The 65,111-nt window shown below is 44.1% G+C and overlaps 1 protein-coding gene across 1 annotated transcript; it reads right to left on the reverse strand.

The window, feature by feature from the left end:
• Positions 1–34,627: 34,627 nt before the first annotated feature.
• On the reverse strand, positions 34,628–49,913 carry LOC144507567 (type III intermediate filament-like). The gene is made up of 9 exons (XM_078234716.1): positions 49,238–49,913; positions 47,886–47,946; positions 42,627–42,722; positions 42,332–42,493; positions 40,455–40,580; positions 37,278–37,498; positions 36,399–36,442; positions 35,151–35,236; positions 34,628–35,048 (listed from the first exon to the last, which is right to left on the reverse strand). Exons 1-9 carry the CDS (start codon positions 49,756–49,758, stop codon positions 35,013–35,015), a joined length of 1,353 nt encoding a protein of 450 aa, XP_078090842.1. The 5' UTR covers positions 49,759–49,913; the 3' UTR covers positions 34,628–35,012.
• Positions 49,914–65,111: the final 15,198 nt, after the last annotated feature.

The following is a 65,111-nucleotide window of genomic DNA, read 5'->3' on the forward strand; positions in this document are numbered from 1 at the left end:
TAAAATAGAGGCCAATAAAATTATGAAGGGGGTTGATAAAGTATACAGAGTGAAGGTGTTTGCACCTTTGAAGAGAAACCATGTTGCGAGGCCATAAATAAAAGATACTGATCAATCAATCCAAATAGGGAATTCATGCTTTCGCCAGGGTGGTAAGAATGTGAAACCAAAAGAGAAAATGCTGGAACATCTCAGCAGGTCTGGCAGCATCGGTAGGGAGAGGAAAGAGCTGATGTTTCGAATCCAGATGACCCTTTGTCAAAGCTAAAAGGCACAGAAAGTGGAAGATATTTATACTGCAGGGTGAGGGAACGAAGGATGAGTCATAGCTCAGAAATAAGGGGAAAGGCTGCTAATGGCAGTATATAGAGAGAATAAAGGGTGTGAATGACCAAACGGCAGAGAAGCTGAAATCAAAGGATAAACTGACGGATGAAGATGTGGGGGGAGGGGTGGGAGAGAGGTAAAATTGAGAGAAAGCGGGGGAAAGAGTCGGGGGAGAAAAATAAAGAAAGACTAATAAAGAAATAAAATGTAGAGAACAATTAAAAAATGAAATGAAAACAAAGGGGTCGAGGTGGGGTGGAGTTAATCATCTGAAGTTGTTGAATTCGATGTTGAGACCGGAAGGCTGTAATGTGCCTAGCTGGAAGATGAGATGCTGTTCCTCCAATTTGCGTTGAGCTTCACTGGAACGTCGCAGCAGGCCAAGGACAGACGTGGGCATGGGAGCAGGATCATGTCAAAATGGCAAGCAACCGGAAGGTAAGGGTCCTGATTGCTTTGCTGAGCACCTTCGGTCTGTGCGCAATCACCCAGTCTACGTTTGGTCTCCCCGATATAGAGACCACATTGGGAGCAGCGAATGCGATAGGCCAAATTGAAAGAGGTGCAAGTGAAACATGGCTTAACCTGGAATGAATGTTTTGGACCTTGGATGCTAAGCATGGAAGAGGTGAAGGGACAGGTGTTACACCTTCTGCGATTGCATGGGAAGGTGAGAATGTGGAAAGTGTTTGGTAAGGAGTAGTGTAGAGTTCAAGCAGAAGCTGGATGAACTGATGAAAGATAAAGAGGGGAACCTGGTGTGGATCAAGGAGACTGACAAAGGCCACTTGTAAGAAGTCTTACATCTTACTGTGCTTACCCCAGTCCAACGCTGGCATCTCCACATAAAGGCCACTTGGCCAGTTTGCTGTGTATTCATTGGTGAAAATCCAACATAGAATATGCTAGAAACAATTAGTAGAGTTTTTTGGAGGGAGGGGGCTTTTTTTTCTCTGAAAACCTGTTCCTTGCATTGAGAAGGTGTTTTGTAAATCTCAGTATTCAGGTTTTTATAGCTGACCTCAAGTGGCCGTTGAGGCGCGCGCCCCCTTGCGCCGGTCGGTCCGTTCAAATGGGATTCCCGCATGCGCACGCCCACTGCCGGCGGTCGTTCTGGTTCTGAGAACTGTCCATATACGCATGCGCACGCCCACTGCCGGCGGCCGTTGGGATTCTCCCGCATGCGCACTCCCAGGTCCGTCGGCCGTTCTGGTTGAGGATTTCCCGCATGCGCACTCCCACCCAGGGCGGCTGCGCTTTACCAAAGGCGGGATTGGCGCGTGCCGGCCAGTTGGCTGATTCGCGTGCGCGTGCGCGTTCGCCCCCTGCTGGCAGCGATTGTGAGGCCCGGCGCCGGTTTGGATTGTTCAGCCACCCAGTGGCTCCAGTGAGGAACACAGTAAGAAGTTTAACAACACCAGGTTAAAGTCCAACAGGTTTATTTGGTAGCAAAAGCCACTAGCTTTTGGAGCGCTGCCCCTTCGTCAGGTAAGTGGGAGTTCTGTTCACAAACGGGACATATAAAGACACAAACTCAATTTACAAAATAATGGTTGGAATGAGAGTCTTTACAGGTAAGCAAGTCTTAAAGGTACAGACAATGTAAGTGGAGAGAGTGTTAAGCACAGGTTAAAGAGATGTGTATTGTCTCCAGACAGGACAGTTAGTGAGATTTTGCAAGCCCAGGCAAGTCATGGGGGTTACAGATAGTGTGACATGAACCCAATATCCCGGTTGAGGCCATCCTCATGTGTGCGGAACTTGGCTATCAGTCTCTGCTCAGCGACCCTGCGCTGTCGTGTGTCGTGAAGGCCGCCTTGGAGAATGCTCACCTGAAGATCAGAGGCCGAATGCCCGTGACCGCTGAAGTGTTCCCCAACAGGAAGAGAACACTCTTGCCTGGTGATTGTCGAGTGGTGTTCATTCATCCATTGTCGGAGCGTCTGCCTGGTCTCCCCAATGTACCATGCCTCGGGACATCCTTTCCTGCAGCATATCAGGGAGACAACGTTGGCCGAGTTGCAAGAGTGTGTACCGTGTACCTGGTGGATGGTGTTCTCACGTGAGATGATGGCATCCGTGTCGATGATCCAGAGATTGCTGTGGCAGGGTTGTGTGGTGTCGTGTCACTGTTCTCCTGAAAGCTGGGTAGTTTGCTGCGGACAATGGTCTGTTTGAGGTTGTGCGGTTGTTTGAAGGCAAGAAGTGGGGGTGTGGGGATGGCCTTGGCGAGATGTTCGTCTTCATCAATGACATGTTGAAGGCTCCGGAGAAGATGATGTAGTTTCTCTGCTCCAGGGAAGTACTGGACGACGAAGGGTACTCTGTCTGCCGTGTCCCGTGTTAGTCTTCTGAGGAGGTCGGTGCGGCTTTTCGCTGTGGCGCGTCAAAACTGTCGATCGATGAGTCGAGCACCATATCCTGTTCTTATGAGGGCATCTTTCAGCGTCTGGAGGTGGCTGTTGCGATCCTCCTCATCTGAGCAGCTCCTGTGTATATGGAGGGCTTGTCCGTAGGGGATGGCTTCTTTAACATGTTTAGGGTGGAAGCTGGAGAAGTGGAGCATCGTGAGGTTATCCGTGGGCTTGCAGTACAGTGAAGTGCTGAGGTGACCGTCTTTGATGGAGATGCGTGTGTCTAAGAATGCAACCGATTTCCGGAGAGTAGTCCATGGTGAGTCTGATAGTGGGATGGAACTTGTTGCTGTCATCATATGGTGAACAATCACTGAAACAACTATGAGTCCAAAGGAAGAAAATGTCATCGATGTATCTAGTGTATAGCATCGGTTGATGGTCCTGTGCGGTGATGAGGTCTTGTTCGAACCTGTGCATGAAGATGTTGGCATATTGAGGTGCGAATTTGGTCCCCATGCTGTTCCGTGTGTCTGGATGAAGAACTGGTTGTTGAAGGTGAAGACATTGTGGTCCAGGATGAAGTGGATGAGTTGTAAAATTGCATCTGGAGACTGGCAGTTGTCGGCGTTGAGTACTGAGGCAGTTGCAGCAATGCCATCATTGTGGGGGATGCTGGTGTAGAGTGCCGAGACATCCATTGTGACGAGGAGTGCTCCTGGTTCAACTGCTCCATGTGTGCTGCGTTTCTGTAGGAAGTCCGCAGTGTCGCGACAAAAGCTGGGGGTTCTTTGTACAATGGGTTTCAGGATGCCCTTGACATAGCCGGAGAGGTTCTCGCACAGGGTCCCATTGCCCGATACGATGGGACAGCCGGGTGTGTTTGCCTTGTGTATCTTCGGGAGGCAGTAGAGATCTCCAACGCGGGGAGTACGTGGGATGAGAGCACGGAGGGTGCTCTGAAGGTCCGGATCAAAGGTCTTGATCAGCCTGTTGAGTTGACGGGTGTGGTCGGATCTGCGGGTAACTGTCTGTAGTGTTCCTCGTTGTTCAGTTGTCGGTACACTTCTTTGCAGTAATCCGTTCTGTTCAGTATGACGATGGCCCCTCCTTTGTCTGCTGGTTTGATGACAATGTTGCGGTTGGTCTTGAGAGAGTGGATGGCGTTGCGTTGTGCTTGGGTGATGTTCGGAGCTGTCTTGTGAGTGTGGCTGATGAATATGGGGTGTTGACGCACCTCCTGACAGCTTGGGCATACATGTCAAGTCGAGGGCAGCAGCCTTCAGGAGGAGTCCAATTCGACTCTTTCCTCTTCAGTTGCTGCACTGCGGATCTCTCTGTCGGCTGTTCCGGTTCATTGGCTGTCTCATTGTGTTCGCTGTTGGCCTCTTGGGGTTTGTGGAAGAACTCCCGCAGCCTCATTCGCCTGATGAATTCCCCTGTGTCTGCTGCGAGACTGGTAGTGGATACCACAGTAGAAAACAGTACCACTGCAGGGAAGTCCATTGTCAACTTGTCCGACTACACACTTCAACCAGATGAAATCGAAGTTCTCAGCCTGGGGCTCAATTTCTGTACACCGCCAAAATAGACCCCATCAGTCTCGCAGCAGACACGGGAAGGATGCTTTCTATGGTGCATCTGTAAAAGTTGGTGAGAGTCGTAGCGGACATGCCTAATTTCCTTAGTTTTTAAAGTACAAACTATTTTGAACATCATGAACCATCTTGAAACAAACTGCTTCTCAACAAGGAGAGACCAAAGAAAGTTTCCCGAAACACCTATTGGACTATGTATTAATTCAGGCTACCAAGAGCCATCACCTGCAGTACCTTTGAGCAGGCTGGAAGGGCCAAATGGCCCACTCCTGCTTCTAGTTTCTATGCTACCATAAAAATGGAACAGGAGCTTCTACTCAGTCTCAGGACTTATTCTTCTCGTTGAGTCCACTTGCAAAGACAAATTCCAAATCTTCAACTATAGAAGCCATTGCAGCTGCCAGTCTGGACATCAAGTTTCAACCCCTTCTCTTCAGAAAGAAGAAATTCACGCATTGGGCTCGCAATGTTATCTCCCAGAGCCTGATTTGAAATCTCATTATTTTCCTTTATCTGTATTTTAATCCCTGTATCTGCATTTGTCCCATTGTTTAAGAAGGGGAACAGAGACTTCCCCGGGAATTATAGACCGGTGAGTCTCACTTCTGTTGTCGGCAAGATGTTGGAAAAAATTATAAGGGATAGGATTTATAGTTATTTGGAGAGTAATGAATTGATAGGTGATAGTCAGCATGGTTTTGTGGCAGGTAGGTCGTGCCTTACTAACCTTATTGAGTTTTTTGAGAAAGTGACCAAGGAGGTGGATGGGGGCAAGGCAGTGGACGTGGTATATATGGATTTTAGTAAGGCGTTTGATAAGGTTCACCATGGTAGGCTTCTGCAGAAAATGCAGATGTATGGGATTGGGGGTGATCTAGGAAATTGGATCAGGAATTGGCTAGCGGATAGGAAACAGAGGGTGGTGGTTGATAGTAAATATTCATCATGGAGTGCGGTTACAAGTGGTGTACCTCAGGGATCTGTTTTGGGGCCACTGCTGTTTGTAATATTTATTAATGATCTGGATGAGGGTATAGTTGGGTGGATTAGCAAATTTGCTGATGACACCAAAGTGGGTGGTGTGGTAGACAGTGAGGAAGGGTGTCGTAGTTTGCAGGAAGACTTAGACAGGTTGCAAAGTTGGGCCGAGAGGTGGCGGATGGAGTTTAATGCGGAGAAGTGTGAGGTAATTCACTTTGGTAGGAATAACAGATGTGTTGAGTATAGGGCTAACGGGAGGACTTTGAATAGTGTGGAGGAGCAGAGGGATCTAGGTGTATGTGTGCATAGATCCCTGAAAGTTGGGAATCAAGTAGATAAGGTTGTTAAGAAGGCATATGGTGTCTTGGCGTTTATTGGTAGGGGGATTGAATTTAGGAGTCGTAGCGTTATGTTGCAACTGTACACAACTCTGGTGCGGCCGCACTTGGAGTACTGTGTGCAGTTCTGGTCCCCACATTACAGGAAGGATGTGGAGGCTTTGGAGAGGGTGCAGAGGAGGTTTACCAGGATGTTGCCTGGTATGGAGGGGAGATCCTATGAGGAGAGGCTGAGGGATTTGGGATTGTTTTCGCTGGAAAGGCGGCGGCTAAGAGGGGATCTTATTGAAACATATAAGATGATTAGAGGTTTAGATAGGGTGGATAGTGATAGCCTTTTTCCTCTGATGGAGAAATCCAGCACGAGGGGGCATGGCTTTAAATTGAGGGGGGGTAGTTATAGAACCGATGTCAGGGGTAGGTTCTTTACCCAGAGGGTGGTGAGGGATTGGAATGCCCTGCCAGCATCAGTAGTAAATGCGCCTAGTTTGGGGGCGTTTAAGAGATCCGTAGATAGGTTCATGGACGAAAAGAAATTGGTTTAGGTTGGAGGGTCACAGTTTTTTTTTTTAACTGGTCGGTGCAACATCGTGGGCCGAAGGGCCTGTTCTGCGCTGTAATCTTCTATGTTCTATGTTCTATTTAAGTTAATAACTTAATCACTTTTACCTAAGTAACTTTCAGCAGCAGTTTCTGTAATAAACCAACCTTTATCTTGTTTAAGACTAAAACTTGTCTGCTGGGTTATTTTAATTGAACCAATCAAAAATTAAAATGTGCCACAGGCGGCACGGTAGCACAGTGGTTAGCACTGCTGCTTCACAGCTCCAGGGACCTGGGTTCGATTCCCTGCTTGGCTCACTGTCTGTGTGGAGTTTGCACATTCTCCTCGTGTCTGCGTGGGTTTCCGCCGGGTGCTCCGGTTTCCTCCCACAGTCCAAAGATGTGCGGGTTAGGTTGATTGGCCAGGTTAAAAAATTGCCCCTTAGAGTCCTGGGATGTGTAGGTTAGAGGGATTAGCGGGTAAATATGTGGGGGTAGGGCCTGGGTGGGATTGTGGTCGGTGCAGACTCGATGGGCCGAATGGCCTCCTTCTGCACTGTAGGGTTTCTATAACTTCTATGACATACAAGTACACAAATTCTTAGCTCACGGAGGACTTGAGGGAGATGCCTTTTATACGTGGCTGGGAGGGTGAAAAGAGATAGCGAGGTTTAAGGAGGACGTTGATAGCAGAAACCATGGCCACCAATATGGAGCAATTAAAATTGGGGATGTACAAGAGGCCAGAAATGGAGGAGTGTAGAGATCTTGGAGGGTTGTGAGGTTGGAGGAGGATCCAAACAGGGAACAATGAGGATGGATTTGTAAGCAAGGATGAGAATTTTAAAATGGAGGGGTTGCCAGACTGTGATCCAGTGTAGGCTAGCAAGCATGGGGTAATGGGGGGGAAACAGAACAATGCAAAAGCAAACTACTGCAGATGCTGGAAATTGGAAAAAAAGCAGAAAACGCTGGTAATATTCAGCAAGTCTGGCAACATCTGTGGAGAGAAACAGATTTAACTTTTCCTGTCAATAACACTTCAGCAAAATCGGTGTAGGTCCGATTCGGGATCAAAGTAGGGATTTAGGCATGGAAAGATAGAAATGTGCATGGTAAACAAAGGAAGGGAGAGAGAAGGAAGAGCAACTTCAGAGAGGTGAAAATGGATCTGGCCCAGATCAATTGAAATAAAAGGTTGGCAGGGAAAACGGTATCTGAAAAAGGAACTGGTTGACTTTAGAGGAGAGAGAGTTCGGCACAAAGTATATTCGCATGAAGGGGAAAGGCGGGGCAAATAAACTCAGAGTTCCCTGGATGACAAAAGTGATAGAGATTAAAATGAAGAGGGTAAAGGTGTGCTTATGGCAGGTGTCAGGTGAATTATATAACCAGAACCAGGCTGAATATACAACGTTAAGAGGTGAAGTGAAAAAGCAGGTAAGAAAAGTAAAGACAGAATATGAAAAGTGAATGATAGCTAACATAAAAAAGAATACCAAAGCCTTCTATCAGCACATAAATAGTAAAAGGAGGAGCAAGTCCGATTAGGGATCAAAGTGGGGATTTACACATGGAGGCAGAAGACTGAGCTATTAAATAAATACTTTGCATCTGTCATTACCAACTACAGACCGGTCAGCTTAATCTCGGTGGGGAAACTTCTACAAATGATAATTCAGAACAGAATTAATAGTCTCTTGGGAAATGAGTGTTAATTAATGAAAGCCAGCATGGATTTATGAATGGAAAATCATCTTTAACTAACTTGCTTGAGTTTTTTTGATGAGGTCTCAAAGGGTTGATGGGGGTAATGCTGTTGATATGCCAGATGAAATTTAATACATAGAAGTGTGAGATTATTCATTATGGTGGAAGAACCTGGAGAGACAAAATAAAATAAAGGGTATAATTCTAAAGAAGATGCAAGAGCAGAGGGACCTGCGTCTATATGTGCATAAATCATTAAAGGTGGGCGAAGAGGTGGAAAAGTTGCTAATAAAGGATATAGCTTTTATTAATAGGGACATAAATTACTTGCTTTTGTACTCTATGTTAAATTGTATTAAATACTGATTTGGCCTCAACTAGACGACTGTTTTATTACGACCAGTTCGGAGCACCACACTTGAGGAAAGATGTGAATGCATCAGATGAGTGCAGAAAAGATTCTCAAGAATGGTCCAAGGGATAAGGAACTTGAGTTATACAGATAGATTGGAGAAGTTGGAACTGTTTTCCTTGGAGATGAGAAAGTTGAGGACTAATTTGATAGATTTATTCAAAATTATGAGGGATCTGGCAGAGTAAAAAGGGAAAAAGTGTTCCCATTGGTGGAAGGATCAAGAACAAGAGGGCAAAGATTTAAGGTAATTGGGAAAAGAAGCAATCAGGGAAAACCTTTTCATGCAGCAGGTGGTTAGGATCTGCGATGTACTGCCTGAAAATTTAATAGAGGCAGGTTCAGTCAAGGCATTTAAGAGGGAATTGGGTTATTATCTGAAAAGGAAGAATGTGCAGGCTACCCAGGTAAAAGGCTTGGCACCAGGTAAATTGCTCCAATGCAGAACAATGGCCTGTAGTTTATCAATTTTGTGGTTCAGTGAAAAAGGAAGGTCTGTGATAGAATAGAGTGCAGGAGAGACGAAACAACAATAGGTTTCATGGTATGAAAGCCAAAATGAATGGGCACAAATAAAATATCGAAACAAAATATATCTCTTGATGGGCTGTGAATGGTTGGATGGGGGTTAGGATCTGTGCAGCATTATTTTGAGTCAGCTCAAGTTTAAGTAAGGGAGAAGTGCTGGGATACTCATGAATTTGTCTGAGTGACAGGAAACAGACAATGCAGGGTAATGAATATTTTTTGGACTGGAGGAATGTTTCTCAAGGGTCGGTGTAGCGACCCTTGCTTTTCCCTGAGATATATTAATGACTTAGACATTATATCAGCAGAGAAGCTGATGCAAGGGCTGAGTTGGGCAATGTTGTTGGGGTGGAGAGAAATGGTCTTGTTGATGGAGTTGCTCAGTAGTTGGAAGCTCATTTCAGGGTCAAATACAACAGAGAGGTTGTGAAGTCAGTCTCGGCTTCAGACAGTTCGAACATAAGGTCTAGGAGCAGAAGTAGTCTATTCAGCCAATCAGGTCTGCTCTGCCACTCAATCAGATTGTGACTGATCTGATATGATAATTCTCAAATCCATTTGTCATCTGATCCCTTTAACCCTTGATTCATTTACTGATTATAAATTGTTTATCTAAGCCTTGAACATATTTAATGACCCAGCCTCAAAGTCCTCTGTGGTAAAGAATTCCACAGATTCATTACTCTCTGAGCAAAGAAATTCCTCCTCATCTCTGCCTTAAGTGGGCGACACCCTTACTCTGAGATTATGCCCTCTGGTCCTAACACAGAGTATTTTCAATGTTGGGGAAGCCACTCCTCAGAATTGTGTAGATTTAGAGGAGCAGATTGCTTCAGGTGATGGAAATAAAGGTAATTTAAGGCAGAAATATAAAAGCAAGCAGGGCCAGCCAAGTACAAACAAAATAAATAATCTAGCCCTGTGCACAGCACGAAAGGTTGTTCAGCAGGGGAACGGATGGTTATGTCATTGAACAATGTGGAAGCTGGCAAGGTAACCCCAACACAACAGTGTTGTGAGTAAACGGCTGGCCGAAGATGGAGGTAGATATGGGAGCATCAGCTCCTGTTGTGAGTGAATGGACCTACCAATATCTTAAAGGAGGAGTTAACATAGAACATAGAAAGCCACAGCACAAACAGGCCCTTCGGCCCACAAGTTGCGCTGATCATATCCCTACCTCTAGGCCTATCTATAGCCCTCAATCCCATTAAATCCCATGTACTCATCCAGAAGTCTCTTAAAAGACCCCAACGAGTTTGCCTCCACCACCACCGATGTCAGCCGATTCCACTCACCCACCACCCTCTGAGTGAAAAACTTACCCCTGACATTTCCTCTGTACCTACCCCCCAGCACCTTAAACCTGTGTCCTCTCGTAGCAACCATTTCAGCCCTTGGAAATAGCCTCTGAGAGTCTACCCTATCCAGACCTCTCAACATCTTGTAAACCTCTATCAGGTCACCTCTCATCCTTCGTCTCTCCAGGGAGAAGAGACCAAGCTCCCTCAACCTATCCTCATAAGGCATGCCCCCCAATCCAGGCAACATCCTTGTAAATCTCCTCTGCACCCTTTCAATGGCTTCAACATCTTTCCTGTAATGAGGCGACCAGAACTGCGCGCAGTACTCCAAGTGGGGTCTAACCAGGGTCCTATAAAGCTGCAGCATTATCTCCCGACTCCTAAACTCAATCCCTCGATTAATGAAGGCTAGTACGCCGTACGCCTTCTTAACCGCATCCTCCACCTGCGAGGCCGATTTAAGAGTCCTATGGACCTGGACCCCAAGGTTAACCCCTGAGGTTGGTGAACACAACAGCAAGACTAGCTACATAGGATAAGCCATAAAGATCGTCAGAACAGCTACAACCCCTGTGAGTTTCAGACAGCAGTTGGCGCAGCTACCCTCATGATGGTGTTGGGCCAAGGACTGAGTTTCATGGGATATGATTTGCTCCAGAGATTATGTTGAATTGTCTGGAGATCTTTAAGATAAAAGAAAGGGCCCTACACGAGGTCAGTCCTCATATTCCAAGAAGAACTTGGAAAGGTTAAATGATTGCGAGCTAGGATCCATGTATATCTAGAAGCCACAATAAAATGTTCTAGAGCAAGACCTGTGCGTTGCACTTCAGTAGGAAAAATAGAGATGGAACTAAAGGACCTAGAAGATTTGGGCATCATCAGGCCTGTACAATTTGTAGAATTAGGCAACACCCATTGTGCCAGTAATTAAACTAGACAAGACCATCCTTAACTGTGGGGATTACAAGCTGATGGTAAACCAGGCTGTGAAACTCAAAGGGTATTCCATCCCCAAAACAGAGGATCTGTATGCGAAGTTGGCTGGGGGTTCTGACATATACAAAATTGACATGAGCCACGCTTGCCAACAGTTAGAATTAGGTTAAAGATGTAAGCAGAGCATGGAGTTAATTGTAAAATTTTTTTAAAGGGTGGCATGGTGGCACAGTGGTTAGCATTGCTGCCTCACAGTGCTGGCTTGTGTCACTGTCTGACTGAAGTTTGCACATTCTCCCATGTCTGTGTGGGTTTCCTCCGGGTGTTCCAGTTTCCTCCCACAGTCCAAAGATGTACAGGTTAGGTGGATTGGCCATGATAAATTGCCCCTTAGTGTCAGGGGGACTAGCTAGGGTAAATGCATGGGGCTATGGAGATCGGGCCTGGGTGGGTTTGTGGTCGGTGCAAACTTGATGGGCCAAATGGCCTCCTTCTGCACTGTAGGATTCTATGACACATCAAGAGCTTATGTCACCATAATTATGCATAAAAAGCTGTATCAATATGTGTATTTACTGTTCTGGGATTTCGTCGGCTTGCACCATCTTCCAGTGAACTATGGAGAGTTTGCTGCACGCTTGCCCAGAGTTGTTGTTTATTTGGATGATGTCCTAATATCAGGGTTCATCGAGCAGGAACATGTGACAAACTTGGACAAAGTTTTGAAGAGATTGCAGAAGGCAAGGGTGTACCTAAAAAGAGAAGAGTGTACCTTCCATGCAGATGAGGTGGCTTATATTGGTTATGGTCAGGGATTACCCCCATTGGAGGACAAAGTGAAAGTGATTAAACAGACACTGACCCCTAGGAACACCTCAGAACTCAGAATCTTCTTGGAATGGTCAACTATGATAGGCGGTTCCTCCCAAATCTATCACTATATCTAGCACCATTGCATGTAGAAACGTTAGTGTTGGTGTTGGAAAACATCACAAAAGGAGGTTTTTAGCCAAATTAAGCAAGTATTTCAGGCAACATGCTTATTAATGCACTTCAAACCCTCTAAGAAGATAGTACTTACATATGATGCATCACCATATGGGGTTGGCGCTGTGTTATCCCATATTAATATTTATCCCATATATCCTTTGCCACCTCATGTCAGTGTCTGTGTCTTCAATAACCTAGTAAAAACTGAAATCGGGAGGAGATAATTCCATTGGCTTGAGTCATACCGAGCACAAAGGAACATGGGTTGTTGAAGATCAATCATCTCACCACCAGAGTGTTACAGCAGGAGTTCCTCAGGGCAGTATCCTAAGTCCAATCATCTGCAGCTTCTTAATCCATGATTATCCCCCCATTCTAAGGCCTGAAGTGGGTATTCACTTTTGATTGTAGTGTTCCGTTCCATTCATAATTCTGAGATAATGAAGCAGCCCATTTCCCCTGTACAACAAGCAATGATCAGTGTTCAGGTTTGGGCTACTAAGGTGCAAGTAACATTCATGTCAGGTAATTATCACTTTCAAGAGAAAGACCAACCATCTAGTTCCAACTATTAACTTGCAAACTTAAGCCATACATTGTGGCTACAAGAGCAGGGTAGGTATTCTGTGGGGAATAAGTCATCTGATGGCTCCCTAAAATCTTTCCACCATCTGCAAGGCACATGCCAGTGTGTAATCTAATCTCTGCTTGCCTCAATGAATGCAGAACCAGCAGCACTCAACTTCAACACCATCCAGGACAAAGCATCCTCCTTGATTGGCATGTCACCCTCCATCACTGGCACACTATGGCAACATTGTGTGCCATTTACAATGTATACTGCAGCAACACATCAGTTTTCTAGGGCAGCACCTCCCAAACAAGTGAACTCTGCCATGTAGAAAGACAAGGCAGAAGATAATGGGAACACCACCATCTTGTCTGCAGTATTTGCTGAATGGCTTCATTTCCTCTGATTGGTGTACATTTTTTTGTTTTCTTGAAGCCTGATAAATATGGTGTGACATTTTTATGGAGGGATACTGGCTGGGAAGTTCAGATCACCCTGCTGTGAATCAGTTGATCTTAGTCAGGGCTGTGATTGCAATATTACGGTTTGCATTTCTCAGCGTTTACATGCAAAAAGAAAAATCCAACCAGAGTACATATTCCTGCTTGCTGTGTCGTGACATCAGCAAACATCTGTAAGGGCATCTTTTGTGGACACCGTATTCGAATTAGCTAGGTTTCCTTCTGTGATCCAATCTTCTGTAGCACTTGTGTAACTTCCCATCTGAAGACTGGTTATGTGAATAAGATACTGGTAGGCTTTGGATAGAAACCCAATGAACTGTTGCTTTCAGGAGAGGAGGGCAGAAACTTTACTATTCCACATATAAAATGTGTTAAATTTAGTGACCTGAATTTTCAAATATAAAATCTTGTTTGATATCTTGATTGTGATACACTTGGCGTATTAAACAGTCCCACATGCATTCAACCTGATGAAAGAACTACACTTATTAAATTGGAACTACAAAAGCAAATACTACAGGTGCTGGAAATCTGAAATCAAACCAGAAAATACTGGAAATGCACAGTATCATTTCTGATGAAGGATCATCAACTTGAAATGTTAACTTTCTCTCTCCACATAGAGTGCCAGAACTGCTGAGTCTTTCCAGAAATTTAGTTTTTTAAATCATTGATTGCATTTCCTTTATGCTAATCAAGTGCACAAATAAATAATGACAAAATATATTGTTACATAGTTTTTTGGGGGGTTCTGTGCCAATTTGCTCCTTTTGCTGAATGCATCAATTAGCAATTCTATGTGACAATAACCATTCTTTATGGGTGAATGCAGTTAGTGAATGACAAGTGATTTTGACCATAGGACCCTTGCAATTAAACCCAACCTTGTCCTTACTTGATGTGTGTTCTAGCAAGAGCCAGCAGAATGGGAACCCAGATGTAAATTTCCTTTTGACCTGGAGTACTGAATCCAATCATAAAGTTGAAACTGATACCCCAGAATAAAGATCTTCACTGTAGTATGCAAATACTAATAAGGAAAATTTAAGTAAACTTCAGGAAAGTAGCGATGCTTATTAACCTAAGATGACACCAATGGTGGGAACTGAAATCCATGTGTTTGCCAGCGGTTTAGGCACATTATGAACTGGTGTAGAAAAAACACAAGCTTGCAGCATTTAGCATAGTCACAGCTCGTCCAATTTACACTTCTCTGTCCCTTCTGACTTAATTGACTCCTCTGGCCCTGAAAGCACAAAATTACAAATACTTGTAATAAAAACATAAAATCTTAAATACTCGAGCCATTCAATCCTATGAAGGAAACTGACAAATTAACATTTTACTTAAAGAGCTTTCATCAGAATTAAGTTTCAAATGAGTGAAGTTGATATTAAGGCCAAGGGTTACGAAGTGCCCAACAATGGGATGCTACCTGGATAGCTTATGCTGAATTTCTTTGGAACAGTATAGAATATAAAAATGGATAACTTAAAACAAGGGCATTGCATTTGCAACTCATAGTTTGCAAAGTGATTATTCCACCTATCTTTCATCTTCCCAAGCTGGAGGAGATTGCATCATAAGAAACAGATGTGCTGGATCAGGAGCATAAGAACAGGAACAAAAACTGCTCAGCCCTTCAATTCCATTCCACCATTCAATTAGATCATGACTGATTTGAACCTCGCCTCCATTTTCTTGCCTTTGTTCTGTGTCTAACAAAAATCCCATCAGCTTTAGTCTTTAAAATTTTAATTGACCCAACATTCATAGTCTTTCGTGGAAGACCGATCCAGTTTTCCAAAATCATTTGTGGAAAATATGCTTTTTTTGATTTAATGCTTAAATGGCCTGGCTCTAATTGTAAGAGTATTTCCCCATCTTCCCCACATTTTGTGTTTTCTCTATGAAGTGGAAACAACGCTATATATCTATCCTGTAGGTTCTCCTTATCTTTTACAGACCTTGAATAGGTTGCACATACTTTGTTTGAAACCCTGAAAATGTGCAAATAAGTGAGGGATGAGAGGTGAGATCCAGTGGGGAGGGAAAGTTGGGGAGGGAAAGAAATCATAAATGCAGGTTGATAATGTGGGAAAATGGTTCCACGGCCCTTCAAAGATATGTAATTGGACAAAAATTGACCGAAGCGAAAGGATATTAACAGACCTTCATCATGGGTTTTTAAAAAGCAGAATGAAATAGTAGGTTTAAGGAAGACATTCTGGAATTTTGGGTCCTGGCAGTTGAAGATGCATCTGCCAGTAATGAGTGTAAAGGAGGAAGGGGATGCATCAGAGGCTGGAGTTGAATGAATGTAAAGTTTTCACCGAGTAGTAGACGGGATTAGAGAAAGGAAAGTTTGAAGGACGGTATGTTTTGTGAAGTTTAATGCTGTCTCCGGGTAGCATGAAAGGGGTGGAGAGAGGGATAGTTTGTGTTGGCTTGTAAATGTTTGCTTTTGCTTTGTCCATAATATTCAAGACCAATGTAGTACTTTTAAACTAAAATTTAAAGGAAAGGAGATGGTGGAGGAAGGAAGGCATGATACTCTAAAGTGCTTACAACCTTCTACATAATGGTATAAACTAGTCATCTGTGATACTTAATTTCAGACAGTTCTCTAAAGACTAGGTCATCATGTCTTTCAGCTGATCTTTTATCACATGCTATCAAGGATTGCTAACTGCAGTAGTCACACCCAGTGAATTGACAGTAAATCATCTAAGTTGAGCAATATTTCTATGGCTTGGCCATTGAACTTGTTAGTATGAAAAGTTCAAAAAAATCTTGGATTCTTACAGATGGATGTGATTCTGGGAGCTAGATGTGAATGTTTATTTTGATTAGCTTAACATGTTGTATTTTACATAAAACCTCCTTCACAAACAGATTTTATTTCTTGCATTTGAAAAGATAAATTAGCAATAAACTAAAATTATAGTGATAATTCTTCCAAAGAATGGAAATCCAACATGTAGTTGGTTTTTTTCATTCTAGTGTTTTGATGTCATCTTCGCGTGACTGTTACTTCCTGTTGAAAGCTTGAACTCAACTTGGAGTCTATTTTCAATAAATCATTTTTCAAATTTTACTAAGACACATGTTTTTACTTTTGAATTACAAAATGTGCCACCTGAGTTTTCAAGAGCCTTTTGTGGCTGGTAATTCCTATTAAGTATCAACAATTTATTTTCTCCTGGGAATAATCCTGTGATTTCAAAGGGAAATTGAATGGGCACTTGATGGAAGTAAATTTGCAGGGCCACGGGGATAGACTGGGGGAATTGGACTGACTGGCTTGCTCCACAGAGAACCACTATAGACTCATTAGGCCGAATGCTATTCTCTGTGTCACAAGCTATTCTGACTCTAGAAACATAGAAACATAGAAAACTACAGCACAAAACAGGCCCTTCAGCCCCACAAGTTGTGCCGAACATATCCTTATCTTTTAGGCCTACCTATAACCCTCCATCCTATTAAGTCCCATGTACTCATCCAGGAGTCTCTTAAAAGACCCTATTGAGTTTGCCTCCACCACCACTGACGGCAGCCGATTCCACTCGCCCACCACCCTCTGTGTGAAAAACTTCCCCCTAAAATTTCCCCAGCACCTTAAACCTGTGTCCTCTCGTAGCAGCCATTTCCACCCTGGGAAAAAGCCTCTGAGAGTCCACCCGATCTATGCCTCTCAACATCTTATACACCTCTATTAGGTCTCCTCTCATCCTATGTCTCTCCAAGGAGAAAAGACCGAGCTCCCTCAGCCTATCCTCATAAGGCATGCCACTCAATCCAGGCAACATCCTTGTAAATCGCCTCTGCACCCTTTCAATCTTTTCCACATCCTTCCTGTAATGAGGCGACCAGAACTGAGCACAGTACTCCAAGTGGGGTCTGACGAGGGTCTTATATAGCTGCATCATTATCCCCGGACTCCTAAACTCAATCCCTCGATTGATAAAGGCCAGCACACCATACGCCTTCTTAACCACTTCCTCCACCTGCGGGGCCGATTTTAGAGTCCTATGGACCCGGACCCCAAGGTCCTTCTGATCCTCTGCTGTACTAAGAGTCTTTCCCTTTATATTGTACTCCTTCATCCCATTTGACCTGCCAAAATGGACCACTACGCATTTATCTGGGTTGAAGTCCATCTGCCACTTCTCCGCCCAGTCTTGCATCCTGTCTATGTCCCTCTGTAACTTCTGACATCCCTCCAGACTATCCACAACCCCACCAACCTTTGTGTCGTCGGCAAACTTACCAACCCATCCCTCCACTTCCTCATCCAGGTCATTTATGAAAATGACAAACAGCAAGGGTCCCAGAACAGATCCCTGGGGCACACCACTGGTGACCGACCTCCATTTAGAAAAAGACCCATCTATACCCACTCTCTGCCTCCTTTGGGCAAGCCAGTTCTGGATCCACAGGGCAGCAGCCCCTTGGATCCCATGCCCTCTCACTTTTTCTCGAAGCCTTGCATGGGGGACATTATTGAACGCCTTGCTAAAATCCGTATAAACCACATCTACCGCTTTCCCTTCGTCAATGTGGTTAGTCATATTTTCGAACTAAGCCAAAGAACACGGTACAATAGTGTACGGTGCGGCACGGTAGCACAGTGGTTAGCACTGCTGCTTCACAGCTCCAGAGACCTGAGTTCGAATTCCGGCTTGGGTCACTGTCTGTGTGGAGTTTGCACATTCTCCTCGTGTCTGCGTGGGTTTCCTCCGGGTGCTCCGGTTTCCTCCCACAGTCCAAAGATGTGCAGGTTAGGTTGATTGGCCATGCTAAAATTGTCCTTAGTGTCCTGAGATGCTTAGGTTAGAGGGATTAGTGGATAGATATGGGGGTAGGGCCTGGGTGGGATTGTGGTCGGTGCAGACTCGATGGGCCGAATGACCTCTTTCTGTACTGTAGGGATTCTATGATAAATTCTATGATAAATCTATGAGAGGCTGGATAGACTGGGACTTTTTTCTCTGGAGCGTAGGAGGCTGAGGGGTGATCTTATAGAGGTGTATAAAATAATGAGTGGCACAGATCAGCTAGATAGTCAGCATCTTTTCCCAAAGGTAGGGGAGTCTAAAACCCGAGGGCATAGGTTTAAGGTGAGAGGGGAGAGATACAAAAGTGCCCAGAGGGGCAATTTTTTCACACATAGGGTGGTGAGTGTCTGGAACAAGCTGCCAGAGGTAGTAGTAGAGGCGGGTACAATTTTGTCTTTTCAAAAGCATATAGATAGTTACATGGGTAAGATGGGTATAGAGGGATATGGGCCAAATGCTGGCAATTGGGATTAGCTTAGGGTGTTTTAAAAAAAAGAGTGGCATGGCAAGTTGGGCTGAAGGGCCTGTTTCCATGCTGTAAACCTCTATGACTCTATGACTCCATATAATGGATGATGGGTCCAAGAGAGCCGTCAGATACGTATCAAGAATCCTGTCAGACATAGAAAGAGGATACTCCCAGATAGAAAAAGAAGACCTAGCTCTTATCTTCAGCATCAAGACGTTTCATAAATACATTCATGGGAAATGTTTTACTGTCATCACATTAGTTGCTTTTAGGACTTTTCAAGGAAGACAAGATGATTCCACCAATTGCTTCTCCTAGAATGCAGCGATGGGCACTGTTCTGATCAATTTACGAATATACCTTTGAACTTTGGCCAGGGGCTCACATAGCTAATGCAGGTGCCTTAAGCCATCTCCTGTTATCCAAAAGCATGCCATCTCCTCTCATCTCACAAGAGATGGTAGTGACTTTAAACTTTCCTTACCTGTAGCAGCACAACAAATTAAGCACTGGATCAATAAGCCTCACTGTTATTGAAGATTAAACATTTGATACTGCATGGATGGCAGAATGGGAGTTCTTCAGAGGAAAGGAAGCCTTATCAGCTCAGGAAGCCTGAACTCAGCTGTGAGGATAGTGTCATCCTTTGGGGAATGAGAGTGGACTTCCTCAAACAAGGAAGAGTTATTGCTTGAAGAATTGCCCATCTGGGTGTGTCAAAGATGCAAATGCTAGTGAGAAGCTGTATCTGGCGGCCTCTCATTGATGCTGTTTTAGGAATCGTTGTCAAACAATGTGACCAGTGCCAGTTTCAGCAAAAGCTATCAGCTACAATTCCCTTGCACCCTTGGGAATGGCCAGGTCAGGCAAGGGTAGGAGTTCACAAAGGTTACATTGGCCCATTTATGGGTACGATGTTCCCTGCGGATGCCCATTTGAAGTGGATGGAGGTATTCGAAATGAGGTCCACAACGTCATACGCCACAGTCGAGAAACTGCACCAATTTTTCGCCACTCATAGCATTCCAGAAGTACTTGTCTCGAACAACAGAATAGCGTTCACAAGTGCCAAATTCCAGAAGTTCATGACATCTAATGGTGTAAAACATATCCTGTGCCATATCATCCCTCTTCAAATGGATGGGCCAAACATGCAGTTCAGATTTTCGAGACTGGTATAAAGAAGCAACCACCTGCATCACTAGAAACTAAGATAGCACAATTCCTCTTAACTTAAAGAACCTCCCGGCATACCACTACCGGAATTGCTCCAGCTGAGCTGTTGATGGGTCGATGCTTGAGAAGCAGGTTGAGCCTGGTGGGGAGGGTGGAGGCAAGGCAGAGTTATCAGAAAAGGAACCATGGTTCATCAAAAATGGAAAGAGCATTTGAGATAAGCAATCCCGTTTTTGTGAAGAATTTTAGAAGCCGTCCAAATTGAGTCTCAGGAGTTGTGGTGGCCAGGACCGGGCTACCTTTTAATGAGGTGAAAGTGCAGGACTAGTTAGTGAAGAAGCACATTGATCACTTGAGGGGGTGGGAGCCATTCCAAGAGCCAGTGCCACTGCCTGATTCAATTGTAGTGTTGCTGTCTGTCCAAGGAATGAGCTGGCAGATCAGCCAGTGGCAGGCCAAAGTGTTGTTCCAAATGTAACTGAGGGAACAGGGGAAAGTGAGGCACAGATTCCAGAGGACGGTCCTTGTGAAGCATGTCCAACCGAAATTACCTCTACAGTTGAACCTCAACCATTGAGCCATGTCGCTCCCAGAGAGGGAGGAAGTTCCCTGACAGACTGGGTTTATGATAAACTGTGTTAAAGATGTTCATTATTGCTATTGTTTTGGAAATTGTACAAGTTATTCATGCATTTTACAATAAGGGACTTAAAGGGGGAGGGATGTAGTAGCTAGTCCCTTTAAGGGGTATACATTGGGAGTATCATGTGAACCAATCGCCCAGTGGGGAATGAGTGCAGGGATCTTGGTGCAAAGCGTGGGCTTTTGCAGCCAGAGTAGATGCTAGAGCTGGAAGTGGCAACATCGTGTAAGTACTCTCTATATTTATCTGCTTGTAAATAAAATGTTATGGTTCATTATACTAACTGGTGAACTGGTGGTCACCAATCCTTGTAACTACTACACATGCCATGGTATTCTACTTACTGTATCAACTTCACCTTTTCTCCAATCAAAAAACTTTCTCACAAGTTTAGCCATACCCGTAGGCTTTGCCTACCCTTTCACTGAAAGACCATAATGTTAAACAATAGCCTGTCCAGCACTCTATTGTTTTGTGTGGTCTAACTCTGGTCGACATGGCAAGTTTGGACAAGTTTGGCTGATCTGGAGTTACCAGTGCAGAATTTTGCCTCACCACAGATATCATTCTATAAGATCAGAAATTCTGCTGGCAGGAATGGGTGAAGACTTTGACATAATTGAAATTTTGTGTCATTCCAGTTTGACTCATTGCAATTTCACTGTACCTTTACCATTTACTGAATCATCCAAAGCACGTTTTAAAGACAGAACAGTTGCTAAATGATAGGTAGACTAGACATACGAACTTGCAACTGGGTAAGCACTACACACACCAAAAAATGAGTAACTTGGAACTTTATTGTTAGCTTGTGTCAAGCCAACATGTTCACTTTATTACAGCTAGCTGACATGCTATGCTGCAAGTGCTCCCTCTTGTGTTATGGCACAAATAAACAGCCTTGTTACAAAGGGATTGGAATATAAAAGTAAATTCCTACTGCAATTATGCAGGTCATTGGTGAGGCCACGCCTGCTGTACTGTGTGCAGTTTTTGCCTTTATTTAAGGAAATACTTACCCTATAGGGAGTGCAATGGACCTTCACTAGACTGGTTCCCGGGATTGTCGGTGCAGACTCGATGGGCTGAAGGGCCATTTCTGTGTTGTATGACTCTATGACGGAATTGATGTAGGAGAAGAGATAGCGCAGACTGTAGTAGCATGGTCTGATGCTATGATTACTATGGAACTGACTACAGTACCGCCCACACAGTAATATCAAAAGGGATACGACCCAGAACGAGGGTCAATCTGGAGATGGGGCAAAATTGAGTAAAGACTAAGGCTGGAGTCAGCTCCACACCTGTACAGTTTATAGTTATGAGCGGTTAATAAAGTTGTGTCAATATACTCAAGACTACAAAGCCTACTTCATGGCATCCAAAGCAGAATTCTTCATGGTGGCAGCATCAGGATCTAAACCCTCATCCTCACAACAATGCTGAGACTCTAGGAAAAAGGACACATTCAATGGATTCTGCACTGAACCTAACTCCCAACTGAAACTACAGATGCTGAGAAAACTCATCACAAAAAAAGGAAAAACAAAGCTCCAGAGGCAGAACAGCCTGAAAGCAAACAAGAAAGATAAGTAAAAGAAAAATACTGTGGATGCTAGAAATCTGAAATGAAAACAGAAAATGCTGGATAAACTCATAGGGTGGGTCCTTAGCAAAAAAATTCTAAGTCTTGAACGAGCGTGAAAGCGGGTGAAATTTGCACCATTTTTTGGGCGATTTAAAAATCGAATCTGAGCTGACTTAGGCAAAACAATCTTGACAAACCAGTTTCTTGCCAGCAAGGGGAGTGGGCGGGGCCTAAACCACCCGAAAGCCAGCTGAGAGCAGCAGAGGATACAATTGCGCGTGCTCAGATCTCTGTGATCTGAGAGCATGGAAACCTGTCACTGCCTCTGCTGCTGTTGCAGGTCCTCATGGCCAGAACCTGGCTACCGTGGGGCTCCGTGGCTGATTCAACCCTCCCCCTCCACCCCCAGTGGGATGGCTCACCAACGCCCCCTCCCCGCCCGGACCGATCGCCAACCCCCCCACCAATCGCTACTGCAGAGTGGCAGCAGTTCCCCCCGCCAATCAATCTGCCAAATAGCAGCGGTTCCCTCCCCCCACTGAACAGCCAGCCCCCAGTGCCAGTGCCAGGGTGCCCAGTGGGCAGTACCAGATTGCTAAGGGGCACCCCCTGCCCCCAATCTCCTGGGAGAGCCTTAATGGCTTCCGTTTCTACCGGAGTGCCTGTTGATGGGGACCATATGTGATCTTCACCGGAGAGAACCTTCCCCAGCGAGGCTGCAGAGGCAAGTGAGCCCCCGGGCAAGTTCGTCACGGGCTCGCTAATTCTATTCAAATTGTCTTTTAAATAAATTTAAATATTATAATCAGCCACACACCCTTTTCGGGTGCGAGGCAGATCGTGCTGGATATCCAGTGCCGGAAGATCACGAGAGGCGAGGAATCAGGCATGAATCTCGATTCTCTCACGATCTTACCAGCTCGCCCTTCCCATCGGCCAGCAGGGCACAATGGTAAGATTGCCCCCAGTGGATCTGGCCGCACCTATGAGAGAAACAGAGCTAATGTTTCAAGTCTGAATGATCCTTCTGTAGAAGGTAGAAAGATAGAATTTTATTCAAGTAGAGGACTCTATTGCGTCCTATTTGGCAGTCCAGCTTCAATGGGCAGAGCTTGCAAACCTGCAAGGGCTAGATGACATTTTAAATTCCAGGTCAGCTAGTCCTGAGAAACCCTTTTAAATTATTCTGTCAGAAGCACTATTTGAAAGAAGCTTGTAACTAAACCTGATCCCAGAGTTTCAGCACATGGCTCGGGAATCCGACAAAAAAAAACATTGATAATTCATTTACTCCATCCGGGTAGGAAACTGCTTTCATTCGGTTTCGGAAACAGCAAACTCGTGATTCTTTTCCAAGAGTCCCGACTTGTAACACGACACCGCTGAATGAATTAAATTGGCAGCCAGGCACCCTACCCTGCCATTGCGGCTTCTTCTTCAGGCAGAATTGTACCGCTGTCATTTTGAAAATCCCAACAAACACGGGAAGATCCTTTGATCAGCAGTAACTGGTGTCACCTTCCTGGAAACCTGTAATCCCTTAAACCATCAGAAATTGCAGCTCTGCTGGGATTCACTCATGGCCCAGACCAGACACAGAATTGGTGCATTCAGACGACATTTTTAAGATGTAATATTGCTCCAGACTTCAGAAAAATCTCTGCAGACTGGCAAGCTAGAGGCTGTCTTACCCTAGACAAGGCACAGTAAGAAATCTCACAACACCAGGTTAAAGTCCAACAGGTTTACTTGGTCGCACGAGCTTTCGGAGCACTGCCCCTTCATCAGATAAGGGGGTAGTGATGATGAAGGGGCACCTGATGTAATGATAGATCATAGAATCCCTACTGTGCAGAAGGAGGCCATTCGGCCCATTGAGTCTGCACTGACCACAATCCCACCCAGCCACTGTAACCCCACATATTTACCCTACTAATCTCCCTGATACTAGGGCCAATTTATCATGGCCAATCAACCTAACCCGCACATCTTTGGACAGTGGGAGGAAACCGGAGCACCCGGAGGAAACCCACGCAGACACGGGGAGAATGTGCAAACTCCTCACAGATAATGACCCGAGGCCGGATTTGAACCCGGGTCCCTGGTGCTGTGAGGCAGCAGTACTAACCACTGTGCCACCATGCCGCCTGTGGTGAAGGGGCAGTGCTCCGAAAGCGCGTGCTGCCAAATAAACCTGTTGGACTTTAATCTGGTGTTGTCAGACTTCTTACTGTGCCTACCCCAGTCCAACGCCGGGGTCTCCACATCATGCCTAGACAAGGCAACCTGGCTACTTAAACTGCCTGAGCTATGTGAGCAATACAGCACCATCCTGAGGGGTGAGTTACCTTCACAGAGCAGAAACCAACCCTCAAGCCACCATATCAAGTCACAAAAACGCAGAGACCATCCAAGTCATGAAAAGCAACCCTGAAACTGCCCAGCAGAGTGACCTTGCCAGCGTTGTAATGAGAAGCGTCCTCACAGGAAATCTCAGTGCCCTGCACATACTGCCCAATGCCTCCACTGCAACAGACAGGGACACTTTGGTAAACTGTGCAGGTCAAAACTCCAGCACTGCACACGTATTTTAAAGCTAATCCATGAAGTTGAGACCTGTACCCTCTACGTAAATATGCGCATAGTTATGGGTTAAGAAAGTCTTCCTGTTAATACATTCAAGACTGTGAAGCCTATTCCATGGTGTCCGAAGCAGACCAGTTTTCTCTGGAGTTCAAAGAAATGAGAGATGATCTACTGGAAACATATAAACCTCTTTAGGGTTTTACAGGGTAGATGCTGAGATATGTTTTCCCTGGTTGGGGAATCTAGAGCAGGGAGTCACAGTCTCAGAATAAGGAGTCATCTATTTAGGACTGAGATGAGGAGGAATTGTGAAATTTTGGAATTCCCTACCCCAGAAACCTGTGGATGCTCAGTCATTGAGTCGATTCAAGATAGAGGTCAATACAGTTTTGAGTCATAAGTAAATTATGGGATGTAAGGGTACTTCAGGAAGGTGAAATTGGCCATGACCTTGTTGAATGGCAGGCTGGCTTGATGAGCCAAATGACTAAATTCAGCTACTTTTTATTATGTTCTTATATTTTGTTGGCATAATTGGGTAAAACGTTTCAGGATCCAAAACAGTTTCTTCTATTTCTCAAGTATTAAGGACTCTTTATTGACACTTCTTCTTTAGAACCCTTCCCCCCCCCGCCCCCCCATTCTTTTACACTTTAGGCTGGTGTCTGCCCACAGAGTGTACCATTATTTGCATCTCCTCAATATTAGGAGAGAATTCATGAACTACGGCAATTTGAGTATTCTACTGTATGCGAATATAATATTCTCAACTCACAAATAGTAAAAAGCTAGCGTCACTTGGGAGGTTGGCACTGATTTAGAAAATCAACCTTGAAATGTTGTTCTGGGAGAGCAATACACCAGCTAATGGAATCAAGATAGCAGAAGATTAGGGCACTATCTCACGAGTTGCACATCAAAGCTGTGGCAAACCGAAAGGTGTTATGGTGTATCTCACCATCAGGAAGAGAAAATACATTGAGATAGGTATTCCCAGCAGCCTGTGGCATCTCCTAACTTTCAGCTACAGTGGACGTTAGTTGTGGTTGGAAGCAGGTAGTGAATGCATGAGTTACCTTAGAAAAAAACTGACAGACAAACTTTATAAAATAGGATTGTTATTTTAAATACCCTGTGGAAACAAAAGCTGAGAAAAACCTGATGCCCCCACAATATACCGTGCCAATGCTACTTGCTTTGGGAAATAGAACTAGGGGTCACTGTCTAAGAATAAGGGATAAGCTATTCAGGACTGAGATGAGGAAGAACTTCACTCAGAGAGTTATGAACCTATGGAATTCTTTACCACAGAAAACTGTTGGGGCCAGTTCATTAGATATGTTCAAGAGGGAGCTGGACGTGGTTCTTGCAGCTAAAGGGATCAAGGGTATGGAGGGAAAGCAGGAGCAAATACTGAAAGTAAATGATCAGCCATGATCGTACTGAATGGGGGTGCAGGCTCGAAGGGCTGAATGGCTTACTCCTGCACCTATTTTCTGTTTCAATTATTTAAATAAAGGTATTTGTATGACTACAACTAAATGTGAAGCAGCGAGGAATCTATATGCTTCTGTCTAAAGCTTTTCTCTGGTATCATGGCAACACTTTTATTATTTTGGTAAAACCCGTAAAATAGTTACTAGTTCTTCACAGTCCACATTCCTGCACAGTGTGGTAGAGGTGTTGTTTTTCAGAAGGTTTGTATCTGGCAACATTGCAAGAGGCTCTCATGCATTCATCTCTAAAGCTGTAAAAGTGAAAGACTGCTGTTAAACTGAGAAATGAGGCCAGCTTTTCCATCCAGTGTGCCATGGTTGAAAAATATAAATAAATCACTGTCGAAGCTTTTATTTTTGAAATCTTAATTCCATTGGTGATGCACAAGCAAGGATAAAGAATTCCGCAAGTATTTTCTCACCATTTTATCTGAATATTTTTGGTGAGTGGGTCACACTGTAATTTTAGGTTAGTTGCGCACAGCAATAGGCCAATCACAAGAATGTGTCTCCGTAGGAGAATTATGGTGCAACATTTTTCTTCCATCCCCCAGCCTTAGAGTTCAAATAATGCAGTAATGTGCATGTTGGTCCAATGCACAAATGCCATTTTCCCTTTCTCTATGCTCCACCATTGTGAAGTTTGATGCTTAAACTAGTCACAATATACTTCAAACTCATGGTAACACTGAATATGTAGGAGAGTCAGGAACAGAAATATATATATATATATATATATACAATTGTGCTAACCCAACCACCACTAAAATCATTCACTTTATAGGAGTCAAGATAATGGACAAGCAAGCACAAATCACATAACCATGAACAAAACCAGAAAACACAGGAAGATCTCAGCAAATATTTTTTTATTCATTCATGGGACATGGGTGTCACTGGCTGGCCAGCATTTATTGTCCATCCCTAGTTGTCCTTGTTCAGAGGGCAGTTGAGAGTTAACTCATTCAGGGTGAGGTATCTAAATGGATACAAAATTGGCTTCTTGACAGAACAGTAAGAAGTCTCACAACACCAGGTTAAAGTCCAACAGGTTTATTTGGTAGCAAATACCATAAGCTTGAGAGAGAATAGTCACAGAAGCCAGAGGGTGGTTGTAGAGAATTGTTTTTCAAACTGGAAGCCTGTGAGCAGCGGTGTGCCTCAGGGATCAGTGCTGGGTCCACTGTTACTTGTCATTTATATTAATGATTTGGATGAGAATATAGGAGGCATGGTTAGTAAGTTTGCAGATGCCACTAAGATTGGTGTCATAGTGGACAGTGAAGAAAGTTATCTCCAACTTCAACAGAATCTTGATCAATTGGGCCAGTGGGCTGACGAATGGCAGATGGAGTTTAATTTAGACAAATGCGAGGTGATGCATTTTGGTAGATTGAACCAGGGCAGGACTTACTCAGTTAATGGTAGGGCGTTGGGGAAAGTTACAGAACAAAGAGATCTAGGGGTACATGTTCATAGCTTCTTGAAAGTGGAGTCACAGGGGGACAGAGTGGTGAAGAAGGCATTCGGCATGCTTGGTTTCATTGGTCAGAACATTGAATAGAGGAGTTGGAATGTCTTGTTGAAGTTGTACAGGACATTGGTGAGGCCACACTTGGAATACTGTGTGCAATTCTGGTCACCCTATTATAGAAAGGATATTATTAAACTAGAAAGAGTGCAGAAAAGATTTACTAGGATGCTACCGGGACTTGATGAATTGAGTTATAAGGAGAGACTGGATAGACTGGGATTTTTTTCTCTGAAACGTAGAAGGCTGAGGGATGATGTAATAGAGGTCGATAAAATAATGAGGGGCATAGACCAGCTAGATAGTCAATATCTTTTCCCAAAGGCAGGGGAGTCTAAAACTAGAGGGCATAGGTTTAAGGTGAGAGGGGAGAGATACAAAAGTGTCCAGAGGGACAATTTTTTCACACAGAGGGTGGTGAGTGTCTGGAACAAGCTGCCAGAGGTAGTAGTAGAGGCGGGTACAATTTTGTCTTTTAAAAAGCATTTAGATAGTTACATGGGTACAATGGGTATAGAGGGATATGGGCCAAATGCGAGCAATTGGAATTAGCTTAGGGGTTTTTTTTCTAAAAAGGGTGGCATGGACAAGTTGGGCGAAAGGGCCTGTTTCCATGCTGTAAACCTCTATGACTCTATATATCATTGCTGTGGCAGATCAGGTAAGGACAACAGATTTCCTTGCCCAAAGGACATTAGTGAACCAGATAGGTTTTTCTGGCAATTAATAATGATTTCATGGTCAGCAGTAGATCCTTAATTCAATTTTTTAAAATTGAATTCAAATTCCACCATCTGCTGTAGCAGGATTTGAACCTGGGTCCCAGGCATTCGCTGAGTTTCTGGAGTAATAGTCTAGCGATAATACCACAAGGCCATCACCTAGGTCTGAGAGCATCTGTGGAGAGGTCTAAATTCCACCAGCTGCCGTGATAGTATTTGTAGTTTAAAAAAAAGTTTTTACTTATGAGTCACAAGTGGGCTTACATTAACATTGCAATGAAGTTATTGTGTCAACCCCCTAGTCGCCACACTCCAGTGCCTGTTCAGGTACACTGAGGGAGAATTTAGCATGGCCAATGCACCTAACCAGCACGTCTTTCGGACTGTGGGAGGAAACTAGAACACCCGGAAGAAACCCACGCAGACACGAGGAGACCGAGCAGATTCCACACAGTGACCCAAGCCAGGAATCGAACCCGGGTCCCTGGTGCTAGAAGGCAGCAGTGCTAACCACTGTGCCACTATGCTGCCCCATGTCATAGAAACATAGAAACATAGAACAACTACAGCACAAAACAGGCCCTTCGGCCCCACAAGTTGTGCCGAACATATCCCTACCTTTTAGGCCTACCTATAACCCTCCATCCTATTAAGTCCCATGTACTCATCCAGGAGTCTCTTAAAAGACCCTATTGAGTTTGCCTCCACCACCACTGACGGCAGCCGATTCCACTCGCCCACCACCCTCTGTGTGAAAAACTTCCCCCTAACATCTCCCCTGTACCTACCCCCCGGCACCTTAAACCTGTGTCCTCTCGTAGCAGACATTTCCACCCTGGGAAAAAGCCTCTGAGAGTCCACCCGATCTATGCCTCTCAACACCTTATATGCCTCTATTAGGTCTCCTCTCATCCTACATCTCTCCAAGGAGAAAAGACCGAGCTCCCTCAGCCTATCCTCATAAGGCATGCCACTCAATCCAGGCAACATCCTTGTAAATCTCCTCTGCACCCTTTCAATCTTTTCCACATCCTTCCTGTAATGAGGTGACCAGAACTGAGCACAGTACTCCAACTGGGGTCTGACGAGGGTCTTATATAGCTGCATCATTATCCCCGGACTCCTAAACTCAATCCCTCGATTGATAAAGGCCAGCACACCATATGCCTTCTTAACCACCTCCTCCACCTGCGGGGCCGATTTTAGAGTCCTATGGACCCGGACCCCAAGGTCCTTCTGATCCTCTACTGTACTAAGAGTCTTTCCCTTTATATTGTACTCCTTCATCCCATTTGACCTGCCAAAATGGACCACTACGCATTTACCTGGGTTGAAGTCCATCTGCCACTTCTCCGCCCAGTCTTACATCCTATCTATGTCCCTCTGTAACTTCTGACATCCCTCCAGACTATCAACAACCCCACCAGCCTTCGTGTCGTCGGCAAACTTACCAACCCAACCCTCCACTTCCTCATCCAGGTCATTTATGAAAATGACAAACAGCAAGGGTCCCAGAACAGATCCCTGGGGCACACCACTGGTGACCGACCTCCATTTAGAAAAAGACCCATCTCTACCCACTCTCTGCCTCCTTTGGGCAAATGTAGATCTCAATCTTATGCGGATGCCATCATCTCACGTGAGAACACCATCTACTAGGTACACGGTACCTACTCTTGCAACTCGGTCAACATTGTCTACCTGATATGCTGCAGGAAAGGATGTCCCGAGGCATGGTACATTGGGGAAACCATGCAGACGCTACGACAACGGATGAATGAACACCGCTCGACAATCACCAGGCAAGACTGTTCTCTTCCTGTGGGGGAGCACTTCAACAGTCACGGGCATTCAGCCTCTGATCTTCAGGTAAGCGTTCTCCAAGGCGGCCTTCACGACACACGACAGCGCAGAGTCACTGAGCAGAAACTGATAGCCAAGTTCCGCACACATGAGGATGGCCTAAACTGGGATGTTGGATTTATGTCACATTATCAGTAACCCCCACAGCTTGCCTCCTGGACTTGCAGGCTGTCCTGTCTGGAGACAATACACATCTCTTTAACCTGTGCTTAATGCTCCCTCCACCCATATTGTCTGTATCTTTAAGATTTGGCTGGCTGTAGGGATTCGCATTCTAATCAGTATTCTGTAATTTGATTTTTGTGTCTCTGTGCCCTGTTTGAGAGCACATTTCCACTCCATCTGACGAAGGAGATGCGCTCCAAAAGCTAATGGTATTTGCTACCAAATAAACCTGTTGGACTTTAACCTGGTGTTGTTAAAACTCTTCCTTTGGGCAAGCCAGTTCTGGATCCACAGGGCAGCAGCCCCTTGGATCCCATGCCCTCTCACTTTTTCTCGGAGCCTTGCATGGGGGACCTTATCGAACGCCTTGCTAAAATCCATATAAACCACATCTACCGCTTTCCCTTCGTCAATGTGTTTAGTCACATTTTCGAAGAACTCCACCAGGCTCGTAAGGCACGATCTGCCTTTGACAAAGCCATGCTGAGTATTCTTGAGCATACTAAACCTCTCTAAATGCTCACAAATCTTGTCCCTCAGGATCTTCTCCATTAGCTTACCAACCACTGAGGTTAGACTCACCGGTCGGTAATTTCCTGGGCTATCCCTATTCCCCTTCTTGAAAATAGGAACCCCACATCCACAATCCTCCAATCCTCCGGCACCTCCCCCGTCTCCATCAATGACGCAAAGATCATCGCCAGAGGCTCTGCAATCTCTTCCCTCGCCTCCCACAGTAACCTGGGGTACGTCCCATCCGGACCCAGCAACCTATCTATCTTGATGCCATTCAAAGATTCCAGCACAACCTCTTTGTTAAATTCCACATACTCAATCTTTTCAGTCCACCGCAAGCCCGCAGTACATCCACCCAGGTCCTTCTCCTCTGTGAAAACCAAGGCAAAATGCTCATTAAGCACCTCTGCCATTTCTACTGGTTCCGTACAGATTTTCCCGCCTTCACCTTTTATAGGCCCTATTCCTTCACGTCTCATCCTTTTATTCTTCACATATTTATGGAACGCCTTAGGGTTTTCCTTAATCCTACCTGCCAAAGCCTTCTCGTGACCCCTTCTGGCTCTCCTAATTTCCTTCTTTAGTCCCTTCCTACAAGCCGTATACTCATCTAGATCCCTATCTTTGCCAAGCTCTCTGAACCTTTTGTACGCTTTCCTTTTCTTCTCGACTAGTCCCGCACAGCTTTCGTGCACCACGGTTCCTTTAACCGACCAACTCCTCCCTGTCTGCTTGGAACGTTATCCCTGGAGTATTAGCCGGGGCCTCTGGATTACTTGTCCAGTGACATTATCACCATCAAGAAGCTGCCATGCTGCCTGAATCACACTGAATAGGAGCAGGGTAATGGCACAATGTGAACCCATTGCTCATTTTCTGGAGCTCTTCAATTTAAACCCGCATAGGTTTCTTTAACCATCTCATGAAATTTAGTGCATGTTTGTTCTGGTACAAAAGGTGGTTTGAATTAGGAGTTGGTATTTATGCTCTATGGAAGGTAAAATGCCATCTGTAAACCAGATGTAGCTGAGTGCTATTTTGAAAAACATAATGCATTTGTGAAACGATTGTTAGCAAAAGAGGTAAGTTCACTTTTGTTTTCTGCAGTAGTTAACAGGAAAATGATAATCTCAAACATGAGCTGGTCATTACAATTGAAAGTTTGTTCACATGTGTAACTTGAATGCCTAATTACATCATGAACACGCATTGCAGATAAACAGAAAGTATTTAACTTAGAATGGTACATTATTTCAAATCTTAATGTATTGCTCTTTTGATTGCTAATGAGCAAAAAAAAAATCCAGTGTGAGTTTCAAATCGTGATATCAGGGAAAAATATACCCCAAAAGTACTTTTTTCAACCAGTAGTTATGCCATGTTCAGTTATGAATAATTTTATTTTTATCCTTATATGGGTATAACTGAAAATGTGTGTTTAACAGATGTTTTCCATTCATCAAGTTCCAGAAAGCTGACATACACCAAGAAATATTCAGTTAGCAACCACAGTTACCAGTGGATTGGAAGCTGAAACGAGTCAATCTAATCAATGAAAACATTGTTTGCATTCATTGCTATGGAATTACATCTGTTTCTGTGTCACAATGCCATTGTCTTCTAATTTTTTTTATCAGTGGTAAACCTATTTCATTGTTGCTATCCTTGTTTACTCATCTTCTGTAATTGACATTTTTAATTCATCACAAACTGGTCAAACTCACAAACGATACCAAACTATGAGGGGCAGTTAAATCTGATGAGTTGGACAAAATATACAAGCAGGAGAAATGAAAGAAGAGATTTAATTAGGGAACACATCAGGGCCTTTCAAATATGACTGGAGACTTATAATTTTATCGCTTGGTCAAATCATGTACAAATGCATAATATTGTTTCCTATTTACTGGTGAATCTGTGGAACTCTTTGCCGCATAAGGTTTTGGAGGCGAGGTCATTGAGTGTCTTTAAGACAGAGATAGATAGGTTCTTGATTAATAAAGGAATCAGGGATTATGAAAAGGCAGGAGAATGGAGATGAGAAAAATATCAGCCATGATTGAATAGCGGAGCAGACTCGATGGGCCAAGTGGCCTAATTCTGCTCCTATGTCTTATGGTCTCCCTCCTTGAGTGTCATTTCTCTTCAATATATGTTGTATGTGGTCTCATATTCTGTAGAATAACTTTCCATTATACACTTTGTGACAATGCTGTAATGCATTTACCATGCTTCTAGTGCAACACTCCCAACCAGGAACACATGGCAGAAGTTCATGCTATGCATGAAGGAATAATTTGATTAGGGATAGTCAACACGGTTTTGTGAAGGGTAGGTCGTGCCTTACAAACCTTATTGAGTTCTTTGAGAAGGTGACCAAAGAGGTGGATGAGGGTAAAAGCAGTTGATGTGGTGTATATGGATTTCAGTAAAGCGTTTGATAAGGTTCCCCACGGTAAGCTATTGCAGAAGATACGGACGCATGGGATTGAGGGTGATTTAGCGGTTTGGATCAGAAATTGGCTAGCTGTGAGAAGACAGAGGGTGGTGGTTGATGGGAAATGTTCATCCTGGAGTTCAGTTACTAGTGGTGTACCGCAAGGATCTGTTTTGGGGCCACTGCTGTTTGTCATTTTTATAAATGACCTGGGTGAGGTCGTAGAAGGATGGGTTAGTAAATTTGCAGATGACACTAAAGTCGGTGGAGTTGTGGACAGTGCGGAAGGTTGTTGCAGGTTAGAGGGACATAGATAAGCTGCAGAGCTGGGCTGAGAGGTGGCGAATGGAGTTCAATGCGGAAAAGTGTGATGTGATTCACTTTGGAAGGAGTAACAGGATTACAGAGTACTGGGCTAATGGTAAGATACTTGGTAATGTGGATGAAGAGAGAGATCTGGGTGTCCATGTGCTTAGATCCCTGAAAGTTGACACCCAGGTTGATAGGGTTGTTAAGAAGGCATATGGAGTGTTAGCTTTTATTGGTAGAGCGATTGAGTTTTGGAGCCAGGAGGTCATGTTGCAGCTGTACAAAACTCTGGTGCGGCCGCCTTATAGGATGTGGAAGCATTGGAAAGGGTGCAGAGGAGATTTACTAGGATGTTGTCTGGTATGCTGGGACGGTCTTATGAGGAAAGGCTGAGGGACTTGAGGTTGTTTTCGTTAGAGAGGTTAAGAGGTGACTTAATAAAGGCATACAAGATGATCAGAGGATTAGATAGGGTGGATAGTGAGAGCCTTTTTCCTCAGATGGTGATAGCGAGCACGAGGGGACATAGCTTTAAATTGAGGGGTGATATAGGACAGATGTCAGAGGTAGGTTCTTCACTCAGAGTAGTAAGGGCGTGGAATGCCCTGCCTGCAGCCGTAGTGGACTCGCCAACATTAAGGGCATTTAAATGGTCATTTGATAAATATATGGATTATATTGGAATAGTGTAGGTTAGATGGACTTTAGATTGGTTTCACTGGTCAGCGCAACATCGAGGGCCGAAGGGCCTGTACTGCTCTATGTGTTTCATTAATGCTCACAGAAAGTCACTTTTGAGTTTTTCTCCATTGATGATCCCTGACCTACTAAATAGTTCAGTCATTTTCTAGTTTTACTTCAAATTTCCAGCACAGCAGTTGCTGTGAATTACATGGCACCTTTTGGTCAGTTTCATTTATTTTTCATGAACAGTAGTGCTGACCACTGCCTATAAGCAGGCTAACTGCATGTAGGAATGTGCTTGATCACCCTTGGAATTGACCTGGAGTTTCTTAGTACCCTTGTCTTGTTCAGCTCTCTGAATGAAAGAAGTGTCTAGGTAGTGCATTCCAATCATCGCAAAACATAATTACAAATGCTTCATGACTTTTTATATGCTTCTTAGTGGGAGATTATTAAAAGCAGCCCCTAGCAACAAGTTATGGGGGTGATGCTGAAAACTTACCCCAAAACAGCCGAATAAGAATTCACACAACAAACAGAGGATTTGTTCAAAGTTTTATTACAGCTTGCTTACACAGAATTGCTGGGGAGGAAAAGTAAAGCAATTGAGATTCTGAACCTGTAAATAAAGATTCAAAACTGGTGAATGAAGTATTGCTATTTATTACTGTGCCATTGTAAACTAGTGACTCTTTCTGTAAACAGAGTGATATAATCCTTCTGTAAAGCCATTTGCTTTTCTACAAAGCTTACAACACAACTTTATTGAATCTGACACTCTTCAATTAGATACAGAAAGGCACTTCAAAGCCAACAGTTTTCTTCTTGATGATTAAAAGGAGGAGCAACATTCTTGTCAAGCGTTTCTTCTTATTAGGTCATCGGCTTCCATGCGCATGAAAGAGCACCTCAGACTGAAGACTCGGTTCAGTCTTCAATTCTCTGGGTAGTTTCGCTGAGTATCTGCAAAAGCAAAGAAAATATTTGACGCGTTAGTTTTTGTAAGCTGGAAAGAGGTATATCCATTTTATTAAGTTGGTTTTTTTTGTGAACTTTAATACTAACGTCTCCGCCACTGGTTTCAATTGTTTTAATTACAACATTCCTCCTTGACATTTGAATATCACTTGGCTGCTGCTCATACATGGCATCTGTAAAGAAAATACAAATAATGAAATCATAGATGAATGGTTTCAGTCAAAATATCAACTATGCAAAGACTGAGCAATATGCTTCCTCTTGTGTTTTTAACTGAAACTTCCTATATTAAGTAGACTAGTCCACAATGTAAATAATAATGCTGCTCTCTGAACATTTATAAAACATGCTCATTGCCAGAATCAAGTTGGAATATAAAGACATTATTGGGTCACTGCATTTACTACTAAGCATGATGTCCCATTGTGGAATTCATGCTGGCTGCGTTAAAAATGTTAGACATGTATCTATAGGCTTGCTCCAAGTTTGAAACATATTGAACAGCAACCATACTCTTGTAGTTCCTATTTAGATTGTCCAATGAACTCAGCTATACAAGTCAGCAAAGTCCTTGGCTTATTGACCATAGGCCAACATTGAGTTAGCTGACCTTAGCCAGGACAGTGGTAGGGTGTTGGGTGCCTTCTTGTTTTAGGATTGGAGAATGGCTCATGTTTGATCCCTGCTGGAACTTTATCTGTGTGGTTGCTGAGTAGATACAGGTTTGGTCTTGGCTGTAATGCTTTTATTGCAGTAGTGGACTCCCTCTCTTGGTGGGATATCAGTGTGAACTGCCATGCCAACCAAGAAAAATAAATTGGGATTAATGTTAAAGTGGCAGACAGAAGTCCCAAGCCACTGCTGTGAACAAGAAGGAAATCCAAACCTGTATCTTAAACAGTGTCAATTGTTAATGATTCCTTTATAAGCCAAATATTCAACCAAATGTTCTGGGTGTCTCATCAGGCAAAAATACAAATTGAAGCTCTGAAAATTTTCACCAGAACCAGCTCAGATTTCATTGAACCTTTAAAAAGAATAAGCATGGAAGCTTGTACTTTGTGTTATAATGTTGAGTCGGCCTTGTAAAATGTTCGTTGTGCAGGTAAAAGAAAAACATTTCTTAGATCAAATGTCTGTGGAGGAATAATATAACCACAGAACAGCTGACTTACCGATATCATTCTGCATTCAATGCATGGCATGAAGTAAAGAGAAAGGTCCTTTATAGCGGGAAAAGCATGTCTTAAAACAGGTGCTTTTTATAAACTGACTTTTTTTAAAAAATGCAAACATTACTCATCCATTTCCAAGTTAACAATAGGGATAACCTACCAGAAAGTCTTAGAGAACCAAATGGTGCCACAGGCATAGAAATCCTGCCAAAGAAAATAAATATATAATTACACAAATGAAGGCGATCATCCTTCCATATAATTCTACTATTACCACAGCCAACTCCCTGTCGAATCACTCAATAGCTTCTGCCTCCCTGACTCGATGTGTAAATTTATTCTATTCTCCCAAAAGGTTCCTCCAGATTGAACAAAAGAACAGATTCAGCTGTAGAAATCTTATGACTACCATCAGCAACGCATCTCCACCATCACAATCATTTAAAGATCAATTACTACCATCAGCTTCAGTCATTTATTCCACCAAAGCTTGCTGCTCTATTTGCCCGGGACATCTCAAGTGATGGCCTTCTTTTCATTTGTTCACAGGATATGGACATTGTTTGCAAAGCAACATTTATTAACCATCGACAGTTCTCCTGAGAAGGTCTTCTAACCTAGTCTCTATCCGCCCTAGCCAAGAACTAAAATTATACACATAAGGAGAGTAGCTTTAAAAGTCAAATGAAGCTTTTACTCAAACCTAATGGTAGAGATTTAAAGAAGAATCTTTCTTGCTACATTAGTGGTGAGCAGTTTTTGTCAGTTTACTGTTCACATGTGTATAATGTATGTGCAAAGCACCATAAGTTCAAATATGTTTTCTATACAACAGGTACCTATTTTGTTTTGTGAAGGCACTTGTTTAATTCTTGCTGCTTATATCAGTGCATTCACAAAGCAAAGAAACCTATATGGATTTTTGGAGTTATTGAGTATGTGTTTGTATCAATCTTCAAACTGAATATTTTATAATTAACACTATTTTTCATTTGAATTAAAAAGTACAATTTTTTCTTAAATTACACAAAAACCATACCTGCTTTCCTCGCCCTCCAGCAATTTCCTGTAGGTTGCAATCTCAATATCAAGAGCCATCTTTACGGTCAGCAACTCTTGGTATTCTTGCAAGTGACGAGCCATCTCATCCTTCAAGTTACCAATGTCATCTTCAAGACGGCCAATGGTATCTTGGGCATTATTTGCCTCCAAAATGTAACGTTCTTCCATTTCTTGCATTTGGCGCTCAAGAGATTCATTCTGTTTTAACAGGAATATTTATGTTACTTTCATTTTCTTCCTTCAGTCCCCTACTTTATGCTTTTTCTCTCAAATTTGTTTGATCTGTTTCAATGGTTCCAAAACCATTCCAGATGTTTCCATTCATAAACCACAAATAAGTTTTATTAACATACTGCTTAATTTCAGAATTCATGAGGGCACTTGGGATTTTTGCCAAGGCATAAAATTATAGTTGTAATGTTTTAGCTTCTCAGTCATTCACTGTAAGCCACTATAATTGAAAACTTTCCTTGGATGATGAGGGCAGTTTACATTCACAATAATGATCACTTAAAAGAATAAAGATGGCTTTTTTAGCTGTAAAGTATAGCTGCGGCACCCATCCATTAAGAGGCAATATAGATGAAGTTTCAAAAGTTAAGACACAGAAATGTTTTCAAAAGTTTAACATACAATAAATTTTAATATAGATATTAGAAAGCAACTTTAAAATAATGTAGTTAAAAAGAAAACAGATGAGGAGAGTTAAAGCAGGTGAAGATGGCACGGTATATCATCTACCAATGTATTTAGGGGGGTTCAAATATTAGAAAAAAGGAAACCCCCAAAATACTTGGAAAAATCTTCTGCTGACATCAGCGCTAATACAGTATGACAAGCCTCTGGGTCAATGACCTTATTGGTGTACTTGAGTTTAATTAAGTATTTGCTTTGATATTCCTCTCTGTAGCATCAGAGATAAGTAATTAGCCAGGCAATACCAAAAACACGTGAAGAAGCAACATGTTTTGTTAGGCTCATGCACCTCCTTATACTGCCTTGAAATGTACTCAGCCTGTACTAAATTTGGAAGCAACACTGTAAAGCAAATGAGATGGGAAGGGACATTCCTGGCTCTCCAGGCCATATTTTCTCAGTCTATTCAAAGAGCAGGGATATTTTCCTGATATTCTGGTCAACATCAAACAAATCCCTGAGGAACGGATCATTTATTTCAATGTTGTTTGAGGTGCTTGCTAAGTGAAAATTGGCTACCAGATTTTCTATATTGCAGCAGTAACTACACTTTAAAAGTGCATTATTGGCTGTGGAACATTTTGGGATATCTTGAGGTTGTAAAAGGTGGATTTTTTTTAATGACCAAGAGGTGCCACTTTCATTGGTGTCCAGAAAGTTGCCGTTAAACTTTGCATTGGGATGCTTACCACAACAGATAAGAGCAGTAAACAGGACTTAGAAACAAGACAAAGGATAGTATTTTGGAATTTCCATTACTGGGATTGAGGGAAGGTCAAGGCTTGGACCCTTCTGACTGCTATGTCTAATAGGGTCATGAAGTATTTAAGAACCAATTTGTGAGCCCATTCTATATGTTGATCACTTCCAATGTTTTTTTTTCACTAGTTTGAGCCTGTGACACCCCTCTTCTCTTGCAATTTTATTTATTTTTTCAGATTTACCTCTTCCTTACTGCCGACTGTTTTACATACATTATATTATACAGAAATGCTAAGATTGGCACTCAGCCACATTCTTTCAAGGCTGAAATTTCCACGTTTCTCCACCTTTCACCACAATTCAGCCTCGGGTAATGATTCTTGTAGCTCGACTGTGCTTGAAGTTCTTCCCTTTGTCTTACCATGACCAGAGCAGGGTAGCATTCTCAAGCTGTCAACTGAACAGAGTACTGTAAAATTTGATCATAACTTGTTTTGCCTTTATAATTCTATTGGAATTGGTGATTTTGGCTCCCCATTATTTAAAATGATTGAGGATCAAATCTATTAAGACTTGTCAGCCTTTCTTTAAAAATACTTCCTTTGCTTTTTCAATGTTATCCATGTACTTTGATAACACTCAGCTTTACCTCAGCATTACCCCTTTTGAGTCTCCCATTGAATTTGATTGGTTATGCAGCTTGCCAGGCCTTTCCTCCAAAGTTAGAAAGACTGAAGCCATTTTCTTCAGTCTCTGTCCCAAAATCTGTTCCATAGCCACCAATTCCATCCCCTTCCCTGGCTTTCAATTGAAGCAGTCTGTTCGTAACCTCCATGTCCTATTCAATCCTGACCTGTGCTTTCAATCACATACCCACCCCATCATCAAGGTTGCCTACTTCGACCACTGTAATATTTCTGTAACCTCCTCTAGTACTACTACTTGCTTGTAATTTCTGCACTCATCCATTCTGGCTTCTTGTGCATCTCCAATTTTAATTGCTCTCCAACGGCAGCTACACCTTCAGCTTTCCAGTCCCTATTCTCTCAAATTCTGAACCTAAACCTGTTCATCTCTCTACTTCTTTCTCCTCCTTTAAGTCTCTCCTTAAAACCTGCCTCTCTGATCAAGCATTTGGTCATCTACCTAGAGATAGATAGGTTCTTGATTGTTAAAGGGATCAAGGGATACGAAGGGAAAAGCGGAAGAATGGGGCTGAGAAACTTATCAACCATGGTTGAATGGCATAGCAGACTCGATGGGCTGAATGGCTTAATTCTGCTCCTATATGCTTTGAGGAGGAACTTCTCTCAGAGGGTGGTGAATCTCTGGAATTCTCTGCCCACTGAAGTGGTGGAGGCTACCCCGTTGAATATGTTTAAATCACGGATAGATGGATTCCTGATCGGTAAGGGAATTAGGGGTTATAGGGATCAGGCGGGTAAGTGGAACTGATCCACTTCAGATCAGCCATGATCTTATTGAATGGCGGGGCAGGCTCGAGGGGCTAGATGGCCTACTCCTGCTCCTATTTCTTATGTTCTTATATCTTATGGTCTTACCTGTCCTAATATCCCTATGGAGCTTGGTGGCAACTTTTACTTCTGATGGTGCTGCTAAACACATTGGCATGTTTTATCATGTTAAAGGAATTGATAAACGTGCAGTGTTATTGTTGGCCAACAAATCTTTCAGTTCTATAACTGAATTTATTTTGTTGGAAGGCTACATATAATATATATTTAAGAGTACTTACTGTTCCCTTAAGTGCATCAATATCGCAGGTCAGTGTCTGGATTTGTCTGCGGTAATCACCATTCTCTTGTTTTGCTGTGCGAAGAGCATCATTGTTGCGAGAGGCAGAATCACTCACATCAGTCAACTGTTTCAATACAAAAACCTCGATGAGCGATTCTTACTATAACACTCACGTCCTGACCTTACCAAACAAAATACATTTAAATCTTAGTTTTGTATTTAATAAAGGATTAATGTACATTGCCCCGATTGCTGTGGGAGTCGCTGTAGGAAAATGTGGATGTGACAGTGAGACCGACTGTGGAGATTGTAGTGTGGATGAGTTGATCACTAGAGTGACGAATGGGAAAAAAAGTGCAGAGTGAAGTGATTCCACAGGTTACATTAGGTATTAAGGTGGGAAAGGTAGGGTGGAACTTTCCCCTAAGATTTTCAAAGTGTCATAAAAGTCTGAAAACCGGAGAGTTTCATTCCGGTTTTATCAGCGAGCTACCACATACAATTTTCCCACACTCTTGTCAATTTCTTTGGCAGTAGGGCGTTTCACACCAGTGGAGGGGGTGGAGCCTAAGCTCGCCAGGGAAACCTGATCTCCCATATATTGTGTACAAATGGGCCCCCATCAGAGAGGTATAGAGGTTTACAGCAAGAAAACAGGCCAATCGGCCCAACTTGTCCATGCCGCCTAGTTTTTACCACCAAGCTAGTCCCAATTGCCCACATTTGGCCCATATCCCTCTGTACCCATCTTATCCATGTAACTGTCTAAATGCTTTTTAAAAAGACAAAATTGTATCTGCCTCTATAACTGCCTCTGGCAGCTCGTTCCAGACACTCACCAACCTCTGATGAAAAAATTGCCCATCTGGACCCTTTTGTATCTCTCCCCTCTCACCTTAAACCTATGCCCTCCAGTCATTCTGATTGCCATCCCCTCCCGATTGCCAGTCTCCTGATTGGTGGTCCCAACCTCCAATCGCTGGCCTCACCATTAGCCCCACCCCCGATGCAGAGTTCCCCTCTTCTCTCCCACCGCTTGTCTGGCTCTGCCCCCTGTGAGGCCCCCTTCCTTTTCCAGGGTGCCTGGTGGCACTGCCAGGGTCCCAGACTGGCACTACTAAAGGGGTACCGCCCACGACCATCCAGGGTGCCTCAATGGCCTCCAGCCCCCTGGCATGGCCACTGCATCTGGTCCCCGTTGGTGGGTCCATCTGTGATCTATGCCAGTGAGAATCTCCACCGGAAATAAATAGATTTATATAAGGATATGAAAACTTAAATCAGCCTTGAGTCCTGATCATGTCAGGAGAAATGGCCCGGGAAGATCATAACTGGCCGGATGCCGAGCGCAATTCAGATTTTTTGTCTCCCGCTGAAATTTCCCACCCCGCTACGCTACTCGACCAGCGCAATGGGGCGGGAAAATCGCATCCATAAACTGGTATAGCTGAAATGTACGGAGCATGAATAAGGATGAGATCAGTCTGTTGATGAAATTGGAATGTGTATAACAGTAGTAATTTGAGGTGTTCTAAAGTTTAAATGTGTTTATGAGTATGGAAGTTAATAGGATCTGAATGATAATTTAAAATATGCAATTTGGAGTTGGGAGTGAGTGTAATTATGGGATAGGTATAGCTGGTAGATACAGGAATAGAACTAGATGTTTAGTATAGATAGTCGTATGGTAGTAATTATATATTCCATTGTGGGAGCAAGGGCAAAGATGCTTTTCTTTAATAAAATATAAAGATGTGAGAATTGGCACTGGGAGAGGGACAGTGCTTGGTATAAAGCTGTAGAAGTTGGTTGATAAGTGGTTTGGCCTCCATTTTGTTATCATGACCACTAAGAAATGCATAACAGAAAATGTACCTTGGACTTGTACCATTCCTCGGTTTCAGCAATATTCTTAGCAGCAAGTTTATCAAACTGAGAACGAACTTCATGGAGTGCTGCAGTAAGGTCAGGTCTGGCCACATCCATTTCAACCCTGACTTGCGAGTCTTGGATTTGAGCCTGCAGTTCACGAATTTCCTGAAGAAAGAAATAAAAATATACAAGTCAATGTTGAGCCAAAATAGTACATTCCAGATATCTTTAATCAGCATCACATATTTAAATAAATATTACCCAAATAAGTATTCTGAATGATAAAAAACATGCTTACCTCTTCATGAAGTTTCTTTAAGAACATAATTTCTTCCTGCAGTGACTCAACTTTACGTTCCAGATCTAAACGTGCCAGACAGGCATCATCCACATCCTCATAGAAACAACAGAAAAATTACTGGTTAATTAATTATGATCAAGTAACATTCTGGCACTTATTTTGTCCGTCACATTGAATTGTATCTAACAATATATAAACCTGAATTCAATCATTTAAATTACTCATATCAATGCTCAAACGTCAGTGGAAACTGATATTTGAATAGCCTCAACAACATAAAAATATTTAAACTAAGGTTTACAAAATGTGAAGGATGAGCTAGAGGCAACAACCATTTTAAACAGTTGCTAAAAATGTGTCCAACATAGTTGTTGCACCATTCTAACGATTCCAAAATTTGACAGACAGCACTCAAGCAGCCCCAGACACTTGTAAATTTGGCATAAACTCTATTTGATGCTGCACCACCCCTCTTCTGGTCAATCTTAAATAGAAATACACAGGCATTACACAGAAACGTGCCATTCGGCCCAACCAGTTCATGTTGGAATTTAGTTCCCATGGTAATTGCAATGAAAACCAAATTAGACATAAATCAGCCTTACATGCATAGCTTAAAGAAAGCTACAAGGACTCTCAGTCAGCATGCAAGAAGAAAAATATAAACTTCTGAGCTTTTTCGGGTCAGTCACAATCATTCATGATCAATCAGTGATTGTTCAACTCTGCTGCTTGAGAATTACAGTTGTCATTAACTACTGGGGATGAAGAAGTTACAATTCAAACAAAAAGTCATTGTTCAAATTCCAATTATTTTTGTGTATCCTTAATTGATTTTGATACCCTGCTGATCAAACATTCATTCTCCAAGAGTTTTAAATAAGATTCAAAAATATTTTCTTCAAAAGAAATGCTATTCCTCTTTATAAGTCTCTTTTTAAAGTTTTGCTGGAAGTTAAATATTCCATTCGGTTGTTCCAGATTGCTGTATTTCATGCTGAAAATGCAGCTGGCTCTCATGTTGAATGGGATTAGGCTCGAAAATGAATGCAGTTATTTAAACCTGCTATGAAGTCTTGGTGATCAAACAGTAGATGACATTAATTGCAACTTGAGCTTTGATGTGGTAACTTCAGTACAGAGCACTGTAATAAGTTCTCTAATCAAACAGGACAGCTAGGTTTGTTCAATAGTGAGTGGATTTGATGTTTCTGCTATAGAGCAGCCATGGTGCTGGATTTTATTAACACTGGGTCAGTTATGAAACAACAGCTATTGTTTTCTATTTGCTGTTTGATGGACAATACTTTAAAATGCTTTGGAGGCAACATTACCTAATCAGCTGTACTAGGGATTTTGTGATCATTTAACAATCAACTGAGTCTTTTATAAAAATGCATCCAATTAAGTTTGTAGCCACTTATAATAAGGGGAATAAATGGCTGAGGAATTACATTTTTACTTTGCAAACGTTTGTCTTAAATATTTGTCGTTTGTAACGTTTGTCATTTGTCTTCACAAACGAAGACATGAATAATATGCCAGAAGTGCTGCGAGAAAGAGAAAGGCGTTAGTAGAGAAATGGTTTTGGGGAAATTAATGGGATTGAAGGTGGATAAATCTCCAGGGCCTGATAATCTTCATCTCAGAGTACTTAAGGAAGTGGCCCTGGAAATAGTAGATCTATTGGTGGTTATTTTTCAAAATTCTTTGGACTCTGGAATTGTTCCTACAGATTGGAGGGTAGCTAATGTAAGCCCGCTATTCAAAAAGGGAGGTAGACAGAAAACAGGGAACTATAGACCAGTGAGCCTAACGTCCGTACTGGGGAAGTTGCTAGAGTCTATTATCAAGGGTTTCATACCTCGGCATTTGGAAGGCAGTGGTATAATCAGCAAAGTCAGCATGTGGTATAATCAGACAAAGTCAGCATGGATTTACAAAAGGGAAATGATGCTTGACGAATCTATTGGAACTTTTTGAGGATGTAACTGGTAGAGTTGACCAAGGAGAACTAGTAGATATGATTTATTTAGACTGTCAGAAGGTTTTCAACAAGGTGTTATGTAACAGACTACTATGTAAAGTTAAAGCACATGGGATTGCAGGTAACATCTTGAGATGGATAGGAAGCTGTTTAGCAGATAGGAAGCAAAGAGTTGGCATAAATTGATCTTTTTCTGATTGGCAGTCAGTGACTAGTGGGGTTCCGCAGGAATCTGTGCCCAGACCCCAACTGTTCACATTATATTTTAATGATTTGGAAGAGGGAACTGAATGAATTATCTCCAAATTTGCAGATGATACAAAGTTGGGTGGGAGGATGAGCTGTGAGGGGGATACAGAGATGCTTTAGCGTGATTCAGGCAGGCTGAGTATATGGGCATATGCATAGCAGATGCAGTATAATGTGGATAAATGTGAGGTTATCCACTTTGGCAGCAATAATAGAAAGATAGATTATTACTTGAATGGGTGTAAATTGAGAGTGGTGGATACTCAACGAGAGCTTTGGAGTCCTCGTGCATCAATTGCTGAAAGTAAGCGCTCAGGTACAGCAGGCAGTAAAGAAGGTAAATAGTATGTTGGCTTTCATAGCGAGAGAATTTGAGTGTAGTGATAGGGATGTTTTGCTGCAATTGTATAGGGCGTTGGTGAGGCCACACCTGGAGTATTGTGTGCAGTTTTGGTGTCCTTATCTGAGGAAGGATGGCCTTGCTATAGAGGGAGTACAGCGAAGGCTTACCAAGTTGATTCTAGGGATGGCAGGTCTGTCATATGAGGAGAGGCTAAGTCAGTTAGGATTATATTCACTGGAGTTTAGAAGAGTGAGAGCGGATCTCATAGAAACTTACAAAATTCTAACAGAGTTGGACAGGATAGATTCAGAAAGAATGTTCCCAATGATGGGGGAATCCAGAACTAGGGGTCATAGTTTGAGGATACGGAGTAAACCTTTTAGAACTGAGGTGAGGAGAAATTTCTTAAACCAGAGGGTGGTGAATGTGTGGAATTCACTACCAGAATGTAGTTGATGCCAAAACGTTGTCCGATTTCAAGAAGAAATTAGATATAGCTCGTGGGGCTAAAGGGATGGGGGAATCAGGATACTGAATTCAATGATCAGCCATGATCAAAATGAATGGCGGAACAGACTTGAAGGGCCAAATGGTCTACTCCTGCTTCTAATTTTTACACTTCTATAAATAGAGAACTGAAATAATGTTTTTTCAACTGTTTGGCTCCCACAGAAGCACTTCTATCTAGCAAATCACAGAGCATGCAGGGAGACTGAAAATATTCTTAGCACCTCACTTGGCGGAGGACAATTAAGTTTTTGTGTAACAAACAGAATCACACATTAAATTAGCCCAAATGAAAAACAATAGCATATTTGATCATTCTTAGCTTATGTTTGTATTTAATTTTTACAGCTCATTTCGTACAAGATCTCACAATTAAGTACACGCAAGTTAAAAACATGTTAGATACAAGTGTTATTGGTCAGTGAGTCAGGACAGGAATATTAAAGGGAAATAGATTAAGTTTTTTTCACTGTTTTGAGTATTCTGTTATTAGCATGTTGCATGTGGGTTATCAAATTGTGTATTCCTTTATTCAATAATTAATTTTTCTAGAAAAAAATTAAAGCTTTGCTTTCTTGTCACTAAGATGTTAATGTTGCTACTGCAACAACTCTAATCTACTGCAATACCCTAATCTACTGCTTTCCAGCTGCACAAAAGTATCTAGTCATTTAATTATTTTACTGACATGAGCGGTGTTCTTTTCACAGCATTTCAAGACAAATCCTTGTTAGACTTCACTTTATATTAACGGGGAATAACAAACAGCTGCTTCCTTGGAGTCATTGTTACCAGTTCCTTTGACACGGTCATGAGTTAGACTGATGAAGTTTGTGCATCCGCTCAAACTCAAATCACATTTATCCACCACAGGGGGAGCTAATGGAAGCAATAAGTTGCTTCTCAGTGCAAAGGAATCTTAATGAAAGGGACTGCCCCAGAGTGCCACACCCTGTACACTCGTGGAAGATGTGTGGTTGTGGGTCTCTGAATCAAACACAGCAAGAATTACTTTAAAAAGAATGTGTTCTTTAATTAACAAAACCAAAAAAGAAAAAAATAGTTTAGCACGGACGCAAGAGCAGTAAGACACTGGGCTGCTCAGTAATTCTGTCCAGCTGGAACTTCAGAAAGCGGGTGTTCCATCATGCACAGTCAGTCAGTGAGTGGGGGCCAGACACTTCCTCAGGAAGAGAGAAAATTACTGGCCACGTCACCCTGGGCTGCTCTTGTGCGTTTTCCACAGGATGGCTCTGGAATATCATCAGCAGAATTCCCTGCTGACGCAGGCACCATGTATTATGCAGCTATAACAACACTTTGATTCCTGCTCTTTGATGAATTAACCAATAATGCCTGGGACACTGGGGACATTTTCACAGACATCTGGATGCTCTGAACGGGGAAAGAGGGAAAAAAGAAATCAGCCATTCCTTGAAAAGTGCACATATGTGGCCATCCAATAAGGACAGCAGCGTACCTCACCTTCTTGACTGATCCCACCAAGTTAACTGCTCACACAGCTGGGGTAATTTTAACCTAACTCACCAGGTGGGAATCCTGCAGGGTTGGGTGGCATGCCAGCTTGCACCCCAGCCCATATAAAATCAATTGCCCCCCCCAGGTGGGTTAGGTTAAAATTGCCCCCTGTAGGAGTTCACGTCTAAATCACAGCTACTTGTAGCAGTATCTTTACTGGTGATTGTCTGCTTTTCATCCTTTGCTCACCCCGCTGCAGGCAATCAGAAGCGGGCTTGGGAAAAGATTTTTGGTTGACATTGATATATTTAAGAAATAATCAAATAAATTATATTTCAAATGTTTTTGTAATACCCTTCATGTTGCATTGATTTTATCCCCAAATGTTCTAAATTGTTATAAATTCAGAAGTCTCGCAAGTTTTGCAGAAAGCTTTACTGAACTTGCTGCAAGGAAGGTTAGAATAAGAGGGGGGGGGGTTGGTTCAAAAGAAGGGACCGTTCTAAGGCAGCTATTTGAAGGCCTTTTCTCTGCTTACAGATTGAATTGGGTGTGTCTATTTCTCTATATACGGTCAGATGGTGGGAGGCTTGCGGTCCAGTCTCATGGGCATTGACTATCAACTCGAGCCCTTTCGATCACTGAAATCAGGTTGAATTTTCACCGATGGCAGTGGGTTTACTGTTCATACCTGTCTGAAAGCTGCCAGATTGTTTTCGGCCTCCTCCCGCTGAAGAATTTCATCTTGCAATCTGCAAATAACGGCATTGAGATATCAGATAGTTCCACTTCGCGCTGAACTTTCACTGCTGGAGACGAGTAAAGTTTTAAAGACGCTCTTCTCCCTCTCCCCAATTACCTATACTCTCGCTTTTCTTTCCAGTTGAATGTATATATCTCAAGGCACTGAAATCGATTGTTTTGAAAAAGTTTTGGTCAAATGTTTGCAACCTTATTCAAACATTGGAATTAAATTACAGATACTGGTTGAACAGACATTAAGGGCGGAGTTAGTGTCTGGTCTTAACAGTGTGTATTTAAACCAGTCCTGGAGTCCACAAATTGGGTGCCACTTTCCCCAACTCAATTTGAAAGCAAACAAACTGGGTGTTCCCTTCCCTCCCCCATCAGGGCAATTCTTGACTTTGAAATTAGGCTGCAATTACACTGCTAACTCTAATGTGAGAACCCATCACCATTTCAATGGGGCGTGACATGTCTGGTACAAGTCGCTGAAGGGAAATGATTGGAAAAGCGACGGGACAGGGTGGGGGTGGGAAGGTGGTTTCTTAAGGAGTTGTTGCAGCCTCCCCCTCCCCCCGGGTAAATCGGGAGTGTCTGCCCAGTTTACTAAACCCAAGATGATCTCATGTGCTCACTTTCCGGAGATCCATTCGGATTACTGAGCTCTTTTCTCCCGCTGCCACTTCCACACCCATCAATAGCTCCAATCACTGCACACAGATCCACAACAGCCCGCGGATTCACAAATCTCCTCTAACACCCAGGCTGGAAATAACAACATAGTGTGGAGTGTCCACAGTAACTAAAAGGAACTTTATACAACTTGCCAGACCAGCTGATACCATTCCACAATCCACTTGCACCAAGACATTTCTTTCTGTTACAAAAAAAAGTCTGCCCTCGAGGAATTAAGAGCGGATTTAACTATGTACTCTTGAGAGCTCTCAAACATTCCTGCAAGGAATGTCTGCATTCTCAGACTGCTGTGCGGATTATTTGATGCCAATGAATCGATTATTCTCTATTGATAGCGGCTGAGTATTTCCAGCATTTTTGTTTTGTTTCTAATTCAGAAAGCGCCCCCCCCAACCCACAAATGTTGCTGATGCAGAGAAACATATTCTTCATTACAGGCTTTACTCTGGGTCTGTTACTTTAGGGTAACTTGCTGTCTGGTTAGTTCCCACTCATTGTGTGAAAGTGGACAACTTTCGAAGGAAATCTGTACACGACACCCCCCCCCCCCCTCTTAAACCAAGTGAGCGCCACTGTAACAGATAGTAAGAAGCACACACTCACTTCTCTCTAAGTTTCTGGAGATCGTCCGCCAGGTTATCCCTCTCCACCTCCATGCGGGATTTCTCATTGTTGACCTGGTCGATCTGGAGGCGCAGCTCTCTCAGCTCCTCCTCGTACATATCGCCAATGCGGGACCTGGGCTTGCCCTTCAGCATCTCCAACTCGGCCAGCAGCATCTTGTTCTGCTGCTCCAGCCCCCTCACCTTGTCCAGGAAGCTGGCCAGGCGGTCGTTCAGTTCGATCATCTCGGCTTTCTCGTTGCTGCGGTTCACCTTGAACTCCGAGTTCATGGCATCCACCAGGGAGAAGTTTAGGCTGCTCCCCAGGGATGTCCCCGGGGCACTGCTCCTGGTGTACGTCGCCTTGCTGCGCCTCATCATCGGCTGCGGAGAGTAATTACTCATCCTGGTGCGAGAGCTAACGCGCGGCACTGAACGGACCGAGAAAGAGTGGAAGCTGGTTACGGGCTTCAGTTGTCCCTCGTTAAAGATCCGGCGGTAGGCACTCTTTGTACCGGACATTTTGTAATCCTTGTTGGGAGATACTCTACTTTCTGAACCTTCTCACACAGGCACCAACTTCTATGGGCTGCAAGAGACGGATTGCCGGCAGATGCCTGATATTTATAGGGAACTTTCCCTTGGGGGTCCATGAGGGGAGTGCTGCTGCTGTGATTGACAGTGCATGGACCAACCGGCATCTGGCAGCCGCAAAGTTGGACCATCACACAACTTCGTGGAGGCGGGGAGTTGAAGATTTGCAAGCATCTGGCTTCAGACTATAGACTTCCCACCATCCCCCCCCACCACCCAAGATTGAGTTTACATCCAGAGGAAGCCAATCTTCTGGTAGTATGGTAGAGATCCGCTAATCCTAAAACAGGACTGCTTTTACTGAGCAAATTCAATCAATCCAATATTCTATTCACGTAGTTAGTTGAAGCAGTGACCAGAACATCTTAACCGTTTTCTTAAACAATCGGTGAGACTTTTCAAAGCATGCATGATGTTTGATTTTTAAAAAATGAATTCCGAGGAAGCATGGTAAAAACGCCAGAGGTCAGTGTAACACAAAGACAATGCTTTGACGGCAAAGCCAGAGAAGCACACTATAGGAAGGCAAAGTACAGATTGATTGTTACATTCTTGTTTCATCTAAAAGCAGTGGGGAAATCGGGCTGCTATTGTTGGACCAAGTCGGAATCCCGCTACATCATTGCACATGTATTTTACAAGCTTTCTACTAAAAATCAATATGTCTGAGGGTGTATGTTACAAAAGCTGGGGGTTTGGTCTGAGAGTTACAGCACCATCCCAAGCTGGGGCTCAGTGCTGAGAAGGGCGGGGTCGCTCCACAAAACTGCAACCCCTTTGTAACTTTTAGGCATCTTGAGAACTCTGTAAAATCTCAAAGTAACTGAAAAGCTCAGCCGGAATCTTAAAATGCACAAGTTAATTGCCATTTCCATGTGTTTAGGCATTGTTTGCGGGGATTGGAGAAACGACCCAAATGTTACTTGTAACAGTCTGGAAAAATAAACTTTCTGCCCCACCATCCGTCGGGAAACGCCCTCACTGTTTGTCTGATGACCCACGTTACAGCAGATTAAATCTGTCCTTTTTAATCGATGATGTGAATCCACTGGGAAACCAGCGGTAAATGCTAGAACCCTTTCCAGTTGCTATGAAAGTTGCTGCACTTGGTTTGCGTCGGAATTAATTCCAAACGACTTCGTATCCTGGGGACAAAAAGGCTTGAGTCGGGAAGGGTGGGCGTTTCCCTCAGCAGCAGCCGTAAGAATAATTTCCCATAAGAGAAGTTATCTATTAATATTCCCAATAGTGAGCTTAAAAAATATTGTCAAGCTGTGTGAATCTTACAGACCATTAAGACCTTTATGAAGATATTTGGATACAGCCATCCTGTTAGTCCCACTCCTTTGCTCCTTCCCCATAGCCCTACATTTTTTTTTCATTTTCATTTTAGCTTCAATACCATCTGACAGCTGTAATTAAATCTGTTTCCACTCTTTCAGGCAGTGCATTCCAGATCATAACAGCTTGCTTGGTAACAAGAATTCCACCCTGCCCCCACCCCTTTTGTCAATAAGCTTAAAACTGTGTTCCCTGGTTACAGGTCTTACTCCTCCCAGTGGATACTGTTTTCATGGTGTCTGTGTGAAGAAAGAATTATCCAGCTGATGTCATACTTAAGTTAAGAAAGCCCACCAACGCCTCTACTTTCTCAGAAGACTAAGGAAATTTGGCATGTCAGCTATGACTCCAACTTTTACAGATGCACCATAGAAAGCATTCTTTCTGATTGTATCACAGCTTGTTATGGCTCCTGCTCTGCCCAAGACCGCAAGACGACAAATGGTCGTGAATGTAGCCCACTCCATCACGCAAACCAGTTTCCCATCCATTGACTTCCCGCTGCTTTGGCAAAGCAGCCAGCATAATTAAGGACATTCTCTCTTTCACCTTCTTCCATTGGGAAAAAAGATACAAACGTCTGAGGTCACATTCCAACAGACTCAAGAACAGCTTCTTCCCTGCTGCCATCAGACTTTTGAATGGACCTACCTTGCATTGTTAAGTCGATCTTTCTCTACACCTCAGCTATGACTGTAACACTACATTCTACACTCTCTCCTTCTCTATGTATGGTATGCTTTGTCTGTATAGCGCGTAAGAAACAATACTTTTCACTCTATACTAATAAGTGTGACAATAATAAATCAAATCAAATACTTAATACCCCTAAAAAGTTCATCACAGCTTGAGATTGTTAGGCTGGACACTGAGGACACCCAGTCTCTATCTCACCACCACTTTTCTCAACCTTCAATCTCTGCAAAGTGTTCGATAGCTTTGATTTGATTTGATTTATTATTGTCACATGGTAAACGGTGAAAAGTATTGTTTCTTGCGCGCTATACAAAACATACCATTCATAGAGAAGGAAAGGAGAGGGTGGAGAATGCAGTGTTACAGTCATAGCTAGGGTGTAGAGAAAGATCAACTTAATGTGAGGTAGGTCCATTCAAAAGTCTGATGGCAGCAGGGAAGAAGCTGTTATTAAATTATAGCATTGTTAGAGAGTTTAAAAGAGAGTAGAGTTTTAAAAGCATAGAACGAGAGTAAAAGATAGAATTAGAGGGAATGCTGGGACAGCTTATGAGATGTCGCCACGCTCCGACGCCATCTGAAACCTAAGGTATTTCAAACCTGCTGGTTAGAATCCAGTACCAGATGAACAGAAATTCCTCCAGAAATTTCTCATCACAGTCCCATGGGCCTGTAGCTTCCTGGGCCCCTAAGCAGGGTGTGGGAGTACTCCAAAGATTTGGAATCTCTCTTGGAAGTTCCCAGGTAAGGGTTTACTCGGCAATTGTCCAGAAGCGCCAACTTCCCCTGGAAATTGGAAGCTGCGCTGTGAACCATCCGACAAAGCAATTTAACTTTGGATTGTTCTGGCAGTTTTACACCATAAGTTACTCTGAAAAAGTTGGACGAAATAAAACCACTTCTAACTGGAGCAAGCTGAGAGGGGTGATTGAAAAGCAGCAGTGCTGGTAAGAGATTAATTGAATTGTTTATTTATTTAATTAGTCAGCTAGTGTGTGTATTTTTTTGGCCTTTACTTTAACAGCAGTTTTTCAAGTTTAAAGTGAAAACTAGAAGTGGGCAGCAAAGGAGTCTGGGAAGGGTTTTTATTTTAACTTTAAAAGTCAGTTACCTGGGAGGTTCCCCCTCATTGATCCACTGGAGCAAGCTGAGAGGGGTGATTGAAAAGCAGCAGTGCTGGTAAGAGATTAATTGGATTAATTGAATTGTTTATTTATTTAATTAGTCAGCTAGTGTGTGTATTTTTTTGGCCTTTACTTTAACAGCAGTTTTTCAAGTTTAAAGTGAAAACTAGAAGTGGGCAGCAAAGGAGTCTGGGAAGGGTTTTTTAAGCGCGTGAAGTATAAAAGGTAGGCTGCAGTATACAGCGGGCAGCGTCGGGAGCGGGCAGTGGAGTGTGTGGGAAGCAGAGTGTGAGCTATAAGACTTTGGCTCACAGGGCTTGAGTGTGTGGGAAGCAGAGTGTGAGCTATAAGACTTTGGCTCACAGGGCTTGAGTGTGTGGGAAGCAGAGTGTGAGCTATAAGACTTTGGCTCACAGGGCTTGAGTGTGTGGGAAGCAGAGTGTGAGCTATAAGACTTTGGCTCACAGGGCTTAGGCAGAAAGGGCGAGCAGGGGTGAGTTGAATTCATTTTTGCACTTTCTACCTGGTACTGGCAAGGTATCTAGAGGGGATGGGTGTGCAGGCAGTGCAATGTTCCTCTTGCACTATGTTTGAGGTGAGGGACGACGACAGTGTCCCTACTGATTACACCTGTGGGAAGTGCACCCATCTGCAGCTCCTCCAAAACCGTGTTAGGGAACTGGAGCTGGAGTTGGATGAACTTAGGATCATCAGGGACGCAGAGATGGCCATAGACACAAGCTTTAGGAATACAGTTACTCCGAGGATTGAAAACAGATGGGTGACGGTGAGAGGGGCTGGGAGGAAGCAGTCCGTGCAGGGATCCCCGGTGGTCGTTCCCCTTAGCAACAAGTATTCCGCTTTGGATACGGTTGAGGGGGATGACATACCAGTGGGGAGCCGCAGTGAGAGGATCTCCAGCACTGTGTCCGTCTCTGTGGCTCGGGAGGGAAAGGGGGAGAGCGGGAGGGCGATAGTTATTGGGGACTCGTTAGTTAGAGGGATAGATAGGAGGTTCTGTGGCAGCAAAAGAGACTCACGGATGGTATGTTGCCTACCGGATGCCAAGGTCCGTGATGTCTCAGACCGTGTTTTCCAGATTCTGAAGGGGGAGGGGAAACAGTCACAAGTCGTGGTGCACATTGGTACCAATGACATAGGTAAGAGAAGGGACGGGGATTTAAAGCAGGAATTTCTGGAGCTGGGCTGGAAGCTGAGAGCCAAGACGAAACATGTGGTCATCTCTGGTACGTTGCCGGTACCACGTGATAGCGAGTTGAGGAACAGGGAGAGAGTGCAGTTAAATATGTGGTTGCAGGGATGGTGTAGGAGGGAGGGTTTCAGATACGTGGATAATTGGAACACGTTCTGGGGAAGGTGGGACCTGTACAAACAGGACGGGGTGCACCTGAACCAGAGGGGCACCAATATCCTCGGAGGGAAATTTGTTACGGCTCTTCAGGGGGGTTTAAACTAATTTGTCAGGGGAGTGGGAAAGGGAGTTGTAGTCCAGAAGTCAGTGAGGGTGGTGAGGTATTGGGGAAGGTATCAGGGTCAAGGGTGGGTACTGGTAGACAGGAAGGTGGGTTGAAGTGTGTCTACTTCAATGCAAGGAGCATCCGGAACAAGGTAGATGAACTTGGGGCGCGGTTTGGTACTTGGGACTACGATGTTGTGGCCATTACGGAGACGTGGGTAGAACAAGGACAGGAATGGTTGTTGGACGTTCCGGGGTATAGATGTTTCACTAAGTGTAGGGAAGCTGGTAAAAGAGGTGGAGGAGTGGCATTGTTAATCAAGGATAGTTTAACGGCTGTGGAAAGGCACTTCGTGGGGGATCTGCACACTGAGGTAATATGGGCTGAAGTTAGAAATAGGAAAGGAGCGGTCACGTTGCTAGGAGTTTACTATAGGCCCCCAAATAGTAATAGAGATGTGGAGGAAGAAATTGCTAAGCAGATTATGGATATGTGTGGGGGTCACAGGGTAGTTGTCATGGGGGACTTTAACTTTCCAAATATTGATTGGAACCTTTGTAGGTCAAATAGTTTGGATGGGGCAGTTTTTGTGCAGTGTGTGCGGGAGGGTTTCCTGACACAATATGTGGATGGGCCGACTAGAGGTGAGGCCACATTGGATTTGGTACTGGGAAATGAACCGGGCCAAGTGTTAGATTTGGTTGTGGGAGAGCAATTTGGAGATAGTGACCACAATTCGGTGTCTTTTGTTATTGCAATGGAGAGGGATAGGGCCGTACGGCAGGGCAAGGTTTACAATTGGGGGAGGGGTAATTATGATGCGATTAGGCAAGAATTAGGGGGCATAAGTTGGGAACAGAAACTGTCAGAGAAAGGAACTAATGAAAAGTGGAATTTTTTCAAGGAACAAATACTGGATGTCCTTGATAGGTATGTTCCTGTCAGGCAGGGAGGAAATGGCCGAGTGAGGGAACCATGGTTCACAAAAGAGGTGGAATGTCTTGTGAAAAGGAAGAGGGAAGCTTATGTCGGGATGAGGAAACAAGGTTCAGATGGCTCGATTGAGGGTTACAAGTTAGCAAGGAATGAGCTGAAAAAGGGGCTTAGGAGAGCTAGGAGGGGACATGAGAAGTCCTTGGCGGGTCGGATCAAGGAAAACCCCAAGGCTTTTTACTCTTATGTGAGGAATAAAAGAATGACCAGGGTGAGGTTAGGGCCGGTCAAGGACAGTAGTGGGAACTTGTGTATGGAGTCAGTAGAGATAGGCGAGGTGATGAATGAATACTTTTCTTCAGTGTTCACCAAGGAGAGGGGCCATGTTTTTGAGGAAGAGAAGGTGTTACAGGCTAATAGGCTGGAGGAAATAGATGTTCGGAGGGAGGATGTCTTGGCAGTTTTGAATAAACTGAAGGTCGATAAGTCCCCTGGGCCTGATGAAATGTATCCTAGGATTCTTTGGGAGGCAAGGGATGAGATTGCAGAGCCTTTGGCGTTGATCTTTGGGTCCTCGCTGTCCACGGGGATGGTGCCACAGGACTGGAGAATGGCGAATGTTGTTCCTCTGTTTAAGAAAGGGAATAGAAATGACCCTGGTAATTATAGACTGGTTAGTCTTACTTCGGTGGTTGGTAAATTGATGGAAAGGGTCCTTAGGGATGGGATTTACGACCATTTAGAAAGATGCGGATTAATCCGAGATAGTCAGCACGGATTCGTGAAGGGCAAGTCGTGCCTCACAAATTTGATAGAATTTTTTGAGGAGGTAACTAAGTGTGTTGATGAAGGTAGGGCAGTTGATGTCATATACATGGATTTTAGTAAGGCGTTTGATAAGGTCCCCCATGGTCGGCTTATGATGAAAGTGAGGAGGTGTGGGATAGAGGGAAAGTTGGCCGATTGGATAGGCAACTGGCTGTCTGACCGACTTATATTCTCAACTTGCGCTCAGGACGCAGACCAGCTGCGAAACTCTGCCAAGCAGACGAGACAAAGGAACTACACCATCTACATGCACACCAAGAACAGGAAACTTGAGAAACTCGGCATCACCACCAGCAGCAACCAAGCCTCCCCCGGTACCACAGTAGGAAACAGTCCCACTGCAGGGAAGTCCATTGTCAACTTGTCCGACTACACACTTCAACCAGATGAAATCGAAGTTCTCAGCCGAGGGCTTAATTTTTGCCCCACCACCAAAATAGACCCCATCAGTCTCGCAGCAGACACAGAGGAATTCATCAGGCGAATGAGGCTGAGGGAGTTCTTCCACAAACCCCAAGAGGCCAACAACGAACACAATGAGACAGCCAATGAACTGGAACAGCCGACAGAGAGATCCGCAGTGCATCCGAAGAGGAAAGAGTCGAATTGGACTCCTCCGGAAGGCCGCTGCCCTCGACTTGACATGTATGCCCAAGCCGTCAGGAGGTGCGTCAACACCAAATTCATCAGCCGCACTCACAAGACAGCCCCGAACATCACCCAAGCACAACGTAACGCCATCCACGCTCTCAAGACCAACCGCAACATTGTCATCAAACCAGCAGACAAAGGAGGGGCCATCGTCATACTGAACAGAACGGATTACTGCAAAGAAGTGTACCGACAACTCAACAACGAGGAACACTACAGACAGTTACCTGCAGATCCGACCAAAGAACACACCCGTCAACTCAACACTCTGATCAAGACCTTTGATCCGGACCTTCAGAACACCCTCCGTGCTCTCATCCCACGTACTCCCCGCGTTGGAGATCTCTACTGCCTCCCGAAGATACACAAGGCAAACACACCCGGCCGTCCCATCGTATCGGGCAATGGGACCCTGTGCGAGAACCTCTCCGGCTATGTCGAGGGCATCCTGAAACCCATTGTACAAAGAACCCCCAGCTTTTGTCGCGACACGACGGACTTCCTACAGAAACTCGGCACACATGGAGCAGTTGAACCAGGAGCGCTCCTCGTCACAATGGATGTCTCAGCACTCTACACCAGCATCCCCCATGACGATGGCATTGCTGCAACGGCCTCAGTGCTCAGCGCCAACAACTGCCAGTTTCCAGATGCAATTTTACATCTCATCCGCTTCATCCTGGACCACAATATCTTCACCTTCAACAACCAGTTCTTCATCCAGACACACGGAACAGCCATGGGGACCAAATTTGCACCTCAATATGCCAACATCTTCATGCACAGGTTCGAACAAGACTTCTTCACCGCACGGGACCTTCAACCGGTGCTATACACTAGATACATCGATGACATTTTCTTCCTTTGGACTCATGGTGAACAATCACTGAAACAACTCTATGATGACATCAACAAGTTCCATCCCACCATCAGGCTCACCATAGACTACTCTCCGGAATCGGTTGCATTCTTGGACACGCGCATCTCCATTAAGGACAGTCACCTCAGCACCTCACTGTACCGCAAGCCCACGGATAACCTCACGATGCTCCACTTCTCCAGCTTCCACCCTAAACACGTTAAAGAAGCCATCCCCTACGGACAAGCCCTCCGTATACACAGGATCTGCTCGGATGAGGAGGATCGCAACAGACACCTCCAGACGCTGAAAGATGCCCTCATAAGAACAGGATATGGCGCTAGACTCATTGATCAACAGTTCCAACGCGCCACAGCGAAAAACCGCACCGACCTCCTCAGAAGACAAACACGGGACACAGTGGACAGAGTACCCTTCGTTGTCCAGTACTTCCCCGGAGCGGAGAAGCTACGGCATCTCCTCCGGAGCCTTCAACATGTCATTGATGAAGACGAACATCTCGCCAAGGCCATCCCCACACCCCCACTTCTTGCCTTCAAACAACCGCACAACCTCAAACAGACCATTGTCCGCAGCAAACTACCCAGCCTTCAGGAGAACAGTGACCAAGACACCACACAACCCTGCCACAGCAACCTCTGCAAGACGTGCCGGATCATCGACACAGATGCCATCATCTCACGTGAGAACACCATCCACCAGGTACACGGTACATACTCTTGCAACTCGGCCAACGTTGTCTACCTGATACGCTGCAAGAAAGGATGTCCCGAGGCATGGTACATTGGGGAAACTATGCAGACGCTGCGACAACGGATGAATGAACACCGCTCGACAATCACCAGGCAAGACTGTTCTCTTCCTGTTGGGGAGCACTTCAGCGGTCACGGGCATTCGGCCTCTGATATTCGGGTAAGCGTTCTCCAAGGCGGCCTTCGCGACACACGACAGCGCAGAGTCGCGGAGCAGAAACTGATAGCCAGGTTCCGCACACACAAGGACGGCCTCAACCGGGATATTGGGTTTATGTCACACTATTTCACATAAATATTTCTGCTTTTTTCCTCCTGAGTCTTTATCATGCGATCCTAGAATCAGAATTTATGTCACACTATTTGTAACTCCCACAGTTGCGTGGACCTGCAGAGTTTCACTGGCTGTCTTGTCTGGAGACAATACACATCTTTTTAGCCTGTCTTGATGCTCTCTCCACTCCCATTGTTTTGTTTCTTAAAGACTGGATTAGTTGTAAGTATTCGCATTCCAACCATTATTCATGTAAATTGAGTCTGTGTCTTATAAGTTCTGTTTGTGAACAGAATTCCCACTCACCTGAAGAAGGGGCTCAGAGCCTCTCAAGCTTGTGTGGCTTTTGCTACCAAATAAACCTGTTGGACTTTAACCTGGTGTTGTTAAACTTCTTACTGTGTTTACCCCAGTCCAACGCCGGCATCTCCACATCATGTCTGACCGAAGACAGAGGGTGGTGGTCGATGGAAAATTTTCGGATTGGAGGCAGGTTGCTAGCGGTGTGCCGCAGGGATCAGTGCTTGGTCCTCTGCTCTTTGTGATTTTTATTAATGACTTAGAGGAGGGGGCTGAAGGGTGGATCAGTAAATTTGCTGATGACACCAAGATTGGTGGAGTAGTGGATGAGGTGGAGGGCTGTTGTAGGCTGCAAAGAGACATAGATAGGATGCAAAGCTGGGCTGAAAAATGGCAAATGGAGTTTAACCCTGATAAATGTGAGGTGATTCATTTTGGTAGGACTAATTTAAATGTGGATTACAGGGTCAAAGGTAGGGTTCTGAAGACTGTGGAGGAACAGAGAGATCTTGGGGTCCATATCCACAGATCTCTAAAGGTTGCCACTCAAGTGGATAGAGCTGTGAAGAAGGCCTGTAGTGTGTTAGCTTTTATTAACAGGGGGTTGGAGTTTAAGAGCCGTGGGGTTATGCTGCAACTGTACAGGACCTTGGTGAGACCACATTTGGAATATTGTGTGCAGTTCTGGTCACCTCACTATAGGAAGGATGTGGAAGCGCTGGAAGGAGTGCAGAGGAGATTTACCAGGATGCTGCCTGGTTTGGAGGGTAGGTCATATGAGGAAAGGTTGAGGGAGCTAGGGCTATTCTCTCTGGAGCGGAGGAGGCTGAGGGGAGACTTAATAGAGGTGTATAAAATGATGAAGGGGATAGATAGAGTGAACGTTCAAAGACTATTTCCTCGGGTGGATGGAGCTATTACAAGGGGGCATAACTATAGGGTTCGTGGTGGGAGATACAGGACGGATATCAGAGGTAGGTTCTTTACGCAGAGAGTGGTTGGGGTGTGGAATGGACTGCCTGCAGTGATAGTGGAGTCAGACACTTTAGAAACATTTAAGCGGTTATTGGATAGGCACATGGAGCACACCAGGATGATAGGGAGTGGGATAGCTTGATCTTGGTTTCAGATAAAGCTCGGCACAACATCGTGGGCCGAAGGGCCTGTTCTGTGCTGTACTGTTCTATGTTCTATGTTCTAACTTCAGCATATCGGTTTTAAACGTCCAGATTGAGCCCTGCACGGAACACCCCGCCCCACTCTCCAGACCTTCCACTCCCCGATTAATCAACACCTAGATATTTCCAAACACTCCCATAGCATTCCCCCCACACTCTGACATCCAGCCACAAGGGCCTTTCCCCCCTCTTCCTCCAACCCCCAGGGCCGACACTAAATTTCCTCCCCCCTTTCAATCTAACACTCCCCCCACTCTCGACCCCACCCCCACGAGTAGACCCGCACCCTAACACCCCCAGAGTAGGCCTGAATCCTCCCTCCCACCCTCCCGAGTGGATCCAGACCCTGACAGAGTGGACCTGCTCCCCACCCCCTTCCCCCACTGAGTGGGCCTGGATCCTGGTACCGTCAAAGTGGACACGACCGTCCTGGCAGACCCAGACCCCAACATTCCCAGAATGGACCCCACTGTGCTCCCTCCACCCCCCCCCCCCCATCCTATCTCTGAGGACCTGGACCCTAATATCCCTGGAGGAGACCCAATCACACCCCCTCCCCCCACTTCCCAAGAGGACCAGATCCTGAGAACCCCAGATCAGAGCCAGTCCCCCCTCCGTTGTCAAGCAGATCTAGACCTTGATACATCTGTGTGGATCCAGACCCAAACACTCACAACTCCCAGAGTGGACCCTGTGAACAACACCCCACCCCCAGACTCAACACCCCACAATATGATAAACTGTCTCGACCCTCCCCATTAGTCAGATAGCCTATCCACACCCAGTTGAGCTCACACAAGAATCGGCCGGAGGCTGGCTAGTGCCCCTGAAACTGCACCCTGTCTCCAGCAAGGAGAAAAATGGCAAAATAGCAAAACACACAACGTCTGCAACAGGAACTAAAAGTTGATACTGTGCTCCAAAGGATCAAAGTTTCTCTTTTGTGACTTGAGTTCAAACGCATTTCCTAATTTAAACAACCATTGATTCATAATTAGGATATGAAGTCAAGATAGTGGAATGTGTAAACCAAACATTTAGAGTTGAAGCATCCTGCTAGAGAACTTGAATACTGTAGTAATACAAAACCTCTTATGATTTTCATTTCACCTCTCCCTGCTTGACTGGTATCAAGTATATAATTTAGCGCAAGGCTGCTCCTTAGTGTAGGAACTTTCTTGCATGTTTATCTAAGGTATATATTTTCTGCTATTAGTTCTCTTTCACTTGTACTCTGAGTAAAGGGAAAGGTATCACTTGGAACTGGGAGAGTGAGAGAGCATCAGGATAGCTACACTGGAATGGAGAGGTGAAAAGTTAACTATTGATATGTGGTAGAAATGAGGCGGGTGCTGTGTGGGGCATCTGTTTCATCCCTAATGGGAGGCATAATTGATTTTGGTGGTCAAGTATTAAATACATTGATTAGGTCCACTGCTGGCATCAATTATTCTGCTCATAGCAAGCTTGTCTTTTGGGAAGTGCGCCTGCCGTCACTTAAAGACATCGTGCAGCTGTGAAAGAAAGATGCAGTTTTTAAAGGTGGTTAATTATTAGTGCGACAGTCAGCAAGTTCGAGGTAATTCACCGATGGACGTCCTTATGTAGCAAATGGGATTCAGCAGCTCCTCTGTCTTTCGATTTCCCTGTACAATCATCCAGCAAGAGAGGTGATTGGACAGGCCAATGAGAGAGGAAAGGAATACTTGCATTTATACAACACCTTTCATAACTTCAGGACATCCCAGTGCTCTTTACAGCCAATGAATTGCTGTTGTAAGGTAGGAATTGCAGCAGCCAAGTTGCATGTAGCAAGATCCCACAGACAACATATTGATAATGATCAGATTATTTGTTTCAAGTGATGTTGATTAAGAGATATATATTGGCCAGGATACCACTGATATCTCTTCTTCAAAATAGTGCTAGTTGATCTTTTATGTTCATCTCAGGAGGGAGCCAGGGCCTTGGGTTAACACCTGACCCAAAGGACAAACGCAAAATCTTGCTGCCGTTCATGCTGATGGGATCTTACGGCCCAGTTGACAGTGCATCCCCATTGCGGGTTTCCCAGCAGCAAGGGGTGCATTCAACAGGAAACTCCATTGACAATGGCGAGACCATAAGATCCTGCTGCCAACAAGTGGCATGCCACTTCCCGCCACCGCCAAATATGCCACAGAGAGGGAAAAAATTCCACCCAACATCTCCGACAGTGCAGCACTGCCCCGGTATTGCATTGAAATATCAGCCTGGATATTGAACTCAGGTCCTGAGGTGGGACTTGGATCAACAATCTTCTGACTCAGAGATAAGAGTGCTGTCAACTGAGCCCTAGCAACATGATCCCTAGATCCTGGCTGCAGAGCAGGAAGAGCTTTAATTGTCATTATAATGAACTCTGATACTGATCTGAATCAGCAGTTGAAGATTGAGAGTTCATAGGCCAGGAACTACAGTTCCCAATGGGCCTCAGGCCTGACTGGGAGATGGCCATGCATGCGCACGCTGGGAAAGGGTCACATACATGCAGTTAGCTTTTTTTAAACGTCCTTTAGGTTGGGAACTGACGTGATGCATACGTGCAGAAGGAAAAGAAGTGAAACAGTGTATACTCCAAATTAAAGACCGAGCTGTAGAGAACAGATCAAAGCAAAATGGGCTTTAAATAAACTCTGGAGATCCAAGAGGGCAGCTGAGGACTTGTCACTCTCTGCTGCAGGGAAAAGGTGCCTGTTTTGCAGCAGTGGAAGTGGGCTGCCTTTGGCTGTTGACGGGATCTTCTAGTCCAACTGTTGTCAATGAGGCTTCCCGTTGAATGCACCTCTAGCTACCAGGAATCCTGTGGTGGGGTGCACCATCGGTGGGAATGGAAAATCCCGCCGGTATGAACGGCCGGATCGTTCCGGCCATTGAGTCTTCTATTTTTTTATATCACCACAGAATGTCTAACTTGATCCATGATGCCTGAAGGAAGACAATAAGTTGTCTTTTTATTCCTCCGACCAAAATGGATAACCTCATACTTATCCATGCTAAATCTGCTAAATTTTGCTCTACTCACCTAACCTATCCATATCCATTTGTAAATTTCTTATTTCCTATTGCAACTTGCTTTCCCACCTATTTTAGTGTCATCGCAAATTTTGTTATAGTACATGCTATCCCTGCATCCAAATCATTAATATCGATTGTAAATTGTTGAGGTCTGAATCAGGACCCTGTGATGGTACACCACTCGTTACAGCTTGCCGACCAGAAAAAGACCCATTTATCTCCACTCTCTGCTTCCTTTTGGTTAACACAGCAAGAGTTTTAACAACACCAGGTTAAAGTTCAACAGGTTTATTTGGTAGCAAATGCCATTAGCTTTCGGAGCGCTGCTCCTTCGTCAGATGCAGTGGAAATCTGCTCACAAACAAGGCACACAGAGACACAAAATCAAGTTACAGAATACTGATTAGAATGTGAATCTTTACAGCTAATCAAGTCTTAAAGATACAGACAATGTGAGTGGAGAGAGCATTAGGCACAGGTTAAAGAAATGTGTATTGTCTCCAGACAGGACAGCCTGTGAGATTCTGCAGGTCCAGGCAAGCTGGGGGGTTACTGATAGTGTGACATGAACCCAAGATCCCAGTTGAGGCCGTCCTCATGTGTGCAGAACTTGGTTATCAGTTTCTGCTCAGCGACTCTGCGCTGTCGTGTGTCGTGAAGGCCGCCTTGGAGAACGCTTACCCAAAGATCAGAGGCCGAATGCCCGTGACCGCTGAAGTGCTCCCCCACAGGAAGAAAACAGTCTTGCCTGGTGATTGTCGAGCAGTGTTCATTCATCTGTTGTCATAGCGTCTGCATGGTTTCCCCAATGTACCATGCCTCGGGACATCCTTTCCTGCAGCGTATCAGGGAGACAACGTTGGCCAAGTTGCAAGAGTAGGTACCGTGTACCTGGTAGATTAGCCAATCGTCTATCCAAGCCAATATATTATCCCCAATCCTGTGGGATCTTACTTTGTGTGGCACCTTATCAAATGCCCTCTGGAAGTCCAGATACCCTACATCTGGGCGGCACGGTAGCACAGTGGTTAGCACTGCTGCTTCACAGCTCCAGGGTCCCGGGTTCGATTCCCGGCTCGGGTCACTGTCTGTGTGGAGTTTGCACATTCTCCTCGTGTCTGCGTGGGTTTCCTCCGGGTGCTCCGGTTTCCTCCCACAGTCCAAAGATGTGCGGGTTAGGTTGATTGGCCAGGTTAAAAATTGCCCCTTAGAGTCCTGAGATGCGTAGGTTAGAGGGATTAGTGGGTAAATATGTGGGAGTAGGGCCTGGGTGGGATTGTGGTCGGTGCAGACTCGATGGGCCGAATGGCCTCCTTCTGCACTGTAGGGTTTCTATGATTTCTATGATCTATGATCTACAGGACCCTATTATCCACTTTGCTTGTTACATTTTCACAGAACTCTAGCAAGATAGCCAAACATGATTTACCTTTCATAAACCTGATGGATTGCGTTTTGACCTTCCAAATGACCCGTTATTACTTCTTTAATAATGGATTCCAACAATTTCCCAATGGCAGATGTTAAACTAACTTCTCTATAGTTTCTTATTTTCTACCTTTCTACCTTAAAGCTACAGCTGTCCAGGCAGCAATGTTATTGTTTGAGGACACAACTGTTCTGCTCTAAGAGGGCTTCAGTTGTCTAATGGATCTGAACAGTTCAACCACTTGTAATCATGAGCCAAGTATACAGGTGTTAGCACCTATTCCCAAGAAATCAACCATTCTATGCAAGGTCAAAGATTGAGGACTTGAGGATTGTAACAAAAGAAGTATATCATGACAAC

The sequence above is a fragment of the Mustelus asterias genome, chromosome 2, assembly GCF_964213995.1.
Source record: "Mustelus asterias chromosome 2, sMusAst1.hap1.1, whole genome shotgun sequence".
Taxonomy (NCBI): Eukaryota; Metazoa; Chordata; class Chondrichthyes; order Carcharhiniformes; family Triakidae; genus Mustelus; species Mustelus asterias.

Coding starts and splice junctions, on each gene's coding strand:
- LOC144507567 (XM_078234716.1), bottom strand. CDS start 49,758: ATGTCCGGTACAAAGAGTGCCTACCGCCGGATCTTTAACGAGGGACAA. Junction 47,947..49,237: donor CTCCAGAAACTTAGAGAGAA/GTGAGTGTGTGC, acceptor CGTTATTTGCAG/ATTGCAAGATGAAATTCTTC. Junction 42,723..47,885: donor ATCTGGCAGCTTTCAGACAG/GTATGAACAGTA, acceptor TGTTTCTATGAG/GATGTGGATGATGCCTGTCT.